This window comes from Capsicum annuum, chromosome 1 (assembly GCF_002878395.1).
Source record: "Capsicum annuum cultivar UCD-10X-F1 chromosome 1, UCD10Xv1.1, whole genome shotgun sequence".
NCBI lineage: Eukaryota > Viridiplantae > Streptophyta > Magnoliopsida > Solanales > Solanaceae > Capsicum > Capsicum annuum.
In genome coordinates, this window is record NC_061111.1 from 173,872,799 (window position 1) to 173,944,887 (window position 72,089).

A 72,089-nucleotide genomic window follows, 5' to 3' on the forward strand; every position below is an offset into this window, starting at 1 on the left:
AAAATTCAAAAAATTTCAACAGGGGCACAACAAATAAGTGAAACAAATGAAAAATTTCATGAAACAGGTAAATAAGACAAAAATAGTATATCATACATCAAATGCAAAAGGATCAAGGGGACAAACGTTTGAGTTCTCATAAAAAATTTTAAGTTTCCTAATATTTTAATTGTTTTCTAATGGATGACCCACCTATTATAATAGATTTTCTGTCTGTTTGATAATTTCCAACAGATGAATTATCTGTTGCAACATGTTAGTCATCTGTTGATTCAAATTAAGCAATATTAGTAATAACTAGATTGATTTAGCTAAATTTAAAGACAAGTCTTTAAGACAATGGGACAAACATTTGAGTTCTCCTAAAATTGTTTGAATTCCCTAGTATTTTAATTATTTTTCAATAGATGACCTATTTGTTGCAACAAGTTAGTCATCTGTTGCAACAAATGCTTATAACAGGTTAGTCATTTGTTGATTCAAATTAAGTAATTATTAATAATAATTAAATTGATTTAATTAAAATTGAAGACAAGACCATAGACAAGGGAAAAATGTTTGAGTTCTCCTAAAAATATTTGAGCTTTAGTATTTTAAATTGCTTTTCAACATATATTTAGTCTATTTAATAATTTCAAACAGATGAGTCATATGTTGCAACAACTTAGTCATCTGTTGCAACAGATGTCTGTATCTGTTTGATAATTTTCAATAGATGAATTAGTTGTTGCAACAAGTGAGTCATCTGTTGCAACAGATGTCTATATCTGTTTGGTTATTTTCAACAGATGTTTCTATCTGTTTGGTTATTTCCAACAAATTATTCATCTGTTGTAACATGTTAGTCATCTATTGATTCAAATTAAGCCATCATTACTAATAACTAAATTGATTACTAAATAAAATATGAATTAATAAGTTCAATTACAGTTTGAATTAATCTCATGGTAATTACATGATCAACTAAGTATGTTCGTCCTGAGTAGAGTGATCAATTGACCAATTTTATTTGAAATGATTCAAACTAAGACATCATTAGAAATAACTATGTTGATTTAAATAAAATTAAATATGAATTAGTAAGTCCAATTACGATTTTAATTAATCTCATAGTAATTACATGATCAATTAAGTGTTTTATACTGAGTAGAATGATTAATTGATCAATTTTATTTGAAATAATTCAAATTAAACCATTATTAGAAATAACTATATTGATTTAACTAAAAATAAATATGAATTAGTAAGTTCAATTACGATTTCACTTAATCTCATAGTAATTACATAATCAATTAAGTGTTTCATCCTTAGTAGAATAATTAATTAACCAATTTTATTTGAAATGATTCAAATTAAGCCATTATTAGTAATAACTATGTTGATTTAACTAAAATTAAACATGAATTGATGAGTTCACTTACAATTTCAATTAATCTCGTAGTAATTACATGATTAACTAAGTGTATTCATCCCGAGTAGAGTGATCAATCGACCAATTTTATTTGAAATGATTCAAATTAAGTTATTATTAGTAGTAACAAAATTGATTTAACTAAAATTAAAGATAAACTTACAATTTCAATTAATCTCATAGTAATTAAATGATCAACTATGTGTATCCGTTTCGAGGAGAGTGACCAATCGACTAAGTTTATTTGAAATGATTCAAATTAAGTCATTATTAGTAATAACTAAATTAATTTTGACTAAATTAAAGATAAACTGATAAGTCCACTTACAATTTCAATTAATGTATTTGTCCTTAATAGAATGATCAATTGATAAATTTTATTTGAAATGATTCAAATTAAGGAATTATTAGTAATAACTAAATTGATTTAACTAAATTAAAAACAAGACCATAGACAAGGGGACAAACATTTGAGTTCTCTTAAGAATATTTGAGCTTTAGTATTTTAAATTATTTTCCAATATATATCCTATATGTTGATAATTTTCAACAGATAAGTCATATGTTGCAACAACTTAGTCATCTGTTGCAACATATGTCTATATCTATTTGATAATTTTTAATGGATAAGTTATTTATTGAAATAGGTTAGTCATTTGTTGCAACATATGTCTATATTTGTTTGGTCATTTCCAACAGATGTCATTATCTGTTTGGTCATTTCCAACAAATGTCTTTATCTGTTTGGTCATTTTCAATAGATTACTCATCTTTTGCAACATATTAGTCAGCTATTAATTCATATTAAACCATTATATTAGTAATAATTAAATTGATTTAACTAAAATTAAACATGAATTAATAAGTTCAATTACAGTTTCAATTAATCTCATGGTAATTACACGATCAACTAAGTGTATTCGGTCTGAGTAGAGTGATCAATTGACCAATTTTATTTGAAATAATTCAAACCAAGCCATAATTAGAAATAATTATATTGATTTAACTAAAATTGAAGATGAGTTAGTAAGTTCACAATTTCAATTAATTTTATAGTAATTAAATGATCAACTAAGTGTTTCGTCTTAAGTAGAATGATCAATTGATCAATTTTATTTGAAATAATTAAAATTAAGCAATTATTAGTAATAAATAAATCGATTTAACTAAAATTAAAGATGATTTGATAATTTTAATTACGATTTCAATTAATCTCATAGTAATTGCATGATCATCTAAGTGTATTCGTCTTGAGTAAATTGTTAATTGATCAATTTTATTTGAAATAATTCAAATTAAGACAATATTAGTAATAACTACATTGATTTAACTAAAATTAAAGATGAATTGATAAGTTCAATTACGATTTCAATTATTCTCATATTACTTACATGATCATCTCAGTGTGTTCGTTCTGAGTAGAGTGATCAATTGACATATTTTATTTGAAATGATTCAAATTAAGCCATTATTAGTAATAGCTAAATTGATTTAATAATTACAATTTCAATTAATCTCATAGTAATTACATGATCATTTAAGTGTATTACCTATTGCAACAGATTTAACTTGTTGTAACAGATAAGTCATCTGTGGAAAACTATCAAACAAATATATACATATGTTGCAACAGATTGATCATGTGTTGTAACCAATGTCTTTATTTGTTAGTCATTTCCAATAGATGACCAATCTGTTGCAACATATGGCATTATTTGTTTGTAATTTTCAACAGATTACTAATTTGTTGCAATAGATGTCTTTATCTGTTTGGTCATTTTTAACATATTTTGCAATAGATGTCTTTATCTACTTGGTCATTTCCAATAGATTACCCATCTGTTATCAATCTATCTTTAACTTTGTTGTAATAGTAAATAATCTTGTGTTGTTATTTGATTTTAGTCTATGACCTTGCTCTCAACCAAACATTTTCTTTCTTGTAATTGATTCTCTCCAACCTGAACACTCAAAAACCTACACCTCTCAACATCTTAGAAAAATAGGCAAAATAAAAAAAATAAGAATAAACTCAGTCGATCAAATATAAATTTTCTCATTCATTACATAAAAAATATTTACAACATTAGGTAGATCTAATAAAATAAATTACATATGATAAAAATATATATAACCTAATTATTATTATTATTATTATTATTATTGTCAATCGGAAATCCATTGGGCAGTAGGCCCCCCAGCCTTCAAATCCCACGAAGCATCCTTGCTTTCGCGGCGCTCAACTCTCACTCGAGTTCATGAACCAACCTTTCAAGTTCCTAAATGGTGTCAAGCAGAATCACCATGTACCAAATCAAATCAGTCATATCTAGAACATGCATGAACAAATAATGTAAAACACTAAACCACATATACTACCAACTGGTAGTTTAACAAAAAAATGTAAAACTTAACTAGAAAATAGATGCATGTTAATAATTTACATATTAGAACAAGAAAATAAAACATACCTCAAGAAAGAGAAGTGATTGAAGATATAATGATGATTTTATGCAAGACAAGATGTAAGAGATAGAGCCGAGGAGACCTATTTATAAAAAATTGAATGAGTGAGTAATGTAGTGTTTAGGCAAAAAATCACAACCGTTCACCTTTTTTTTTAAATAATTATATCTCTTAATTAAATCAAACTTGGTGACTTCTTGATTATTTAAATTAGAAAAATAGATTTAAATACAAAAAAGGTGAAAAGTCATAACTTTTCGCCTTTTTAGTATTTTAGTTATTTAAATTAAATAGCTACAAAATTGTGTTTATCATATTTTTTTCATATTATTTATTTACGAATTATTTTTTTAATTAAATGATTGAAAAGTCACGACCTTTGAGTTCTTCCAACAAATGATCTATTTGTTGCAACATATGATCCATCTGTTACAATAGATGACCCTTCTGTTGCAACATATGATTCATCTGTTGGAGTAATTGATTCATTTTTGCAACATATGGTTCATCTGTTGCAACAGATTGTTCATTTGTTGCAACAGATTATTCATTTACTGAAAAACAAATCAATAGAAAGATTTATTCAATAGAAACAATAACAAATTATCATTTATCAATACACCATTTTTACTATGAGATTAATTTAAATCATAATTGAACTTACTAATTCATTTTTAATTTTAGTTAAATCAATATAGTTATTTCTAATCATGGCTTAGTTTGAATCATTTCAAATAAAATTGGTCAATTGATCACTCTACACAGGACGAACATACTTAGCTGATCGTGTAATTACCATGAGATTAATTGAAACTGTAATTGAACTTATTAATTCATATTTTATTTAATTTAAATCAATTTAGTTATTATTAATAATGGCTTAATTTGAATCAATAGATGAAATATGTTGCAATAGATGAGTAATCTATTGAAAATGACCTAACAGATATAGACATGTGTTGCAACAGATGGCTAACCTGTTGCAATAACTAACTCATCTATTAAAAATTATCAAACAAATATAAACATCTGTTGCAATAGATGACTAAATTGTCACAACATATGACTCATCTGTTCGAAATTATTAAATAGACAAGATATATGTTGAAAAGCAATTTAAAATACTAAAGCTCAAATGTTTATAGGAGAACACAAACATTTGTCCCCTTGTCTAAGGTATTGTATTAAAGACTTGTCTTTAATTTTAATTAAATTAATTTAGTGATTATTAATAATTGCTTAATTTGAATCAACAAATGACTAACCTATCATAAACATTTGTTGCAACAGATGACTAACTTGTTGCAACAAATAGGTCATCTGTTGGAAAATAAATAAAATACTAGAGAAATCAAACATTTTTAGGAGAACTCAAATGTTTGTCCTATTGTCTTAAAGACGTCTTTAATTTTAGCTAAATCAATTTAGTTATTACTAATAATTGCTTAATTTTAATCAACAGATGACTAACATATTGCATCAGATGATTCATCTATTGGAAATTATCAAATAGATAGAAAATCTATTGTAACAGCTGAGTCATCTATTAGAAAGGAATTAAATTTACTAAGGAATTTAAACGTTTATAGGAGAACTCAAAATTTTGTCCCCTTAATGCTTTTGCATTTGATGTATGATGTACTGTTTTTGTCTTCTTTACCTGTTTCATGAATTTTTTTCATGTGTTTTACTTATTCGTTGTGCCTCTGTTGAAATTTTGAAATTTTTAGGTCAAATTTTGTTCGTATATCACTTTGACATTACTTCATAGGTGATTTTGTAAGTACAATTATAATTTTTACTGAATTTTTTATTTGGTGTATTTGCTACTGCCATAATAAATAAAACTTATAACATGAATCCAACATATGAGTCATCTGTTGCAATAAGTAAGTAATCTGTTGCAACATATGACTAATATGTTGCAATAAATGAATAATCTATTACAACAGATGACCCATATATTGAATTCATGTTTGATACGAGCCAATTGACCATCTATGCTTTTGAAGACATCATTGGAGGCCAACACATAAAGACTCAAGATTTGATCACCTCGAGGACACAAGAACATGCACGGAGGACCCATTTTGAGCATGACATAAAGTAAACTCGTGTATGAAAGTTTGTGTAGGGGCTTACCTTTGATGCCAACCCGAGACCACAAGTGTTGAAGCATGACCCCACAGTTTTAAAGCATTGAAGAAGCACCCTTCATTAAGGGTATTTTGGGGATTACACTTGTTGGAAAGACACTCCATGGTTTCCCTTTTCATTAAGTGTATTTTGGCCATTTTTCTATGTAATAATTTAGTCTATAAATAGTCTTCTATTAGGTCATTTGTTCCTTAGTTTTTTGATGATGAATATTTGAGACATTGAAAGTTCCTCTCTTTGAGAGTATAGTTCTTAGTTTATGGCTTGGAAAAGCTAATTTTAGTGTAGGTCTTGAAAAATCCAATTTTGTACGTTGCTTAGAAATGGTGGTTGTGAGGTGAAGTTGATTCCCTTAGTAGTCACCGTAAGAAGATTGGTGTTTGTACCTGTTGATTTTAAGGGTCTTTACATTTGATACATGTTTAGTTCTTGTTCTTCATAAGTTCTTATGTCATCTTGCCTATCCTTTATTTTTTACAATATTTGTGTTTGTTTCTTGTTCTTGTTCACAGTTTTATGTGTTGTTGTCGAGGGTGAATTTTTATTTTGTTCTTGGTTGTCTTTGTGTTGTTGGCTGTTTTTGTGTTTCATGGTCGTTCCGTTAGCATTTGGTATCAGAGCAAGGATTGATTTTGTTCTAACAAAATTAATCTTGGGTTTGTTAGTTGAAAAATAAAAAAAAATGTTGAAAAATCGAAAATCTCAAAAAAAGAAATCTGTCCCGTTTTTGTGTTTGGGCTGTTATTTGAGACTTAGATTTAGGAGATTTTAGTGTGTTTTGTTTGTTTCTAGTGTTAGGTTCTTGTTTCCTAACACTAAGTGAGTCTAAATCTTGGATTTGAGTTTAATCCGGGTGGTTTTGAGTTGTTCACCATTGTTGAGTTGAAGGTTGAAGAAACTAGTAAGATGAAGCTTGAAATTGGAAGGATTTTTGTTGATATTGTGGCTTGAAAACTGTATGGTTGTGTTGTGGAGTTTAACGTGAGCAAAAGGAATCCAAAATCATTCAATTTGGAGTTCATTTGGTTTAGTTTTAATCATTTAAATGTTCTTTTTGTTCTTCATGTTCATCATTTATTGTTGAACAAGAACATTCAATAGGTGTGGTTTGATCTTAAAGAGTGGAGAAAAGAGGGTAGTCTTTTGTTAGTTTTGAAACATATCCCAAAGAGCATACAAAAGAAGAAATGGGACAATAGGACTTTCAAAAAGACTCATTACTAAAAGGGATTAAGGGTACATACCAAGACAAACAAAAGAGGAAAGGAGACAAAGGTTTTCAAAAAGGTGTCTTGCCAAAAAGGTGCAAGGAAAGTCAAAGTCTCTTGAATTTTGAAAAAGGGTCCAAGTCTTGTGTTTTTCCTCCTTAGCTGATTTTTCACTCTTCCAAATTAAAATTTGACCAATCCAAACTGCAAACTGCCATGTCACCAAAATTGCCACGTCATCAACATTCCAAAAACCTTGAAGCTCAAATTTCATATTTTAAAGTTTCTTTTCTTTGTTTCGTTAGTTTCATTTCTTGATTCTAGTACTAATTAGCAACTAGTAATCACCTACTAGATTATGAATTATTTTTGAATCCGTTTTCTTCGTGTCTTTGTTATTTGTGTGATTTTCTCATTTTTAATTTGTCGTAACTTTTTGTTTCAAGTTCGTAAGTAGAATTTTTTGTTTTGTGTCTTGAGTTGATCAAACAAGAATCTATTCCGGTCGCTAAGTAGGATTGACATCTTATGGACTACCGCAGTATAAACAACTTTCAATATTTCTCGCTCTAATTATAAGGATCACAAAGGTGAGTGCGTACGAGTGCTAGTGAGGAGCTTTTACTACTTGTCTTGTTTGTTCATTTTGTAGGTACAAGGAGGTATAAGGGGAATATGTCTTTGATAGCCGCGGATTATTGTGACTATGACATGGGAAACTATGATTGTAGTGAGAGATTTTATGGATACAAAGTTGTTGGAGATTATTAGGGTTATGAAAATAGCCATTATCAAGGCATAGACAGATTTGAGGGTTATGGGTTTAAGGGGGAAAATGAGATGAAGTTCGTAGTGCTTATGGTGAACATGTAGATGATAAAGAGCCTTTTGATGGTCCTTATGATGAAGTTGGGATGTATGGGGGTCTTACACTTTCTAAGCCGAAACTAGAATTGGTGTAAGATATAATCCTTTCATTTGCAAAGCTTATGAGAGCTATGGTGAGAGTGCACATGTGGTGTGTGAAAATTCATATTCTTCACCTTGTAGTACTTCTTATCAAGGTCGACATGGTGTGAATGGTTATACTGGCTATAGTGGAGGTTGTCTCGCGAGAAGAAGAGGGTATGCATCTCCAAAACCGAAGGTTACCCATATGCCTTACAATATTGATCCAAGAAGGAATGTTTACTCTGAAAAGGTGATCATTTGTGGGATACCTGACTGCCTCATTGTGCTAGATGATAGGTGCTATAGAAACTACATCTTTCTATCCATGGTTGACTATTTAGGGTTATTTCGAGAACCTTTACTTGTTCCATATTTCTTGGACGAGTTTAAGATTACCGAGAGGGTGAAGGTTGTCTTCTCCCAATTTAAATATCATGAGGAGGTGTGGTGCGATATTTTTACCTTGACATACGGTCATGTAAGCTTAGGTGCCGATTGATTTGCACAACATAAAGTTCCAAATATGCAAAATTGGCCTAATGTTGTAAGACACCGATGGGGAAATCATCTCATGCTGTCTATTCTGACCAAGTATCAAAGAGAAGTGCTCACTTACTCTAATCCGCATGAAAATGAGAAACAAAAGATTAAGAGGAGTAAGGGGGTGTGCAAAGTGGTAATCTGAGAGTAAAAAAAGAAGAGGTTGTGTGGGGTGAAGTGAGGGGATTGCCACCAAACCGTGAAAACTATGTTTGTCCTTCTATTTTTAAGGACATTTGTGTAGGTACCAACATGGAAAATGAAGGAGCACAAGGCCAAAGAGAAGTTGCTGCCGAAGCATGTGGGGAACCTTCACACCACGACAAAGAAGAATCTACTCAAGAACTTTAAGGTAAAGTAGCTAACTCTTACACCTTTGTGCATATGAATGATGATTGTATGGCTAGTAGCCCATTGAGTGTGAGTAGTAGCTTACCTATTTGTGAGTCCATTAATTCTTTGACACTTGTTGATGATGTACATGTTGTGAGTATGAATACACTAGTTGATCCTATTGATGACCAAATCGACTCTTCTTGTAAGATCGATTTGTGTCCACCTACTATTAAAGCTATTGTGTTGAGTGAAAGTATATCATCTTGTGAAGCTTGTATTGATCAACTTATGTGTGAAAATTGTCCACTACTTGAGGTTATGTGTGATGTTATTAATGAATTTCAAGTGTGTGACGAATTTGAAAATGTTATTCAAAAGAATAGGAGTGAATCCGTGAGCATGTCTTGTGGTAAAGAGTCTAATGTGTGCTTGGCTCATAGGGAAAATCATGTGCTTGAAACATCTTTGAAACTTGATAATGCACTTTTAGAGAGAGAGTTTGCTTGTTCCAAATTTGCTCGCGGGATAGATGATGCTCTCTTTAAGTATAATGTCTTGTTTGAAGATGATATAATCACTCCTAATGAACCTAGTGGTGAGAATGATGGTATAGCTTGTCTTGAAGGCTAATGATAGTATAGCTTGTCTTGAAGGCTATAGCCTATACACTAACTCACTATGGTGTGACAACATTCCTCCTAAAGATGAAAATCTCTTTTCAAAAGATGAGATTACTCTTAAGGGTAAGGAATGTGTAGTCCTTCTTGACAACCCGAGGGCAAAGGTGTCATTAACTCCTTGGGGTAATGTCTCTAAATGTGCATCCTTGATTGACACACTTGTGCTTAAATTACATGAATCCCAACTTATAGATGCCAAGTTTTCCATTTTCTTGAAGGAAAGAGCGTGTATGTGCTTAAATGCTTTGTCTTTACCCGTGCATGTCTTTACACTTGATTCTTTCCTATACTACCTCTTTGCCTATGATGACATCCATGCTAGTTTTGGGTTTGCATTAACTAGAGGTAGGGGTCTTGTTGGTTGGTCCACTTATTTGAATGACAATGCTATGTGTGATTGGTGGACTTTGAGACCAATAGTGGCACCATATTTGATGAGGCCACTTGAAGAGGTAATGAAACAATTGTGCCTTATGGTTCCTAAGACAAAGGTAGCCTTACCTTTTGGACTTAGTGATACCATTAAGTCCTTTGTAGTTTCTTTATCTCTTAATACCTGTCATAGCCATTGCCTTTGTAACATTGTTACTAAACTTTTCATGACGAAGACAAAGGATTCGTGGTTATATCTCAAGTATGTACCACCTTGGCACGATGATGTTATTTGTTGCATTAACCCTAACCCTCATGCCATGAGGAAGTTGTGCTTGTTTGTCCTTTCTTTAGTTTTACAAGGTATGGATTCGAGATCGAATCCTTTTCAAGAAGGTGAGGATGATACGAGCCAAATGGGCATATATGCTTTAGGCCAACGCATAAAGACTCAAAACTTGGTCACCTCGAGGACACAAGAACATACGTAGAGGACCCGTTTTGAGAATGACATAAAGCAAACTCGTGTGTGGAAGATTGCATGGGGGCTTACCTTTGATGCCAACCCGAGACCGCAAGTGCTGAAACATGACCCCATGGTTTTGGAGAATTGAAGAAACGCCCTTCATTAAGGATATTTTGGGGATTACACTTGTTGGAAAAACACTCCATGGCTGCCCCTTTCATTAAGGGTATTTTGGCTATTTTTCTATGTAATAATCTAGCCTATAAATAGTCTTTTATTAGGTCAATGCTCCTTAGTTTTTTGATGATGAGTATTTAAGACATTGAAAGTTCCTCTCTTTGAGAATATAGTACTTAGTTTAGGGCTTGGAAACGGTGGTTATGAGGTGAAGTTGATTCCCTTAGCGGTCACCGTAAGAAGATTAGTTTTTGTACCTGCGGATTTTAAGAGTCTATGTTTGATACACGTTTGGGTTCTTGTTCTTCATAAGCCTTTATGTCATCTTGCCTATCCTTTATTTTTTTGCAATAGTTGTGTTTTTTCTTGTTCACGGTTTTATGTGTTGTTGCCGAGGGTGAATTTCCATCTTGTTCTCGGCTTTCTTTGTGTTGTTGGCTGTTTTTGTGTTTCGTGGTCGTTCCGTTATCAATGTTACAACACTATAATACGAATCCAATAAATGAGTAATCTATTGCAATAAATTACCTACATGTAGTTGCAACATATAACTCATCTATTGTAACAGATTAGTCATATATGTTGCAACAGATTACTAATCTGTTGCAATAAATTAGTCATATATATTGCAACAAATGACCCATCTATTGCAACAGATTAGTCATATATGCTGCAACAGATTACTCATCTGTTGCAACAGATTAGTCATATATGTTGCAACATATTACTCATCTGTTGGATTCACGTTACATGTTTTATCTATTGTTGATAAAACAACAGTAACAAATACATCCAGATGAGAAATTCAACTAAAAAATAACAAACATAAAAAAAATAACAAAACCCATAAAAAAAATAACAAACACCCAACAAATCAAGTTCCTCATTTTCGTCATAACTATTTTAAACCCTAATTTTTTACCTGTGAAAATCGAAAAGAAATGATGAAAAACTCGAAGTTGTTGTCGCCGGAGAATGTTGTCACGCCGACTGACGATTGAAAGTCAAAAAGGAACGGGTAAGAACTCAAAACTATTTGTCGCCAGAGGTTGCAGTTGCACAAAATTGAAGAGAGAAATTCGGAAAGTAGTTGGTTGGGAGAAGTTAGAGAGAGAAACTATCGAGAGAAAGAAAGAAGAGAGATTGATTTGCAGAGAGAGGGAAGTTTTGTGGATGTGGGTTGATTTGTATTTTTGAAAAGATTAAAAAGTTATAAAAATATTAATCAAGTCCACAATTAACCCAATCAAGTTTCTTAATTATGTTTTACCCTTTAAATTGGTCAATGTCGCCAATCCTTTATTCAAGACTTAAATGACACCTTTCCTTCAATTTACTCAATTATCCTTTGACAAAAGCAGCAGCGAATTTCCACGTCTCAAACCTTAAGGAGCTGAGTGGCAGCTAGCCGAACCATAGAATAGTGAGGTGAAGATTACACAAAGGGAAAGACACAACAATATATTACTTATCTTTAGAAACCAATCTCAGGTGAATTTCCACAATATAGAATACAGAACATAGATAAAGCAACATGCACAACGAGGATCCGTATAGCCAACTCCATCTTGCTTGGATTGTTCTAATGAAATCATATTCATCATCTACTTGAATTATGGCAGTACTTCTAAACAAAATTAGAACGCTTTGAATTGGCATATAGATAGCACAAGATCATCTATTTGTATGCTTAGATGCCTTCCTGCTAGCATATCAGATGGTGTTACAATCAATTCACCTTCAACTGCTACGTGTTTCTCAGCAATCTCATGAGCTAACTGTATAATCACATGCTCCAACTTTGTTTCCACAATAAGCAGAAACTGAATAAAACACGTAAAGAAGAATTAAATGACACAGAAATCAAGTTAGCTTCCTGCTGCAAAACTAAGTTGATTTTCTTCTACGTATTATACTGAATCTTTCCTTGGGAAATACAAATAATATATTCAATTTCGAAGCCTGGAATAGAACAGATATTTTGCTCCTTTTCTTCCAAACAAGAATATACAGTAGAATATATAGAGCAACTCAGCAACACATGTTGTCTATTCTATTTGTAGCTGTTAAAAAACAACATTAAGCATGCCTCCATTATATTTCAGAGAGATGCGAAAAGAACTCAAATTCCTTTGGATGCCTATCTTGTCAAAAGCACACCTATGAAAAGATCTGGTGCTTTTTGGAATAAAGTATGCAACAGATGGGAGCCTTTTAATACCTAGAGATTTGGTTTTTGGTTAGATTTCTCAGGCAGACATCTGCATACTTTCCATGTTAGGTATTTCAGGATATTTAGTAGTTTTAGATGTTGCCTTTTAAAACTGAAACTGATCCAAAGGAAATTAAGAGTGAATTCAATACTACTATACTGATAAAGCAAATAGCATTTCACTATGTTAATGCTCACTAGAGCATGGGAGAAATTTGTTCTCTTCTTCAGAAAAATAGCATGTCTCCAAGTTGGTTTTTAATTAGCCTCGAGGCTTAGTTCAAGTGGAAAAAGTTGAGAGACTTGTTACCTAGAAGTTCAATCCCCGCACAATGCGAATTAAACATATTTAAGTGGAGAGAGGTAGAGGGGTGGGCTCATTATTCCTGAGTTTCGAAGGTTGCGGGGTTGGTCTTAAAGGTTGCAACCGGATGGATTTCTTGGTCATTAAAATAGAAAACATTTTCTTCAACCAATATCTGTTTAATCTAATATTCTAGAACAACATTGGCATAATTATGCTTCCAGCCACAGATGGACTCTCAAACTTGTAATCTATCAACATATTTGTTGTCTGGATATTTTACCATTTTAACATCGATTCATAAACATACAGGAAATTGAGCTTGCTTACAGACTAAAGGGGGGGGGGGGGGGGGGGGGTCGGTCTATTGTACCTTACATTTGTAAGTCCATCCTCTAGGTAATGGCATAGCCACAGATAGTGAAGGATAGTAAACTAAACACCCTTCATCATGAGAAGTTATTATACGAAGTATATAGTTTAAGAATTACTTTGCATACGTATATGTATTAACAACGTTGAGAATCAATTAAATTACAGAAAATTGCACCACTTAATAAACTTCACTACCATTAAGACAATAAATAACATGAGCAGTTATAAACTGAACTAATCAAGAATGATCAAACTTATTTAGTTGATATGGCAACAGGAGCTCGATAGATGACTCAGAACAAAATAACTAAATCATAACATCTTCTCAAATTTTTAAATTTTCCTTTTCCTTTTAGTATCTAAATTCTAAGAATTGTCCCACCTCTTCTTCTAACTAAAATCACCCAGCATCACTTCTTCCCTAAAGTAAGATAACCAACACTAAAAACACAGGTTGGTATCTGATATCCAATCTTTACTGAACAAATCAGTTTAGAAATTGCCTGGAAATGCCACTAATAATAAGGGCAATCAACAAATTGAGAAAGAAAAAGGCAAAGCTAAAGAGCACGAAGCTGATCAAAGCTACGAGGAAGCTCAACATATTATACAACAAGAGCAGACAACTGAGCAACCTAACAAAGTCCAACAACCTCGGCAAAGAAACCAAAAAAATGAGTATCTATCTAGTAGAAGTTAACAGAACCAACAATAACAACCAGGAAGATGACAAAGGTAGAAGTCACAATGAGAAAGAAAAACAAGAAAAGAAATATAAAAAATCACTAAAAAATCAAACTTTACCTATTAATGCGAGCCAAGTCTAGCAAGATATTGTTGGAGATCTACCACAATTTTATCCTCATCGTTGTCCGATCCATCATAGTCTGAGACTAAGATATTAAACTATGAAATAATGCTATTATAACATGACAAAATGAAAGCACAATATGCAAATGATAACTTACCTTCGTGTTCGCAAAGACAATCTCTAGCACACAACCTTGCTTCGGCATTTGTAGGTAAAATTAAACTTTAAAATTTTCTAATAATGGGACCTCCAATGCTAAAGGCAGATTCTAAGGCTACAGTCATAATTGGTATGCTCAATAATGTAAGACCCCTTAAAAATTTTGATCATTTTATTTTTCACCCTTCCACATGCGTAATATTGACTTTTGACTTGAACTATGTTTAGGGATATTAAAAGGGTAATTTGAAAAAGTTTTGAACTTTTTGAAAGGAGTTCGGGGTCATTTTGGGACCCCGAGGCAGTAAGCTTCCATGATAAGGCCGTGTCACGGAGATTAACCTCCACAATATTAGCGTGGCATGGAGGCTAACCTCCGCGATATTGGCGTGCCAGCTGCTGTTTTAAATTCATTCAGTTTTTGTTTTTTCCACTTGGGGTGAGGGGCTGTTGGTATTTTTACCCCTTGTACGACCCTTAAACGTAAAATACACCCCTTTCCCATCAGTTTTAAGGATCAAATACCATTCTCTTCTTCTTTAACACTTAAACCAAGAAACTCTAAAGGTTTCACAAGGGATTCACCATTCAATCTCTGAACTCTGAGTTGTTTTCAATTCCTTGTGTATTTTAGGCATGTTTCTATTCCTTAAACTTGAATTTAAAATTATGGCATTAATTGAACGGATTTTCATGTGATTTAAATTGTGGGATTTGAAATTGGGCTGAGGGATTTAAGTTTCTACTGATTGAATTACTTGTCTCATGTTTTAAATTGATTATCCATGCTTTAAATTGATGTTTTTGGGACCGAATTAGTGCATTGTTTAAACAGTTAGAATCAGGGACACAGGTTTCCCAAAATTGGATGAATTTTTACTTGAAATTGGCATTAACCATAACTCACTTTATAATCTTAGTTTTAAATAGGGATTGCATGGTTTAACTTGTTTTGAACCCATTGCATTGCATTAAAGGATAAATGGATATGAATATGGTTTTGGATGGCCTTGGTGGCCTTGATTTTTGATTTTCAAAGGAACTTGAGAGTCCAATTTAGTTATGTGAATTGGTTTGGCATCGTTAAATAAGCTTGTAAGCATATTGGTATGACGATACCAAGTGGTAAATGCCTTAATGAATAACTCCTAGATTAATGGTTAGTTTATGTGCAAATTATTTTAATTTGGGCTTCAAAGAATTATGCAGCTCACTAGGTGTAAGTTCCAGGGCGACGGGTACTGAAAACCATGTTTGTCGGTGTTGGGGGGTCTATATGACCGTGTTCTTGGTCAACACTCGATATATATATATATATATATATATATATTAGGATGACTGTTGCCTTAGAGGATTTAGCGTTCCCTCAATTTTTTCTCAATTCGTACGGCTAACACACACTAGGGCCATTTCAACAGGGGGTGCTAAACCCATATAGCCCATGGGTGCCTTAAGGACGGAACGGGCTACATAGTTCCGGCTAAATTATTAAACTCTCATGTTCATGACCCCTGTCCCCATCTCGTCATCCTACATATATATATATATATATGAATGTTGTGCATATGGTTTATGACTGGATTTTAGTAATTGTATTACTTTATCCTTATTCCCTAAGTTACATGCCAGTGCCTATCCCACTGACTATCCCTGAAAGCTACATTTTTTCATGATGCAGGGTCCGAAGGGTTTTCTATTGCTCATGTGCAGCGTTAGGTGGTTGAGAACGTCTGTTGAGTTGTTGTGAAGTGGTGAGCCTCTATACTTTGGAAGACCTTGTCATTTCATTATTCTTGCTTTATTTTCATAGTAATTTTGGATTCTTTTTGGTTATAGTCGGGGGCATGTCTCGACTTAGATGTTATTCTGGTTTTAGAGGCTTTCATGGATAAGTGTGGGTGGATTATTATTTGAATTTCTTTGAACCGTCATTTGATTGATCTATTCCTATTACTATTATCATTGGTTTGATTGGCTTCCGCTTTATTTTTATCATTATTGTGCTCTTGAGGTTAGGGTAAGGGGGTTGTAACACCCTAAAATTTTTATCCTTGAAAGTTTTAAAAATTTTATCCTCACAATCCTGACTATGGCTCACCTTATGAGTAGTAGGGAGTCTTGACGAGTCGTAAGATCCAATCATAGCTTGACCTATGTGTGTGGCTAAGTTTTCTGTTCTGAATACGAGTGGCTTCGAATGAGTTGTATGGACTCATTACGAGTAATAATGTCTCAACCGTAGTCAAACTAGTGTAGGTTCTAAGGGTTCCTGTCTTAGTGACGACTAGGACCCTACGAGTCATAAGGTCCCCTAACGAGTCGTACAATATAAGTCGTAGGGTCAACAATATGTGAGCCTAATGACACTTTCTTGACAACGACTCATGGTGATAAGTCGTAACGAGTCTCTACGAGTTGTATAGTGACCCGTGGTCACTGACGACTAATTTTCAATTTTGGTGAGTTCCCCTTTTTCCTTACTTAGACCCCACGATCATAAAACACTTTAAGGGGTTATTTCTCATCTATAACACAATCAAAAGCACTCTCTTCTCTCTAAATTCTCTCAAGCAAGATACTTAGGGTTTCCAAGAAGTTCATCAATTAAAGCTCTCAAGGGTTAATTTCTCTTCATAAACTTTGGTATTTTTGGCATGTTACTCTTCCTCAATTACTACTTTATAAAAAACATGCATTTTACATGGGTTAATTATATGAATTTTGAATATGGATTTTGATGTGGTTGAGGGTTTTGACTTGGTTGATTCTTAAACTGGTTTTTCATGATTTATTATGCATTGATTATGCTTTATTAATTGTTTTGAACTTTTAGGGTGCATAGAAATGGTGAATAAACTCAGGGGTCATGTTTCCCCCCAAATTGGTGTTTTGAAACTGGAATTTGGTTCTGAATAATAATGTTCCCTCAACCCACTTGCATAAATGGTTTTGAATTATGAGATTGTCACTTGGTTTAACGTACCTACCTATGAAATTGCATTGTATAAAGGGTTAAACAATGAACATGGGCTTTTGAAGACTTGTTGGCTATGTTTTGATTAAATGAGCAAACTAGGTCGAGGCATTCCCCTCTACTTAATTTGATAAACTAAAGGAGGTCGAGGCATTCCCCCAGGTTAATGTGATTGTTATGGCATAGAAATAAACTTGCAAGAGTAAGGGTATGATGATGCCCATATGTGCCTTAATGGTTGGTTCGTTAATTAATAAATGAGTTATGTGAAACTTGCTTCAAATTAGGCTTACTGGGGGTTATATATCGAAGCCGTAAAGCTGTGGATCTTGGATGACTTGTAGTGGAAAATTATATTTTCTGACATGAGGTTTGTTTGTGATGACCTATATGCATAGTTCACAGTATTGATATGATTGTATCTTGGATTGACGTAGGGTTGGGGCATTCCATAATCTTCTTTGATATCTCCGATTCGTGCGGATAATATGTGCTGGGCCCTTTCACCAGGAAGAGCTGAACCCATATAGCCCGTGGGTGCCTGTTTCTGAGAGTTGAGATACATAGTCCAGGATAAAGTTTTACTTTATGCTAAGCCTTGTTCCCTTCCCGACATGACATGTTTATATATATATATATATGCATTGCTTGGATGGTTTTAAAAATATGGTTCATGGCATTATTTTACCCCCTACCCCTGAGTTATTACTAGTTCCCAACCCACTAACCATTTCCTGATGCTATATTCTAATGTGATACAGGCACCAAAGATACTTTTACTTTTCTTTCATAGTGTTAGGTGGATCGGCTTGGTTCGTCAGTCGTTAGTGGTGAAGTGGTGAGCTTTTATTCTCATGAAGACTTGGTTATTTCATCAGTTTCCTTTCATAGACTAGAACTGAAGAGTTTACCTTATCATTAACATAATCATTGTCAGAGTCAGGGGCATGTCCCGATAGTTTATTAATTTGGTTTTGTTTGAAGGCTTTGTGGATACGACTGTGGACTTGGGTGATGATGTTGGTTGGTTTTTGGTTATAGAATTGTCTTAAATTCCTTGAACTTATCTTATGCTATCTTGTTATATGTTCAGAATTTATTTGACATTGGGGGTATGGTGTTTTATTTGGTTAGGTGCAGGGGTGGTCTCCGGTCCTTGTTGGACTTGAGACACCCATCATGGCCAGGCTTTTATTTGGGTCATGACAGGAGTGGTCTTTGGTCCCTGGTGGGCTTGAGATACCCATCATGACTAGGCCCTGGTTCAGGTCGTTATAAACGTGGTATTAAGGCATGGTTCAGGATCATTGGGTATCCATAGAGTCGTGTTGAGTAAAGTCCCTTTTGTGGGTGTGTAGCACACTATACTTATAGGGGGAAGGTGTAATACCCTGCAAAAGTCCTTCATGTTTTATCTCCTAGTAGCATGCTTATAGAGTTGAAAACTTGAAATTTTTTTCTAAATGTCAAAAAGACTTAGTCTTATTTTGAGCTCCAAATCTTTGAGGATTCATTTTACGACCTTCCCAACCTCCGATAGTAAATTTTTAAAGTTGATTCACGAAGGGGTAAGTCGATAGTATATCTCGAATAAGTTTAAAATTTTTTTGGGGGCCGTGCTTAGACCTTGTTTGGTGTCCCAAAATAGTGGACCAATGTGATTTTGGCGTACCACGTCGCCTATCGTATTGGTTAATTTTTTCCAGGAACTGCAAGGCAAAAGTACTAAGGCTTAGCGCGATTAGGGCGCAACGCGTCAGGTATCCCATCGATGGCATCGACACGCCACGTTGCCTATCGCATCAAAGCCTAGTTGATTCAATTTTTAAAATCCATGTTTTGAGGGCAATTGAGTCATTTTCCCTTCTCCCCATACGCCCAAAACATGAGATTAAAGCATTTTATCAGCACTTTAGGTTGGTTTTCATGAAAAATTACTCTCTCAACATCAATTGAAAACCCTAGCCTTTTCTTTTAAGATCAACAGCTCATCCTTGCAAGTTAATAGTTTCAAGAACTAAGGTGAAATTCGAAATTCATCCTTCCTCCTAAACAACCTAAGGTACATGGGGTTTATCCTAAAACTACATGGGCTTGTTGAAACACTTGAATATGATTTAAAGATTATCAAGCACGAAATTACAAAAGGGTTTTAGAATCCATGTTTTAATTATGCATCATGAATGTTTTAATGACATTGTTGTTTTGGCCTTTAGGTCTTTTCCCCTTAAATTTATTTATATGTATATGTATATGTATGAAAAATTGAGATTGAAGATTGTTTGAAAACACAAATTATGAAATCCTTCTCTTGTGATGAATTTAAGTTTATGATCTTGTTAGGAATGATTTGAAATGCATGTTTTATGGTTTGAAAGTGGTTTTCTTAATATCATAGTATTTGAACATGATTTATAGATGAGGAGAGGGAGTTTGTTTATATAACTACACCCTTGTTTTAAAGAGAAAGAATTGCATGTGCTTGAAAACTTTGACATGACCACCTTGTGTATTTGAAATGTTAAAAAAGAGAGTTTCTTGCATGTGTTTACATGAGTTTTAAGAAAGAGTTCTTTGAATTGATTTATTGATATGGTGGTCCCAAACTTTATGTTTTGAAAACAGAGATTATAATATGTTATTAATGGCTCAGAGAATGTGACTTGCAAGTCAATGGTATGACGATACCATATAAACGTATGCCATAATAGAGCTAGAGTTTTCAGAGTTTTGACTTCAGAGAATACATATTTTAAAGAGTTAAAAATGGGCTTAAAGAGGGTTAGATGATTATCCAAAGAAGGCACGAGTCAATCGACTCATTTCCAAAAACTAAGTTTTGCCGATACAGGTATATTATTTTATACGCTGGCGACGACCCTGTGGCATAGTAGAGACAGAGACTCTGGCCTTTGCGGCAAACTTGGGTTGGGGGCTTGGCTGCCGATTTAATAGCAAATTCCATGTAGCCCATAGAATTTCAGAGTTGTAGGGTATACCAACTAGCATAGAAGTAAAATAAAGATATGTCACAGAGTTCAGATGATTTTATGAAGTCTTTTAAAAATGCCCATATGATTCTTACCATATGATATATTTATGAACTTTTTTAAATTTCTCTCATATATGTTGAATAAAAATTATTTTTTTGGATTTGCTCTGTGTACCAGTACAATTATATTGACCCCCTACCTTCCAGGGTCTGAGGTTTAATTTAAAGGTCTGGCTAAGCAGTAGAGATTTTAGAGAGAAGAGACTGTGCAGTGGTGAGCCTTTTTTATTCTAGAAGGCCCGTTTATTCCAGACTATGTTATTTATTTTGTTTTGGGTTTACTGGGGCCTTGTCCCAGATTCAGACAGTTGTTATTTTAGTATGTAATAGAGATTTCGCAGGTTGGTTTAGATATTATGTAGAGTTGTTGGATTTTAAATTCCTTATCGTTAAATTAAGTTCAGAGTATGACCATGATTCCGTATTAAGTTATATTTCCATATCTTCTTTTATTTTATGAATATTGTGCATGACTACCAGATAGAGAAGGGCGTCCGGGCGTTCATGGTTCAGAATGCTCGTCACGACCAGGGCCTTGATTCGGGTCATGACAAAGTTGCTATCAGAGCACGATTCATGGTCCTAGGGTATCTGCAAAATTGTGTGTAGTAGAGTCTTGTTTATGGGTGTATTGAGCACCACACTTATAATCAGGAGGCTACCGGGTATTTAGGAGTTGTTTCCTATTCTTTCATACTCTAGTTCTTGCAATCGAGTCGTTCATAAGAAAGTTATCCAAGTTTATTCCTTGTTCTAATTTCATGGGTCATGTCTTATTATCGAGGTGATACAAGTCTAAGAGTCTATCTCCCCTAACGATATGGTTCTCTTTGATTGAGTTATCCAAAAAAGTTACGAGATAGCACAAGGACTTGAGAGGAGTCCAGTAGTGCTTCAAGGTGTATTGATTCGGGTGTATACCTTTATCTTGATGAAATTGTGCTTTTCAGCCTTAGGTACGGAGTATATTTAGTCCCCTTTAATAAAAATTCTTGTTGGGGTTGTGATGTTTAAGGATAATTATGTGTTGCAGAATATTGGAACAGTATTTCCACCCGAGTAGTAACATATGTTAAAGTGTCATGACCTATTGGTAGTGAGATGGTCTAGAAGTTGGTGACATGAAGTCACAAGGTTAGCAATCAGAGCGAGGGTGACATTTGCATAAATAAATAGTTTTAGTTGTATAATCATAGACTGAGGAGTGGGTTGCCATTGTATAGTGATAGACTAATGCAGTAGCAATATTTGTGGATTGTAGCGTAGTATGTGAAGGAAGTGGCTAGCTATGATTATTATTTATTAGAATTAGGGAAAGAACCTAGAGTTGATAGTTATGGTGGTTATAAAGATCAGTTATAGGTTGTAAATGGAAAGGATAAATTAGTTAATAAGTTGTAAGTAGAGACTCATTAGTGTTTATTGATTTTTGAAGATCATTGTGATATACGATTAGGTAAGTATGATGCAAGAAATTAGAATATGTTGATAAGATTGAAATGGGTTATATTGCAAGAGTAAGATTGACCAACCTAATCATGTGACTTTACCCCTTTGATGGTCCTTTCTTTAGTAGTAGTAAACTAGTATTTTAGGTGTGAAGGTATGTAGTGCATTTTGAGTGGTAATAATGAGGTTATGGCGGGGTTGTGATTGTAGGTAGTGGCTTAGTAAAGTGAAGTATTTGGGTTGATTTCCCATTTTGATGGACTAGTGTAATATGTGGCATGCTTTATCGGTGGTATATAATTGAGGCTAGACAACAAGTTTAAACTTTAGATATGGAGTGTAGTGGTAAGAATAGTAGCTTGAGGTTGATGATGTATGTTTTGTAGGAATTAATTAGTAGGCTTGATGTGGTGTGTGGAATGGCCTAGGTTGGCAAATTGTGAAAAAGGAAGTGGATAAATGGTGGTATATATACTTGAGGACTAGGGTCAGAAATGATGATTTGTGGTTGAGTCATTGAGATGATAAGAGTGATATTCATATAAGAATAAGTTGAGCCCAAGATAGCATGTTGTTAGATAAGGTTGTATGGTATAAGCGTCATGTGTACCCAACTTGTGTTTTGAACTTTGTAGCACGGAGAAGTTTGGGGAGTTGTTGTATAGTGTTCATTAAAGTTGAGTTTAGGAAATGTAGGTAGGAAATATGCACCTTTGGCATAGTTTTACAAATTTTTGTTCAGTTGCAAGTTGGGTAATTAGCGGTGTAATGCTAGTATAAGGAATTGAAGATGGAGCATTAAGTGTTTAGAAGCGTGGGGTATCTATACCCATGATAATGTTAGTCGTAAGTTGATGACTTTGAGCGTTAGAAGAAATTACGATTAGTGTCCCTGAAAGGGGATGTCCTAGAAAAAAATTAGTGTCCTTGTATTAGAGATTAATGAGAGGAGTTGTGTTCATGGGTATTTTGATATCCCCTTTTATGATAGAGAGTGTGGATGCGTGCGCTCATGAGAGTGGGAGTTGTAGAGTGATGGCTATAGAGGCTAGTGGGAGTTAAGAGTAGCATTTACAGAAAAGCAATGCCTTCGGAGTATGGTTCTTTAGGGAGAGTTTCGAGTTTAAGTATGCCGTGATATCTTTTTTATGTTAAGGGTTGTGGCTATTGATTTTGATGTAGGGATATGTTCGCAAGTCTAGGGTTGTGACTTTGGTCTAAGGGGGAGATAGTGAATTAAGGTAGTTCCCAAATGTTCTCAGAATGGCAAGTTATAGGGAGAAACCATGATAAACGTATTTCTACTCAAGCATAATTATCCTAGTCCAATTTGGGAGAGTATCCTACTAATGTATTATATCATTTGTTCAAGTCATGCCTATGCCTATAGTTCGAGTACTCTATGGACTTATGTTTATGATCTGATCTCCAAACTAGAAGCAATTATGTCTCTCAGTAATCCAGTCTTTCACGTATTCAAGCCATATGTAATGTTGTTCATGATCCATAAAAATCTATGTCTCCCAACAAGTTTGGTCCGAAGAGAATATGTTTCTATATGTCACCAATTCATCCTAAGTCGGGTTTAGCCAAAGTGATAAGGTTTATGCAAACTCATGGAAAAATCTCAGTTCCTTAAGCGAGGAGAAATTGCTTCAAGCAGAAATCTTTGTCTTAGTTGTAATGTTACATCCTATAGTATTCTCGACTCAAGACCACTCTTAGTTGCATATGTGGAAAGCTATCAACCTAAAAAATTTCTGATTATTAAAAGACTTAGTCATATTTATGAGCTTGTAACTCTCATCATTTTCAGATTGATCTTTTCAACCCCGAGAAGTAGATTTTTGAGTTGATTCATATTCAGGAGTGCAAAGAGGTTGTTCTGGGAAAGTTCCAAATTTTTTGAACCACGTTTGAGATGCGTTTGGGTGAGCAAACTAGTGGATCAGCGCGATATTGATGTGCCGCATTGGTAGTCGCGTTAACCAAACCAGTATCTCAACGCGATCTCGACGTATCGCATCGTCAATGGCGCTGGGTTCCTAGTTCATCTTACTATTTTTTGAGTCAAGGAGGGTAATTCAGTCTCTTTCCCTCATTTTTCCTTGATATGTGTACCCTTGTTTCTCACTGTGCTCTATCCTAAGAATTCATGCTGTATTGTGTCTTCTGAATGACTCTCTACTTATGATCCAGACACTTGATATATAGAGCGCTCGTGGTTATTTTATCGCATTATTTCATGTCCCTCTTTGAGTAGTGCAATAAGTATAAGTTATAGTTGAATAGTGTTACTTCTATTCGCAAAAGTTATGCTCGAGTCCCTTAATGACCCTCTGTATGATAGTATACTGGTGGTTGTGGAAGCGTGGTGATGTGTTAGGTAGAGGACTAGATGTTCTTGAAGTTTAAAAAAATTGATTTGATTCTTGAGCTGAGGCTATAGGTGGAAAGGGAAAAGAAGGAGATGAACTTTCGTTGTGTGAAATAACCAAGAAGGAGGAAGGTGGCGAAAATATTTGTTAAAGTGATTGAAATTGTTGGTCTTAGTGGGGAAATCCATGTAGTGGGTATAGTAATGATTAGGATTGAATGTTGTGGTTGCTGGAAATACAAATCTATGTGCTACGTGGTTAGTGCTCTCTAAATGAAATCTCGAGGGTGTTTGACGACAATATTCTTAATGGGATGTAAAATACAGGGTCTTATAGTTTAAGTTATCACCATGTTACTCCAAGATAGGCTTCAGCATAGCAGTACTAAGTAGTGGGACTCATATTATTGTGGCTAGATGTATGATTGGAGAATTGTAAGTTGGAAATAATGAAGTGTGTTAGTTATTGTTTGGGGAATAGATGAGTAGTATTTCTAAGTGTAAGGTCTATTTCGTTGTATCATGAGAGGTGGAGAATGATTCTAATCCTATCTTCCGCAAAATCTTATTTCATTATTAGTACCAATATAAATCAGGTCTATGATCATCAAATAAATCCCTTCCTTATGTTGTGAAGATTATGGTGCATGGAACTCATGTATAAGATCATCCCTATGTAGTCTCATTATCTCATGTTTCGTACTTTCATGATTCACTCGAGGTTATCACGAAACTCGTTTGATTCCATTGTATGTGTTGTTGAGGAAAATTGTTCAATGTGAGACTACGTTCTTTATTTTAAACTTTTTGAGCTTCAAAAGGTCCCCACCCATCATTCGGGGACGAATTATCCCAAGGGGAGATAATGTAACACCCTTCAAAAGTCCTCCATGTGCTATCTCCTAGTAACATGCTTATAGAGTTGAAAACTTGAAATTTTTTTCTAAGTGTCAAAAGGACCTAGTCTCATTTTGAGCTCTAAATCTTTGAGGATTCATTTTATGATCTTCCCAACCTCCGATAGTAAAATTTTAAGTTGATTCACAATGGGATAAGTCGATAGTACATCTCAAACAAGTTTTGGATTTTTTTGAGCCGCGCTTAGACGTTGTTTGGTGTCCTAAAATAGTGAACCGATACGATCTTGGCGCACCGCATCGGCCATCGCATTGGTCAATTTTATGTAGGAACTGCCAAAAAAAAGTACTGAGGCTTGGCATGATGCATCAGGTATTACGTTGATGGAATCGACGCGCGGCGTCGCCTATCGCGTCGGAGTTCAATTGATTAAATTTTTAAAATCCATGTTTTAAGGGCAATTGAGTCATTTTCCTTTATCCCAATACGCCTAAAACACGAGATTAAAGTATCTTATCAGCACTTTAGGTTGGTTTTCATGAAAAATTACTCTCTCAACATCGAATGAAACCCTAGCCTCTTCTTTCAAGATCAAGAGCTCATCCTTACAAGTGAATAGTTTCAAGAACAAAGGTGAAATTCGGAATCCACTTTTCCTCTTAAACAACCTAAGGTACGTGGGGTTTATCCTAAAACTACATGGGCTTGTTAAAACACTTGAATATGGTTTAAGGATTATCAAGCACGAAATTACAAAGGGGTTTTGGAATCCATGTTTTAATTATGCATCATGAATATTTTAATGACATTGTTGTTTTGGCCTTTAGGTCTTTTCCCCTTTAATTGATTTATACGTATATTTATATGTATGAAAAATGAGATTGAAGATTTTTTGAGAGCACAAATTATGAAATCCCTCTCTCATGATGAATTTAAGTTTATGATCTTGTCAGGAATGATTTGAAATGCATGTTTTATGGTTTGAAAGTGGTTTTCTTAATATCATAGTATTTGAACATGATTTAGAGATGACGAGAGGGAGTTTTCTTTATATAACTACATCCTTGTTTTAAAAGAAAGAATTGCAGGTGATTGAGATCTTTGACATGACCATCTTGTGCATTTGAAATGTTGAAAAAGAGAGTTTCTTGCATGTGTTTACATAAGTTTTAAGAAAGAGTTCTTTGAATTGATTTATTGATATGGTGGTCCCAAACTTTATGTTTTGAAAACAGAGATTATAATATGCTATTAATGTCTCAGAGAATGTGACTTACAAGTCAATGGTATGACTATACCATGTAAACGTATGCCATAATAGAGCTAGAGTTTTTAGAGTTTAATTTCAGAGAATATATGTTTTAAAGAGTTAAAAATAGGCTTAAAGATGTTTAGGTGGTTATCCGAAGAAGGCACGAGTCAATCGACTCATTGCCTAAAATCGTGTTTTTCTAATACGGGTATATTATTATTGTATGTTGGTGACGGCCCTTGGCGTAGTAGAGAAAGAGAATCTGTCCCTTGCGGCAAACTTGGATTGGGGGCTTGGCTGTCGAGTTAATAGAAGATTCCATATAGCCCGTGGAATTTCAGAGTTGTAGGGTATATCAGCTAGCGCAGAAGTAAAATAAAGATGTGTCACAGAGTTCAGATGATTTTATGGTGTCTTTTGAAAATGCCCATGTGATACTTACCATATGATATATTTATGAACTGTTTTAAATTGCTCTCATTTATATTGAATAAAAATTATTATTTTGGATTTGCTCTACGTACCAGTACAATTGTATTGACCCCCTTACCTTCCAGGGTCTGAGGTTCATTCTAGAGGTCCGGCTAAGTAGTAGAGATTTCAGAGAGAAGAGACTGTGCAGTGGTGAGCCTTCTTTATTCCAGAAGGCCCATTTATTCCAGAAGATGTTATTTTTTTTTTTTTGGGGTCTACTGGGGGCCTTGTCCCAGATTCAAATAGTTGTTATTTTAGCATGTAATAGAGATTTCATAGGTTGGTTTAGATATTGTCTAGAGTTATTGGATTTTAAATTCTTTATCGTTAAATTGAGTTCAGAGTATGACCATAATTCCGTATTAAGTGATATTTCCGCATTTTCTTTTATTGTATGAATATTATGCATGACTACCAGATAGAGAAGAGCGTTCGGGCCTTTATGATTCAGAATGCTCGTCACGGCTAAGGCCTCAGTTTGGGTCATGATAGAAGGTTACGAAGCATTTAGAAATATTTCCATTTTTGTGTTCTATTTCAAGTTATAGAGTCTTTTGTTATAAAAATTCTCTAATTCTTGGCTTCTTCGCATTTCAAATCATGCCTCCCGAAGATATGATATTTATAGAAACTCTAATGGAACATTTGTTCCACCTAGGGAAAATGTGGAAGAGACTCATTTTATTTATAGTGTACAGTCTCAGTCTAGGGTCCCTGCTCCTGATTGTACCACTCTACGTGGGGTTCCACCAATCTCTACTAGTCCTTTCCGAGTTTCTCGAGCTAGTGACACTTATGCTCAGTCGTCTCAGGGAGATATCTCAAATGCAGAGTTCTGTTAGTCTATTCATATTCTTACTCAATTATTCGCATCACAGTCTCATCATTCTTACTGTGTTAGTTCGATTACTCATTCATACCAGTTTATGAGGTTGAATCCCCCAACCTTTACATACCCTAAAGTCGAGGAGGATCCTTAGGGCTTTATTGATGATATGGAGAAAATTTTTAGGTTGATGCGTGCTACTGATTCTAAAGGTGTATAGTTTGTTGTATATTAATTAAAAGATATGGCTTATCAGTGGTATGAGGAGTGGAAAACGATTAGGGGTGATGATGGTGAATTGGTTATGTGTGATAACTTTTCAAGTACCTTTCTTAATCACTTTTTTCCTTAGGAGTTGAGGGAAGCTAAGACTGAAGAGTTTAGTAACTTAAAGCAAGGGAAGATGAGTGTGCAGGAGTATGCCTTAAAGTTTCAATAGTTGTCCCGTTATGATCCGGAGTTAGTGGATAGCATGAGATCTAAAATAAGAAAGTTTACTTTTAGGTTGTCCTGTGATTTGGTATTGGAGTGTAAGGATGCGATGCTGAACAATGACATAGACATCTCCAGGTTGGTGGCTTATATATAGCAGGTGGAGGATGAAAAAAAACTAGGTAGAGATAGGAGAGAGGAAAAATAAGAAGTTTAGATATTCAGAGTAAGGTGTAGGTCAGCAGAATAGTGGGAAAAATGGTAGACTGTGGACTAAGAAGAAGAATTAGGAAAATTCATATTCGTCTGCTAATGCTCCTTATCCTAAGCGTTCAGGTGATCATTTTTTAGGTTATTAGTAGTCCTAAGGCACAAGGTTCCCAGTCTCAGACCAGTGAAGCTTAATCAACCCCACCTTATCCTCATTATTATTTTTGTGGACAGCTTCCCCGTGGTTATTATTAAGAGGGAAGGAACTTGTGTTTCAATTATGGCCAGTCGGGTTATCTACAGATAAAGTATCCTTCGGCTAGGGTTGCCATTGGAGCTAATAAGGTTCTAGTTGCTAAATATTTAACTCTTACGCCAAAAAATGCTACTTCTAGTACCGGCCCTGGCCAGAATCGACTTTATGCACTTGCTGGTCATCAGGAATCTGAGGCATCCCCAGATATTGTTACTGATATGTTACAACTCTTTTCTTGTGATGCTTATTGTTTGTTTGATCTGGGTTTTACCTTATCTTATGTGACCCCTTATGTGGTTGAGCATTTTGGTTTTGGTTTTGAAAATATTTTCGACCCTTTTTCTATTTCTACTCTGGTAGGTGATTCTATAGTTGCTAGAAAAATCTGTAGGGGTTGTGCGGTGTCCATCTTTCATAGGGAAACATTGGTGAATTTGACAAAGTTGGATATGGTGGTTTTTAACATTTTCTTAGAGATGGATTAACTTCATTCTTGCTATGCTTCTCTTGATTGTAGTACCCAAAAGGTCAGTTTTCCCCAATGAACTGGTATTAGAATCGGAGGGGAGTTCCTTAGTACCCCAAAGGGTGGTCTATTTCTTAATTTAGAACCAAGAAATTGATTTTAAAAAGTGTCTATATCATCTAGTTCTAGTTAAGGATTCTGATTACGAAAGTCCTCCTTTGCAATTTGTCCTTGTGTTTAATAAATTTCCTAAAGTTTTTTCTGATTCTTCCTGAAATTCCTTCGTAAAGAGAGATAAATTTTTGGATTGATCTTCTATCGGATACCTGTCCCATTTGTATTCTTTCTTTAGGATGGCTTCGAATAAATTAAAGGTACTAAAAAAGCAATTAAAGGATCTTCTTGATATCTCTAAGATTAATCTTCTTTCGGTCTATCACTAGTTGAAAATTTGGGAGGTTGATATTCCCAAGACCGCTTTCAAAACCCAGTATGGCCATTATGAGTTTTTGGTTATGTTGACTAATGCTTCGACTGCGTTTATGGATCTTATGAATTGGGTGTTTAGGTAGTTTCTATATTTGTTCGTTATGGTATTTATTGATGACATCTTGGCATACTCCAAAAATGAGGAGGATCATGCCAGTCACCTCAGAATTATGTTGCATACTCTTAAAGACCAGAAGTTGTTTGCAAAATTTTTACTAAGTGTGGATTTTGGCTAAGTGTTGTGACCTTTTTGGGGTATGTTGTTTCTAGTGAAGGTATCAAGGTAGATCCACAGAAAGTTGAGACAGTTAAGAAATGCCCTAGACCCACGACTCCAACTGACGTTAGGAGCTTCTTGGGCTTAGATGGGTATTATAGGAGATTAGCAAAAAGTTTATCATCAATTATTGCTCCATTAATGAAATTAACTCGAGAAAAGGTTATGTTATTGTGTTCCGATACTTGTGAGAGTAGTTTTGAGAAGATGAAGAATAAGTTGACTTCTGCTCTAGTTTTGACCCTGCCTGAGGGTATTGATGGTTTTGTTGTGTTTTGTGATGCATCCTATATGGAACTGGGTTGTGTTTTTATGCAACATGGTAAGGTCGTAGCCTATACTTCCAGGTATCTTAAGATTTAAGAGAGAAATTACCCGACTCATGATCTAGAGTTAGCGGTGGTGGACTTTGCTTTGAAAATCTAGTGCCATTATCTGTATGGTATGTATGCGGACATTTATTAAGATCACAAGATCTTGCAGTATATGTTTATGGGAGGAATTAAATCTCATGCAAAGTCAGTGGCTCGAGCTACTTAAAGATTATGACATGAACCTTCACTACCATCCAGGTAAAGTTAATGTTATTGCTGATGCTCTTAACAGGTTGTCTATGGGGAGCTTATCTCACATTAATAAGGGACAAAGAGGGTTGGTGAAGGATATTCATAGGCTGGCTAACTTGGGAGTTTATTTTGGGGACTCTAAGGTTGGAAGGGTGATTGTTCAAAAAGTGGTTAAATCATCTCTTGGTGTTGAGATGAAGGAGAAGTAGGCTTTGGATCCCATACATATGAAGATTAAGTATGAAGTAGCTCAGCAAAAGATTATAGCATTCGAGATTGGGGGTGATGCTATTTTGAGGTATCAAGGAAGATTGGTTTTTCCTGATGTTGATGGACTACAAGAAAGAATTTTGATTGAGGCTCATGAGTTTAGATATACAGTTCATCCGAGTTTGACTCAGATGTATCACGACTTAAAGAAAATCTAACGGTGAAGCAATATAAAGCGAGATGTAGCAAATTTTGTTGCCAAATATATGGTTTGTCAGCAAGTTAAGGTTGAGCATTTGAGGCTTGGTGAGGCTTGTCTCAAAGATAGATTTGCCCATGTGGAAGTGGGATATCGTCAATATGGATTTCATTACGGTTCTTACGCAGTCTCGCAATCCATATAACTCAATTTCTTGTTATTGTGGATAGGATGACTAAGTCTGGCCATTTCTTACTTGTGAGAACTAACTACTCAGGAGAGGATTATCCTAAGTTATTCATTTAGGAGATTGTAAAGTTTCATGGTGTGCCAGTGTCTATTATTTTAGACTGATGTACATAATTTTTTTCTCACTTCTATCATTCATTTCTGAAAGGTTGGGTACTTAGGTGAACCTTTGTACCATTTTCCATCCTCAAATATATAGGCAAATAGAACATACTATTAAAAGTTTGGAGGATATTCTAAGGGCCTGTGTGATTGATTTTAAAGGTATTTGGGTTGACCACTTACCTCTGATTGAGTTGCTTACCATAATAGTTATCACTCAGCATTTAGATGGCCCCTTTTGAGGCTCTTTATGGTAGGAGGTTTAAGTCTCTAATTGCGTGGTTTGAGGTAGGTGAGACTAGGTTGTTTGATCCTTACTTGGTTCTCCAAGCCATAGAGAAGGTAAAGGTGATTAGAGAAAGACTTAAGATTGCTCAAAGTCTCCAAAAGTCTATTGCAGATGTGAGATGAAGGGGCTGGAGTTTGAAATAAGTTATTGGGTATTCTTGAAGGTGTCTCCTATAGAAGGAGTCATGAGTTTTGGGAAGAAGGGAAAGATCAGTCCCCGTTACGTTAGAACATATCAGATTTTAAGGAGTATTTGGAATGTTGCTTATGAGTTAGATTTTCCATCAAGTTTAACTTTGATTCATCCTGTTTTTCACATGTCCATGCTTAAAAACTATGTGGGTAATCCTTCCTTGTTAGTGCCTGTTGAGGATGTTGGTGTTATGGATTCATTGTCTTATGAGAAAGTCCCGGTTGAGATATTGGATAGGAAAGTTCATAAGTTGAGGACCAAGGATTTAGCTTCAGTAAAAGTTCTTCGGAGAAATCAAAAGGTAGAAGAAATCACATGGGAAACTGAGGAAGATATGAAGGCCAGGTATCCATTCTTGTTGCTTGTGTTGGATGAAAATGCTTAAGGTATGAATCTCATTTCCCTTTTGTCGTAATTCAAATTTGTCATTTGATTCTGATGTATTCTTGTCATTCTCGTGCTAAAAGTGTCCTAACTTGTCATTCGAGGACGAATGATCCTAAGGGAGGATAATGTAAGAAGCCTTAAAAATTTTGATCATTTTATTTTTGACCCTCTCGCATGCGTAATGTCAATTTCTGACTTGAATTATGTTTAGGGATGTTAAAAGGGTGTTTTGGGAAAGTTTTGCATTTTTAGGAAGGGGTTTGGGGTCATTTTAGGACCCCAAGGTGGTGTGCCTCCTCTATAAGGCTGTGTCGCAGAGGTTAATTTTCATGATATTGGCGTGGCACGGTGTCTAACCTCTATGATATTAGCATGCCTTGTCGCTGTTTTAAATTCATCCAATTTTGTTTTTTCTTTTTCACTTAGAGGTGAGGGGCTTTGGATTTTTTTACCCCTTGTTGGATCTTTAAACATAAAATACACCCTTTCTCCATCAGTTTTAAGGATCAAAGACCATTCTTCCGCTTTAACAGTTAAACGAAGAAACTCTAAGGGTTTCACAAGGAATTCACCATTCACTCTAAACTCCAAATTCTTTTTAAATCCTTGTGTATTTCAGGCATTTTCTCTTCCATAAACTTGAATTTTATATTGTGTCATTAATTGAATGAATTTTCATGTGATTTAAATTATGGGTTTTAAAATTGGGTTGAGGGGTTTTGGTTGCTACTGATTGAATTACTTGTCCAGTGTTTTAAATTGATTATTCATGCTTTAAATTGATATTTTTGGACTGAATTGGTGCATTGTTTAAAAAATTGTAATAGGGGACATGAGTTTCCTAAAATTGGATGAATTTTGGAACGGAATTGGCATTAACCTTAACCCACTTTATGATCTTGGTTTTAAATAGAAATAATTGTATGGTTTAACTTGTTTTGAACCCATTGCATTGCATTAAAGGATAAATGGATATGAATATGGCTTTGGATGGCCTTAGTGACCTTGATTTTGGATTTTAAATGGAACTTAGGAGTCCATTTGATTGTGGGAATTAGTTTGGCATCATTAAATAAGCTTGCAAGCATATTGGGATGACGATAACAAGTGGTAAATGCCTTAATGAATGACCTCTAGGTTAATAGTTGGGTTATGTGCAAACTGTTTTAATTTGGGCATAAAGTATATTGTGTATCTCACCATGAAGGTGTAAATCCCAAGGGACCGAACACTGAAAGCCACGTTTGCCGGCGTTGGGGGTCTATATGACCATGTGCTTAGTGCACCCTTTATATATATATATATATATATATATATATATATATTGGTACAGCTATCGCAATGGTGGCTTTAGCTTTCCCTCGATTTTTCCTCGGTTCTTGCGGCTAACATATACTGGGGCCCTTTAAGCAAGGAGAGCTGAACCCATAGAGCCTATGGGTGCCTTTAGGATGGACCGATCTATACAGTTCAGGCTAAATCTTTAAACTCACATGTTCATGACTCTTGTCCCTGTCCCAACATTCTATATATATGCATATGAATGTGGTGCATATGGTTTATGACTGATTTTGGTAATTGCATTATTTTATCCTAATCCCCTGAGTTACATGCCAGTGCTTATCACACTGACCGTCCCTGGACCTATATTATTTCATGATGTAGGGTCAAAAGGGTTTCTGTTGCTCTTGTGCTGCATTAGGCTGTTGAGCACGTCTGTAGAGTTGTCGTGAAATGGTGTGCCTCCATCTTTCGGAAGGCATTGTCATTTCATTATTCTTTCTTTATTGTCATAGTACTTTTGAATTATTTTTTTTCATAGTTGGGGAAATATCCCAACTTAGATGTTATTTTGGTTTTAGAGACTTTCGTGGACAAGTATAGGTGGATTGTTATTTGAATTTCTTTGAACCATCATTTGATTCATCTATTCTTATTACTATTATCATTGGTTTAGTTGGATTCTGCTTTATTTTTAAGATTATTGTGATCTTGAGGTTAGGATAAAGGGGTGGTGTCCAATCCATAGCAGGCATGAGCTACCCGTCACAACTAGGCCTTGGTTTAGGTCATGACAATATCTTGTGCCACCAATGAGAGCTCGGGATACCTTGTGTCACGACCCAAACCAAGGCTTGGCCATGACAGGTATCTCAAGTCCACTAAGGACGAGAAACAACCCCCTTTGCCTAGCCAAACAGAACATAATACAGCTAGCAGCAGATGAATTCCGAACATGTAAAAAGATAGTATAAATGTAAGCTCAAAAGTGTCTAAGAATATCAACAAAAATATACCCAATCCACTGTAATCCACAAAGCCTATACTATCTGAAAATAATCTAAGTCGGGACATGTCCCCGATGATAGTTAGAAGAAATCATGAGAAATAGTCTATGACATTAAATAAACCAAGAAGTAACGACTTTCCGGAAGAAGGAGGCTCACTACTTCAAGCTGACTCACAAATGGTCCAGGACCACCTATCACTGTGCAGTAAAGACAGAAATGTCTTCGGTTCCTGCATCGTGTGGGGATACAACTTCTAGAGATGGTTAGTGGGTTGAGCTCTAGAATGTAACTCAAGGAAGGGATAAAATAGGGCCATGATCAATATTCTAAAATCATCACAAATCAATGCACATAATTATATGCAAATACGTATACATACATATAACATGTCGGGATAAGGAAAAAGGCTTAGAATGCACTTTAAAACATTAGTCTGGACTGTGTACCTCAACCGTCATAAAAAAGCACCCACAGGTTATATGGGTTTAGCTCTCCCTACTAAAAAGACCCCAGTGCGTATTAGCCGCACGAACTGGAGGTATCAAGGAAGACCAGGAAATGACCCGACCCCACGTTAATCCAAGATACAAATATATCTAAAGTGTGACATATACACACTGTCATCAAGATCAACCCTGACATCAACAAATGTAAGTTTCCAGTGTTAATCCCCCGGTACATCCACTTTCACAGCTTAGCTATGCAACCCCCTTTAAGCCAATATTAAAGCAAGTTTCACATAACCCATTTTTTTAACCATTAAATTATACATTAAGGCACACCATAGGTATCGTCATACCCCCTCTATTCATTAAATCCATTTTGGGGAATGCCCCGACCCCCTTGTATTTTATCAAATCCAATAAAAAAAATGCATCGACCCCTGAGGTTTTAATCTTAATCAAAACACTACCAACAAAGCCTTCAAAATCCATGTTTAACCCTTTAACCATTTATTCTATGCAATAGTATGGGTAAGTAATGTCAAATCATGTGAAAAACCATATTTCAAAATCAATTTCACAAATGGGTTGAGGGAATACAATTTCCAAACCAATTTCAATATCAGAATCATTAATTTGGGGAATGCCTCGACCCCCATTCCAATTTCCAAACCCATGAACCCCATTAGTTAAAAAATATTCAATTCAAAACATGAACAATTCATAATAATCATGGGAAAACAATTTAAGACTCAACCATGCCAAAACCCTCAACCCTTGTCAAACCCCATATTCAATTTCTCATCAATAATCATTTAATACACATGTTTTAAGGAAAATAAGTTTAATGGTAGAGTCACATGCCTTAATTACTAAGAATTTTGAAGAAGAAATCACCCTTGGAAGCTCTAATTTCCAACCTTGAGAAACCCTGTATTTTTGCTTGAGACAATTTTAAGAATTGTTTTAATTGTGTTATGGAGGATAATGGGGTCTCAAATAGGGTTTTAAGTCGTGGGTTATTATTAGGGAAAAGGATAAATACCCAAAATGTCCTTAATTAAAATTTGAAAAAATTATCGCTAGTGACTATGGTCACTATACAACTCGTAAGGACTCACTATGAGTTAGTCACCACGAGTTGTAGTCAAGGCAGTAGCTCAGCTACCATTCACCAGTTACCTTACGAGTTGTACACCACGACTCGTATACAGACTATATGACTCGTAAGGACCTAATTTTACCCTGAGTAGAAACTTGTTCCATCACACTTGTTTCATTACGGAAGGTACACTACAACTCAAAAAGAGTGAATACAACTCGTTAGGCACAACTCATAGCCAAGACATAAACAAAGGGAATCATCACTGGTCACCTTACGACTAGGGTCCTATGACTCGTATATACACTTTACGACTCATAGAGAGAGTCGTAGTCTGGGCCGTAGGCTCAAAGGTCAAGAATTTTTTAAGGGATAAAATCTAGGGTGTTTCATTCTCTCCCCGCCCCCCCTCCCGAGGATTATTCATCCTTGAATGATGGGTCAAGGAACCCATTATCAAGGTTTAATGCAGAGCAAATCCATACTTACCTTTAACAAAAATAGAAAACAAAGATGTTAGGGAAATACACATATCTTAAGCACGATTACCCAAAGCAGGGAACAAGAATGGATGTTTTGACTTCATGTCCTCTTTTGCTTCCCAAGCGGCTTCTTCCACTCCAGTTAAAACATCTAATAGCCCTTAAATATAACCATGCTTCTCCACTATGCTTTCAGCTATAAACCGAACACTCCAATATTTCAATCTTCTAATTCCTCCACGAAACACATAACTATAAGGGCCTGAGTATAATTGTATATTTCTTCCATGTAAAGGCATAACTCAGAGCTAAAGGTGCTAGGGTAAGCTATGGGACCCTACTTTACATCCCTCTAGTAATAACACTTTGTTTCATCACCATAACTAAACAACCTTAGGTCTTAAATCGGGGACTATTAGCCATGTATCACCACAGTTGTATCCATAAATCACACCATTCATGCCTATCTTACGTACACCCACTTCATGGATTTCCCAACTTTGATCACTATCACAAAGGTTTCACCCCATCTCCTCTTATTAATTATTTCAGATAAAAAAAGTCCATCTTAATCTTCTACCCTCATATATGGCCTTACATCTACTCCCTTATCTAGGGCATTACTATACTTCCATAGCCACTACTATACTACCAGAAGGAGGGTTACTGTGGAACTAGAGTACAAGCATCCATAATGGGAGAGTTACTTCTTAATTATGACTCCTGTCCGTTATGCTATAAAAAGTGAGACCAATGAAATAAGACATGGTATAATAGGCACAAAATACTTTGTAGAAACTACCTAGATCATGAATAGAGGGTCGTCTCGACATAAACATAACATCGCATGACTTTTTCAAATTGGGCAAAGTAGACACAAGTGCAAAAATCATGGATCATATAACATAAAGCTGAGACATATATATTCAAGAAATAAGATAGGAACTGCCGCTTGAAACTATTTCCCCTTATTTTAAGGACCAAGAATGGTCACGAGTCTGCATAAATAGCATCACTTTGGGACAAAACATGCCACAAAATAAATCATTAGAAAATAGAATGCATAGTTCCTTAGAACTACGTATAAAGTGGGATATGAGTTTATGGATAATGAATGTCATACCCTAGAGCTTGAATATTGGAGGCTTGGTTTTTCAAGAATTGTTATGCTTCTAGTTCAGGGGTTGTAGCATAGACATAGGTTGCATAGAGAACTTAGACCTTAGGCATAGGCAGAATCTATATACGTACGACATCGGTAGAATTCCCTCTTAAACTGAAGTAGGAGGAATTTGCTAGAAGAAGAGTAGATTTATCATGACTCTTCCCTAAAACTCATCACCATGAGAAAATTTATGATCAGCCTTAGTTCAACATTTCCCTCGACATCTATAGTATAAAGACACTACCCTTCAGGAATACTAATCTTAACTTCCGCTAGCCTCTGTAGCTAAAGATATCACCCTGTGAGGCACCCGCTCACGAGTATACATATCCACACTTTTTCACTTCTTAGTATACTAGTCCATCAAATAAAGAGGCCACCCTAAATTCCTTATTTGACTTAACTATGGTCCACAACACATTCTTCTTCACAATAACCCTATTCAACTACCGATAATCCTTACACAACTAAAGGAACCCATCTTTCTTATGCACGAAAGCCTAGAAGCATCCTATGGAGACACACTAGGATGGATAAAACCCTTATCAAAAAGATCTTTCAACTTTCTTTCAACCCACCTAGAGTAATTCTATAGGGAGGGATAAAGATAGGATAGGTATTTGAGACAAGATCAATTCCAAAGTCTTTTTCCCTATCGAAAAGAATACCAGGAGATCATCAGGGAAGACTTCGGGGAACTCACTAACCACAAAAATAGAGAGCAAAGAGGGACCCTCAGAATTAGAATCCATAACTTGAACTAGTAGGTACAAACACTCTTTGGAAATTAATTTTTGGGCTTTAAGATATGAAATAAACCTTACTTTAGAAACTAGGGAACTCCCTCCCCATTCTATAACCGGCTCATTAGAAAATTTTAAAATGACCTTACAGGTCCGACAATCTAGAGAGGCATAACACGAACGGAGCCATTCTATCCCCAAGATCACATCAAAATCAACCATATCCAACTCTATCAGTTCTACTAAGGTTTCCCTACCACAGATAGATACCCCATAACCCTATAGACTCTTCTAGTCATATTAGAGTCACCGACCAGGGTAGACATAGACAAGGGGTCCGACATGCACTCAGGACCAAGATTGAAATGAATAGCCATATTAGGGGGCATATAAGAAAGATTAAATCCCAGATCAAGTAAATAGTACATATTACAAGAGAAAAGCTGTAATGTACAAGCAACAACATCAGGAGATGCCCTAGATTCCTAATGAGTGGAAAGAGCATAGAGACGATTCCAGCTAGTGTCGGTACAGAAGTAGCACCCTTTGATGCTAGGCCTAAAAAAGTAGAAACCAGAACCTTATTAGCTCTAGTAGCAACCCTTGAAAGACAGTCCCACTATGTGTGACCAAGCTGACCATACCTATAACACCGATTCCTCCCCTCGTCACACTGTCCATGATGCAACTGACCACAAAATCAACAAAAAGGATAGGGTGGGGATGACTGAGCTCCACTGTCCTGAAATTGGGCCTCATGAGTCTCAAACCCACTGTTGACCCGAAAATAACAATTACCAGAAAACCTAAGATAAAGAGCACTAACAGTTGCATGGGGACTCCCCCAATTCCTCTTCTTGTACCACTGTCTGCCATCTCTACCTCTATCTTTCTGACCCATTCCCTTCTCTAAACATCTGATCTTCTCACTCTATCTTTATTTTTTCCTGATTCTTCTTCCACTAATGAGACTAAACTGGCATGACAAAGAGGCCACTATCTGGGTCAATAGATGAATAGAACGGCAAAACTCGACATTAGAAATATATTATTGAGGTGATTGATCATTAGTATCACCAGCTGGAGAAGGAACAGTAGGGACCAGTGGAATTCCATAAGGGTAATTAGAAGCAGGGACCTAAACCGAGTATATACCCCATAAATAGGATGAGTTCCATCAATATTGCCCTCAAGCGAGATAGAAATGCCTCTATGAGCATCAAATCACCAAGGGGTCATGATCTGAAATGCAATTAGCTGAAAAGTTAAGAGTATTTTCAAGACCTTAGAATCTATAGCCCAAAAATAGAACAATAAGAAGGGGAAACATTCCTAAATGTCTCATAGCCTCTCCCTCATAAATGTGACATGCTACAAACCTATTAAAATGACTCTACTTAACATGGCTTTGTGAACACCCAATTGACTATGAACCTAGGCTCTGATACAAACATTGTCATGACCTAAATCAGGGCTTGGCCGTGATGTGTATCTCAAGTCCATCGAGGACCGAAGACCACACCCTTTTCCTAGCCAAACAAAACACAATACATCTAGCAGGGGATGAATTCCGAATATATAACAAGACAGAATAAATGTAAGCTAAAAGGATTCTAAGAATATCAACAATAATACCCAATCCATAGTAATCTAAAAAGCCTCTACTATACGAAAACAATCTAAGTAGGGACATGACCCCGACGATAGCCAAAATAAATCATGAAAAATAGTCTATGACACGAAATAAACCAAGAAGTAACGGTCTTCTGAAAGAAGGAGGCTCACCACTTTAAGCTGACTCACGAACAGTCCAAGATCACCTATCACTGTGCAGGAAAGATAGAAGTGTCTTAGGTTTCTACTTCACATGGGGATACAACATCTGGAAACGGTTAGAGAATTGAGAGCTAGCATGTAACTCAAGGAAGGGATAAAATAATGCCATGATCAATAGTCTAAAATCATCCAAAACCAATGCACACAATTATATGAAAATATGTATACATACATATAACATGCTGGGATAGGGAACAAGGCTTAGTATGAACTTTAAAAAATTAGTCTAGACTGTGTAGCTCAACTGTCATAAAAAGGCACCCACGGGCAATATGGGTTCAACCCCCTATTGAAAGGGCCCCAATATGTGTTAGCCACACACACCGAAGGTATCAAGGAAGAATAGGGAATACACTGACCCCACATCATTCCAGGATATATATATATATAAAGTGTGACATATGCACACGGTTAGCAATACCAACCCTCACATCGGCAAATGTGAGTTTCAAGTATCAGTTTCTTCGGGACATCTGCTTTCATGGCTTAGCTACGCAACCCCTTTTAAGCCTATATTGAAACAAGTTTCACATAATTCATTAATTTAACCATGAAATGACATATTAAGTCACTCCATCGGTATCGTCATACCCTTACACTTACAAGCTTACCATTATGCCATTTTAATTACATTCTATCATATTGGGGGAATGCCACGACCCCCTTTGTTCATTAAATCTAGTTTGGGGAATGCTTTGACCCATTTTTATTTTATCAAATCCACTTGGGGGAATGCCTCTACCCTGGAGGTTTTAATCCCAGTCAAAAGATGTCCAACAAGGCCTTTAAAATCCATGTTTAACCCTTTAACCATTTATGCAATGCAATAGTTTGGGTAAGTAATGTCAAATCATGTGACAAACTATATTTCAACACCAATTTCATAAATGGGTTGAGGGAACACAATTTCCAATCAATTTCAATACCAAAATTATCAAATCCCATACCCATGCACCCCATTAGTTCAAAAACATTCAATTCAAAACATGAACAATTCATAATAATCATGGGAAAATAATTTAAGACTCGACTATGCCAAAACCCTCAACCCTTGTCAAAACCTACATTTAATTTCTCATCAATAATTATTTAATACACATGCTTTAAGGAAAGTTTAAGGGTAAAGTCACATGCTTTAATTACCAAGAAATTTGAAGAAGTAATCATCCTTAGAAGCTCTAATTTCCAACCTTGTGAAACCCTAAGTGTTTTGCTTAGGAGAGTTTTGAGAGTTATTTTGATTGTATTATGGAGGATAATGGGGTCTCAAATAGGGTTTTAAGTCGTGGGTTATTATTGGGAAAAAGGGGAAATATCTAAGTGCCCTTATTTAAAATTTGAAAAAAATGGTCGCCAGTTACTACGGGTTACTATATGACTCGTAAGGATTTACTATGACTCATCACCTCGAGTCGTAGTTAAGGCAGTAGGTCAGGGACCCTTCACCGGGTACCTTATGAGTCATACACTACTACTCGTATATAGAACATACGACTTGTAAGGACCTGATCCTACCTTGAGCAGAAACTTGAGCCATCACACTGGTTTCATTATGGAAGGCACACTACGACTCATAGAGAGTCTATATGACTCGTTAGGCACAAATCGTAGCCAAGATAGAAACAAAGGGAATCTTTACTGGTTACCTTATGACTAGGGTCTTATGAACCGTATAGACACCTTACAACTCATAGGCAGAATCGTTTGGCCAGTAAGCTCAAAGGTCAAGAAATTTTCAAGAACCAAAATCTTGGGTGTTTCATCTTGTACTATTTTATTTCCAATATACAAGTACATCCAAATTTGGATTTGCTTAGGCTCATCCATGTACAAATCCAGTTGTGTATTCTTTCTACCAAACTCTGACTGATTCTTAAATACATCAAAATCCTCAGGGACATCCCCAATTTTGTTGCTAGTTGTGCGCTCCATTGACAAAGAAATAAAGGTTGAAGGTATCAAGTATTCTTTGAACAACAATTCTAAATGATCTAAAGCTTTTTCAACCCTGGCATTGGCAATCAAAGGATCTATTTTGGAGAAGAAAAATATAACAAACTTTATTTTGTATCGGGGGTCGAGGACAATGGCAATTGATAGGATCATACTATAGGACCTCTAATATTTTTTAAACTTCCTTAGCATTAATGTAGTCATCTCATTCATAATTGAGTCAATACCATTTTTTGCTTTTTATAACAGCATTTAAGTTTTCCAAGATTCGGTAAATACAAATTTGTGATTGGATATTTGCTGCAGGAAAATAGTGTGGTGATCTCATAAAATGGATTCAAAAAGTTAGAAATAACCTCCACCCTTTTTCCATTCCTCCTCGAAAAGACTATATTTAAAATCAATATCAAGAAACTTATATTAAACATAAGCTTATTGGTATATGAGAGCGCTATCAAGCATCTGGTAAGTGAAATTCCAACGAGTAGTTACATCTTGGTAAAGCTTCTTTGAGTACGACAACCCATTATTCTTAATGCTTTCCACAAACTTCAATATTATTCCTTCAGAATTTTAATATGCTTAACATTTTCTCTTACTTTTTCAATTCCTTCATCTACTTTCTCCAAACCAGCCTTTACTATTAAATTCATGATATGATTTTCACAACGAATATGAGCCTTCACTATTAAATTCAAGATATGGTCCCCAAAACGAATATGAAAGAACTTTTCATCACAAACTAATGAATGCATTAAAGATAAATGACTCTTTAAATGAAATTCCACACCTTTATTGTAACTAGCATAATCCAGAGTAAGAGTAAGAATTTTCTTTTCAATGCCCCACTCATTAATAAACTCAATTAGTAAAAGGCCCTAAATTACTCTAGAATGTGGGGGCGAAACACGACAGAAAATTAACACTTTTGAAGATTCTAATTTAAATCAACATGAGTGGTTAAACATATGTAGCCATTTGACGCCACATAAGTCCACATATCTGAAGTCAGACATACTCTACTAGGAATCATTGCAAGTTCACGCTTTGAAAGTTCTTTTTATCTATCATACAATTTAAAAATATCAGTCTTTGTGGTATTTATCAAAATGATTTTGACAGTTGGATTTTAGTACAAATGAATATATTTTTTTCTTGATGTTCAGCAAAGTTAAAAAGATAATTATGATTTAGAATAGCAACATACACCTTCTCGAGATAAACTTTTTGAACAATAGTTACACAGACACGATCTTGTCTATTACCCAAGTGTTAATCATATGATGCTTTATATTTGTTGTGCTAGAATCCGCTACAAATATTTCTTTAAACTTGACATTGTGATTTTAACCTTTCATTATTGCTAACATAAGGCAATCTCATAAAAGTATTCCAAACAATTGAAGTGCTTCTTTTAGCTCATTTTCTTAGGACATACGAACTAATTTCATAAGATTTCTCATTATCCTCTATAGAAATCTCTGTTAAAGAAACATAATTTTTAAAAGGGTACAAATTAGGGGTTTTGATACCCATAAGTTGAGGTTTCTTCTTCTAATTTTTTTCTTTAAAATTAGCAATTTGGTCAAATTAAAAGAAAAAAAATAGTGAGGAAAAGTACAAGATACCTTCAATTGAAGAAAGTGTTGAGCAACATGATAGATTTTTATGATAGATACCTTCAATATAGTAGATTTTCTTCTTCCAAAGATTCCCAAAATCACACCATGGTCCATGATAAACGAATGAATTTTTAAAGATTGATGATGAATTTTGACTTTTGATTTTTGAGCCTATTTGGTCTGAGAATGACCTAGGGGCGAGCGGTAAAGTTTTAGCTGAGAAATATATTCTCAATTTGGTCTGAGAATGACCATACGTTGGGTTCTGACTGTGTAGAATATTTAGGCCTCTCTATGGGTATCCATATCACCCATTTTGACTATTTATTTAATTGGTTTTAAAATCTAAATTCATATTTATACACATGAAATATGGGTGATCCAACTTATGATATATAGGCTAAATAAACTGATTTTTTAAATATGAACTGAAATGGCCTGCTCTACTCTAGATATATTACATCAATAATGAATGAATAGATGATATTTTTGAAAGAAAAAAATAAAAAACCTGAAATAAGAAAAGGTTACAGACCCACATGTATAGGAAAATTCAACAATTTTGACTGTTCAGTCGTAAAAATAAACACATGTGCTGGTTGTTTTGTCCAATAATAAAAATGTACATATATAATGCAGATACATATAATTTTCTTAAAGAACATAAATTATAAAATATCCAAAACACCCTTGAGGTTGGGAAGCATCCCTGTCGACCATGAGCTATTTTCCTAACTTCTTAAGTAGAGTAACTAGACACAAAAGCCCGTGACATATGCTACTTTTTGGTCTCAATTTATACGATAAAAATAAATTTTTGAGAGTCAATTAAATTTTTTGTATGATCTTTAAATATTTTAAATTGTATATAATTTTTACACAATATATGTTACTTTCATTGTTTGAATTTATGTGTCACTGATGTAATTTAGAGAGCCAACTAAATTTTTTATATAATTTGTAGATGTTTGTATATTCTTTAAATATTTTAAGTTGTTAATTATTACAATTTATATTATTTTTACATAATTTTCAGATTATATATGTTATTCTCTCTATTTCAATTTATATGACACTGATTGAATTTAGAGAGTCAACAGAATGTTTCACATATATTGAGTTCTTAATTATTGTGATTTATAATAGTTTCTACTATTTTCAAATAATATGTGTTGCTCCTCTCCTAATTTATGTGGTTGTGATAGTATATAGAGAATCAATCAATTTTTTTATATGTTGATAATATTTTAAGTTGTTAATTATTGTGATTCATGATTTTTTTATGTTATTTTTAAATAATATATGTTATTTCTTCCATCACAATTTATGTGGCTGATATTTAGAGAGTCAACAAACTTTTTTATGTCCTTCAAATATCTTAAACCGTTAATTATTATAATTTATAGTAAATTTATGTAATTTTAAAATTCATTTCAGATAAAAAATAAAATAAATAAATAAAAATGAAAGATAATAATAATAATAATATAATATATAAAAAGTGATTTGTTCTGTAAGCTGGAGGACAACCTCCCAATGCTTCCCAAGCCATTTATATAGGACTAGATACCTTGCATGGGCATTTTGGCAACACTAATGTACAAAAGAGATTCAACTTTGGAAAAGATTATTTTCTAATTGTTTTAATTATTTTGTATAGGAGTAAAAAAAAGAAATGTAGTACAATGAACCAATGTTAACATAATATATACATTCAGTGTGGAACAAAATTGAGTTTGCTAGACTAGTCCAACCAATACAAAAGTAATTATATAAGTCGATAAAAATCTAGTTTGATTGTTACAACTACAGTTGGCGGCACGTCTTTCATTTGGACATTCCTGAAAAAGTACATGATGCACATCTCATTTGAAAGTTTCAAATATATAAGTTGAGGAGACATACGTCGATTTTGAAATATTTATTGCACCATAAAATTACTAAAATACCCTTAGTAGTCATTTAATAAGGAACAAAAAGATATTTATAAAAAATTACTACCATGTATAATTCAATTACAAATGTCTAAATAAAAATATTATTAAAATAATACATGAAGACAAAACTAATAAGTATAAAAAAACAAAATGCATGTGTAATCATTTTATTGCACCATAAAAATGAGGATAAAACTAATAAATAAAAGAAAAAAGCAAATTGCACGTGTCACTATTTTATTACACCATACAATTACCAAAATACCCTTGGGGTATAAAAAACAAGTTATTTAATAAGGAACCAAAAAATATTTATAAAAAATTACTACCATGTATAATTCAATTACAAAGGTCTAAATAAAAATATTATTAAAATAATACATGAGGACAAAATAAATAAATATAAGGAAAAGGCAATATGCACGTGTAACCATTTTATTGCACAATAAAAATTAGGACAAAACTAATAAATATAAAGAAAAAAACATATGCATGTGTAACCATTTTATTTACTACTATATATAAGTAAAGGTTGGGGTGACTAAAATTACCGAACTACCTTTGGTAGTCACCCCAACCTTCACTTATAGAGTAGTAAAGTAAAGTAATAATAGTAATAATAATAATAATAATAGTAATGATAATAGTAAAAAATATATAGTAGTAAAGTAAAGTAATAATAGTAATAATAATAATAATAATAATATTATAATAATAATAATAATAAATATAATAGTAATAGTATAATAGCAAAAATAATAATATAGAATTACTTATAAATGAAGGATTGGTGTACTACACCATAACAAATAAGGAAAAAGTAATATGAATGTGTAACTATTTTATTGCACAATAATAATGAGGACAAAGCTAATAAATATAAGGAAAAAACTATATGCATGTGTAATCATTTTATTTACTACTATATACAAGTAATGGTTGGGGTGGCTAAAATTACCAAACTACCTTTTTTTTTTTTTAATTTAATGTGTGTTTTATTAATAATCAAGGTATCAATACATTAATGGGCCAACCCATCCTAAAAAATCCAAAACAAAAACTAAATAGAACCGGGTAGGTCTAACCCAAAATTCGGCCCATCACAAAAACATTTAAAGAGAGTGTAGGGTTTCATAAATGAGCTAGGATCAACTCATAACAGTTCTCACCGCCTCCTCTCCCTTTGCTATTTCTTCTTCAATCTTCAGCTCGAACTGCTTCTTCTTTGAGTGATAAATTTTGTTCCTTGGTGTAGCTATGTTGAATGCTTGTCCATCTTCAAGAGTAATTTGTTTCCTCCCCTCTTGCATCTTCTGAGTGATTTTGCTCATGCTTAACTCCATCTTCCTTTCTATATCAGCTGAGATCTCCAGTACTAAAGTGTATGAAAAGTTTTTTTGTGCACACAAATAGGGTCTAGTCCGCTTAGTCCTGGTTATTATTTCTTGTGAGCTTGCTACTTCATTATTGATAAAGATTCTTAGTATTGTGTAAACTAACATCTCACTTGTACCAATTCTGGAAGGGAGGGAGATAAAGAGATGCTCGAACCCACTGGTACCTAGATGATGCCAAGAATCGAAGCTGCATGTGTTGACAATATGACCATAGACCCCTGATCTACTGAGAGACCTTTTTGATGGCTAGTTACTTAGGCTAAGTAGCATTTCATTTTGTTTGTTCTGCATCTTGTATAGAAAAATGTGAAAAACTGTACTAGCCTGTCTAGTCTGTAGAATGATATGTAACTGCTAGCCTTAGATAAGATGTTTGATACTTGTCACTGTTTGGTATCCTTCTAGATGTGCTAGGCATTTAATGAAATGTTGTATATATGAAAGTATTGTGCTCCACTGCCATGTTAGCAAAATAGTCTGCTAGTTGATTACCCTCTCTCTATGTATGAACTATCTGCACTTGCTTGCTTTCAATTAATCTCCATGTTTTCATTATTATATCTTCTATCTTCCATGGTATTTTTCACTCCTTGCTGAGAATCTGCTTCATTGCTAGAGAATCAATCTGTATAATCACTCTATTTTTTCCTGATATGTTGCAATGTTTAGCTGCATTTCAAATAGTAATTACTTCTGCTTCTATACTAGTTGCATCCTCAATAGCTTCTCCTGTTGTATACAATAGATCCCCTAATTAATCTCTTAGGCAAAATGCCCAAGAACTTTACCCCAGATTACCCTTTGAAACACCATCTGTATTGTACTTTACCCATCCAGCTTTTGGAGGCTCCTGTCATATGCAATTTTTACTTAAAGTCAAAACGCGCACGACATTATGGACTCTAAAAGAATTAATTTTGTATAGAGTCGCCATATAATTTATAAGGAAAATGAGAAAAACCTATTTATTTATTAACATTTAAGACTTGTGTTTTGATCTATGAAAGCAGATTAGATTCTAGGTAAGGGTTCAAATTATTCTGAAGAAAAGGGGTTAGGCACCCTTCAGAATCCACAAATGTGATTCCCGGTCAGACTTAGGTTTATTAAAGATGAAGAAAAATTAATGTTTATAAATACACATATAAAATGTGTATTAAAATAGTATAAACAATGTCTAAATTACATATTTTGTCGTAATAAATATGCATGTGTATAAAAAATGTATTAAGATAAACAAAAATACATGAGAATATGTATGTAAAAAATGAAAAGACAAAATAATGAAAGATTTGTTTTAAAGAAAAAGCATAATGTATTTTAGTGTAAAAAGTACGAATAATTTGATTAAAATATCTGAATCAATTTAATGTAAATGTTAACGGCCTAAATTTGCCTAAACGCGTGATGAAGATTGCATAAATAAATAATATCCCACCCAATACCCTAAAAGTAAAGTTTCACTATAATGATATTTGTACAAGTATAACAATATACAATACAACACAAAATTTAAAGGGCTCTTTGAATGCAACTCTGGACAAGTATTTTAAATAACTTGTATAAAAACTTGTAAAAAATGTTAGTAACAAATAAATAATTATCAAAAAAAATTTGAAAAGGTATGTAAAAAAAATAATTTTTGTTGAGAGATGGGCTCAGATTAAATTTAAATACGCCATGGCTACGAAGTGGTTGCTCAATTGATTCGCCATCCTAAGTCGTTTTTACCAAAATACGAATTGTAAAATCCTTTGTGTTATTATAAAAGTTTCATCATCGCTCAAAATAATGTATCATTTTATTGCGTAGTTTTGTACGTAATATCCGTCTTTTTATTTGTGGAGGCCTAAAAAACCAACGGTAATTTTTTCATTGACCAAGTGTCGGTCCTTAATATAAAATAATAACTTTGATAAAATAAAGTTCGTCTATTATAATGGGGTGACCTCAAATATCCGACGGACAGATAGTTTCATTGGCCAATATCATAGTATTATTTATTATCAGTGTAGTAAAATGTAGAGGAGAAAAAAATTCAAAAATCAGTCTTAGAAAGTGCAGAACAATAATAAATCCATGGAAATATGGAAAATCATGAACCAAGTCCCCTGAGTAGGATTAAAGATCAACATGACATTAACAGAATAATATAATAAAATGACAATCCTAGCAGTAGGTAAAATAGTCAGTAAAATCAAACAAATCAGATTAAAGTTAAATTATTTATCGGAGGAAACCAAACTCTCGCAAAAAATCCAACATCACCGAGAAATATTTTTTCAACCAAATTCAGTCAAGTCTATTCAGATCTGAGAAAGAATAAATTATACAAGATTAAACATAAAAATATCTTCAGGCATCAAAGTAGCCAAAGAAATCAACCAACCCCTCTACTTCAACGGTAAAAGAACGCCGGAGCAGCAGATTTTTTGGGCTATGTTTTCTGGCAAATCTATGGCAAAGGGGAGAGAGATCTTGGGAGGACGGTGGCAGCGGGCTGCCATTTTTGGGGGCGGCGATGGGGTTGTTCGCTGGAGCAGTAGAGATAGAGGGACATCGGTGTTAGTGGCTAGTGGCTGTCCGGTATTTTTAGTGGCTAAAACTCGCTGATCACTACCTTCGACAAGCCAATGGTGTTGCAGCGAGGGGGAAAAGGGAAAAAAGAATGGTAGCAGTGAAGTAGGAAAGGTGGTTTTAGAGAGAAAGAGGAGAGACAGGAAGCAAAGAGGCGTGAGATGTATCTGTTGGTGTGTGTATGTGGTGTAATTGTGTGGTGGAGTATTAAAAAGAAAAATAATAATATAAAATAAACGATATCAAACTTACTTCTCCCAAACATATCCCTTAAATTAGGGAAAGTAGATATGGGAAAGTAAAAAAAGTGGAGGAAATAGGAAAACAAAAATGAAATTAATATTATTTGTGTTAATGTGACAAGACACCGAATTATTATTATACTATGTATTAAAATAATTGATTCGACTCAGTTTTTGCAGGTCGTATTAAATAACGTACAAATTAATGAATGCCGATATATAATTAACAGAAAATTATAAATAACAAATAAAAAATATAATTATCTTTAAAAAAGATATATTATGCTATAAATAATTAAAATTATACTGTGTAGTAAAAAATTACAGTGCTATGCTGTGTATGTATGTAAATGACTATGCAAAAAATATTAAAATAATAATAAATTATTAAAAATCCTAAAATTTATGAAATTAAAGATAATTATCAATAAATCGTGTAAAGTTAAAATATGACAATAAATGAGTAAAAATTGTAAAATAATGATGATTATCAACAATTTATTAATAATTGCAAAGATATATGAAAGATTGCATATTGTGTCATTTAACGACCAGAGAGCCTAAATGCGTTATTTTTAAGTATGGGGAGCCAAAATTGGGTGTCAACAGTTTGCCCCTTTTCATTTGAAGATAATGTAGAAGTCTTCAAACGAAAAGGTTGACGTATAGCCAATTTTGCTCGACAAAAATTTATCTTTGATAAAAAAATTCAAGCGAACTCCAATTTAGAGTTGCTTATACACCTCGAGTTACATGAGGATCAGGTCGAGTGTGATTTCAAAATTAGGCAAATTGCCCTGTTCTTAAAAGTGAAAGATCGTGTGAAGTAATTAATAAAATATAGACTATTTGGGAACAGAAGTGTTCATCTATTCCCGAAGTTCCTTTCAAATTTCCCCAGTATCTAGCTGTGAAATGCTGGGGATGTAAGATTATGTACTTGCTGGAGAGAAAAAATAATTGTGGAGATGTGATGACCAAACTCTGCATATAGCTTTCTACATATCTTGAGTGTCACGAGAATCAGGTCATTGTAGTTCGAAATGAGAAAATAGGTTAAATTTTGAGGCGGTTCTTAAAATTTACCCCAGTGTAGGATTCATGGCTAACACTGTCTTCTAGGAAAGAAAAGAAATGTCTTGTTGTGGATTGTATTTCGGACTGAAAATATGTATGACGTCTTTTATTATCTACGGTGACTTGAAGATGAATGATTTCTCCGATTATCTACGAGAACTTAAGAATGAAAGATGTCTCTGAGTGGCTACGGACTATGTGATGAATGAATATTGTCTTCGATTGTCTACGAAGACTATGTAACGAATAAAAAATATCTTCAATTGTATACGGAGACTTGATGGCATCTCCAATTATCTATGGAGATGGATGTTGATTGTCATCTTCGATTGTCTATGAAGACTGACGTTGAACGATGATGTATTTGATTGTATATGAAGACTTGATGACATCTCCAATTTTTCATGGGGATGGATGTATGATATCCCCACTTGTCTATGGAGACTGATGTTAATTGTAGTCTTCAATTGTCTATGAAAACTGACGAATGATTGTCACCTCCGATTGTCTATAAAGACTATGTATGATACCTCCGATTATTTATGGAGACTTGATGATAAATGAGGCCTTCGATTATTTACAGAGACTGTGTCATGAATGATGTCTTTGATTATATATAGAGACTGATACTGATTAGCGTCTTTGATTGTCTATGAAGATTAATTTTAATAAATGGTGTCTTCGATTATCTACGAAGATTGATGTTTATTGTTGTCTTCGATTGTCTATGAAGACTGACGAATGACATCTCCAATTATCTATGGAGACTGATGTTGATTTTTATCTTCGATTGTCTATGAAGACTGATATTGATTGTTGTCTTCAATTGTCTATGAAGACTGAAGGATGGTATCTTTAATTGTCAATGGAGACTGATGTTGAATGATGATGTCTTTAATTGTATACGAAGACTTGACGACATCTCCAATTGTCTATAGAGGCTGGTGTTGATTATTGTCTTCGATTGTCTACGAAGACTGACGGATGACAACTCCAATTGTCTATGGAGACTGATGGATGACATCTCCAATTATCTATTGAGGTTGATGCTGATTTGTCCTCTATGATTATTTACGAAGACTGATGATGATTGTTATCTTCAATTATCTATGAAGACTAATGTATGATATCTCTAATTGTCTATGGGGACTGAGCCATAAATGATGTCTCTGATTGTCTACAAAGACTATGCCATGAATGATGTCTTTGATTGTTTACGAAGAATATGTCATGAATGTTGTCTTCGATTGTATACGAAGACTATGTATAATAAAATGACATCTCTGATTGTCTATAGAGACTATGTAATGAATGTCGTCTTTGACTATCTACGAAGACTATGTATGATATCTCCGATTGTCTATGAAGACTTGATGATAAAATGACATCTATGATTGTTTACAGAGACTATGTAATGAATGTTATCTTTGATTGTCTACAAAGACTATGTTGATATCCCTAATTGTCTATGGAGAGTGATGATAAAATGACGTCTCTGATTGTCTACAGAGAGTATGTAGTGAATGATGTATCCGATTGTCTATGAAAACTATGTCATGAATGTTGTCTTCGATTGTATACAAAGACTATATATGATATCTCTGATTGTCTACGGAGACTTGATGATAAAATGATGTCTCTGATTGTCTACAGAGACTATGTTATGAATGTTTTCTTCGTATGTCTATGAAGACTATGTTGATTATCGTCTCCAATTGTTTACGAAGACTGATGCCATCAACTGGTGAGGTGATTGAAATCTAATACCCCTCTTAACTAGTGAGGCTATTGATGTGTAAAAAATTTTCAACTTGGGAGAAAAATATAATAGTCTCTCGACTGGCAGGGCTATAAAAAATATAAAATACTCAAAGATGAGTGCCTGACTAAAAAATAAAATGTTGGTATTTAAAGGTATGTGTTTGAAAGAAAAAGGCAAAATATCCTGTAACGCCCCGAGATCCCATCCCGAGATGTCATACGGTGCTTGTGACCCCGAAGGACCACAAGCTAACCTTTTACTGATATTTGTACCTGTACACTGCATAATATCTGGAATAAATGCAGAAGCTGGCCATAAGGTTCAACACATCTATAAATACTCAAAATATAAAACTGAATACTATACAATACATCCGTCTGAAAAAAAAGCCTCTAATCTGACTGAACTATGGAGTTGATAGGACAGGTCCTCAACTAACTCTGTCAACTGAAAGTAAATAAAATTTTGATTATAATAATAGAAAACTGAAACTCATCCTCGAAAGAAGAGGACTCACTGCTACTGCTGCTGACTGGGATTGATTTACTGATGATACTTTGGGTCCTGTGCCTCTAAACCCATGGTGTCAAATGAGACACCATAGCACAAATATGCCAGCACAAAATGTACCGAGTATGTAGACGGGGTAAGGCTAAATGCAAGGGTTTATACATGCAAAATATGTATAACCTAAATGATCACGAGAATACCGCACGAAAACAAGCACATATACAAGAATGTATAAATCATACTCATAATCATAACAACTCTAAAGACTTGACCTTGGGTACCACTTTACTGCGAGCTAACTCACTACCATCACTGAGATACTGAACCACTGACTCATCTGCTACTGATAACTGAGGATCTTAGTATACTTATATCACAGACTGAGTTCTGAGCTTACCGCTTTCAACCAACAGAATTAGAGATTCAAATTTTCTAACAAATAACTTTGGAAGCTTTATCAATTATAAGAAAATAGGATTATATCTGATTCTGACAACAAGAATACTCAACAAATTTTGAAAAGGAGACCAAGCCTATCTGACGGGATATCTTCAAATATGATAATAAGAATATTCAACATGATTTGAGATTGAGATCAAGCTTCTCTGATGAGAGATCTTTAAATATGATAGTAAGCATCTGTATATGAGGCTAAGCCTATCTGACGAGATGGTCTATGAATCAATGGAACTATCTGAGTTTCTTACTGAGTTAGACAACTGTACCACACGGTCTTGACTTCTGAAGATTGATACTGAAACTGCAACTATAGGAAGTAGTCACTTAATCGACATGCCCCTACCTACCACAGGTGGGGTCCAACCTGTAACTCCAGCTAGAAGGACGTCAATTTTGTGCCATGGGTAAAGACTCACTCTCGAGTCAAGCCTCTCTGATAGGATAACCCTTGCAGGAAGTCGACCTGAGAAAATATAATAGTCAACCTCTCTGACGGTGACAGCCTCTACTGACAGGGACTCCTGTATCCTGGGCTGGCTACGCAGTTCTGGAGTTCAGGGATTGCTACTAATGACTCCGGCCTCTCTCTCTGACGGGAGAAATCGCCATCCCTTCCCTCGCTCGGTGCTAGTTTCTACTCCCAATTGAAAGACTCTTACTGAATTCTTAGATTGAACACAATAAAGCTAAATCTATTTACATGATCATGTTTCTCAAATGATCTTGCTGAAATAAGCTGAGATCACTTGGTTTCGTATCTGACAGAAATAATATCGAATCACGATATCTGACTGACGATACATAACTTGATTAGATTATTTGAATCATTTCTGAGATTAGAATTGAATCACTTGAGTTCCATTAGGACTGGGCTGAGTACAGGTCTGAGGCTAGATTACTAGCGATACAGAGATTATATAGATAATTGAGATTACTGAGCTTTATTAAGCTTTACACTTGTCTTAGGATATAGAGTTCTATAGTTCACTGAGTTCTGAAAATCATGGCTCGGTTGGAATTATCGAGAAACTGACATGGGCTCTAGATAACAGCTCTATTTTTGGGTATAAATACCCCCAAGACTCGATAACATAGAAGTAAAGCATCATCATTCATTCAAGCATCACAAGCATTCATGCATCATTACCATCATTCAGACATATTCACAAGAAACTCAAAAATTATACCATATATTCAATTTCACAATCATTAGAACATCACCTCAAGCCTCCAAGGATTCACAACATTTACTCATCAGCACAACTACCAAGGGGTCACTCTAAGCGTTTCAGAATCATAATGTACTTTTCCCCTCACAAACCTTATGGCATCATAGCTATCATTTAGGAAATATAAACCTCTATTTACCATCATGATTACCAAAGGATCGCTCCCAATATTTGGGGGGGTCATTAATATCGATTCATCATTACAAACTACCTTAAGGAAGACATGCAATTAAATTATACCCCATTCAATGAAGTCTTGCATCAAGTACTTCACACCTATATCGGTCTCGACATATATCTAGATATCATGAGATTTTGGAAAAACTTCACACTATTATGTCATTACTCTCTTGCTAACCACTTAGCATGTATCAAAACTTAAAATAAATCAAAGAGCACTCACTTGGGAGATTTACCGCTATTTCATCTCAACTTACTCACTACGGTCTTTCGACAACCACTAGACATGTCCAATTCTACACCTACTCGGGGATTCCATATTATTATTATGGCTCATTTCGCTCACTAAGACATTTTATCAAATACTAGGTGTGCATGGACTAGACCACAACTTTGGGTTTCCCCTTTAACATACTATAACGCCCCTCTATGCTTTACCTCAACCTTTCATCCAACCTATGGGGTGCATACTCCACTTATTCAACCAACTCTACACCCTAACATCATGAACACCTCACATAGACACCAACTTCAAAAGAGATCATCACAGCATCACATAAATTCCACATACTAGGTTCAAAGACCATAAATCTTGCAAACAATCATGAATCCAAACTCAACAACACAAGTAACATCAACTTTAACTCATACAAATCATGAAATATCACAAAACATAAAATCCTTAAGTTTAAAAAGGGGTACTTGAGCTTCTTGGATGAAAGGGACCCAATAATCAACATCTACATACTTGAGAATTTCTTTCCTTGAAGGCTCTTGAAAGGAGTTCTTGATTTCTCTAGATCCTTCTTAATTTCTCTTGAATTTTATGAAAGGAAAATAGAGTATTTTGATTTTGAAAACCCTAATTTTTTGGGTGGAAAAGAGAAAAATAAAGTTGAAGGCCCTTGTCCCGGTATTTATAGAGCTGGGGGAGGCTGTGGAAAATACCAAAATGCCCCTTTAAAATTTGTCTCGAAAATTTCGATCGGGGTATGTGACGGTCTGTCAGAGGGACTGATGGTCCACCAAGTCGTTTGTCACTCAAGTGCCAAAATTGGGATGTTTTGACTCATAGTGACGGTCGAAGTGACGGTCCATCAGAAATCCGACGGTCCACCAGATCATCCGTCACTCGGGGTCCAGGAATGGAATATTCTGCCTTGATCTGATGGGCCCCTTGACGGTCCATCAAATTTTTGACGGTCCTCCACTTTGGCCGTCACATGATGATCGAAAAAGGAAGCCACTACCTTAGTGTGACGGGACACTTGACAGTCCACCAAGGACTTGGCGGTCCGTCAGATCAACCGTCAAACCTGTGATTCCGACAATGCTCAGTAAAACGGCCATAACTTCTTCGTCTGATGTTTGATTTTGATGAAATTAGTATCGATGGAAATCTTGTTCAATTCTATACATGACTAAAAGTATAAATTAAGGAAATTACACATGATTCAAAGTGTTTCATACTTGGGAAGATACTTCTGAAACTTTTAGACTCAAATTTTTTGCTTTGCTGGATATGCTCTAAGGCTCAGACTAGAAGAGAACTTTGCAGGGTATTACACATAAGCATTTGAAAATTAAAATCAATAAATAAAAAGAAAAAATGCATGCATATGAAAGTGGGTACCTTAAACTAAAGGTGAGAAATGTCCGCATGGATGTCTTGAGAAAAAGAAAGATTTTTTTTTTATATTTTCTTGATAAAAAGTGCTGAGAGATGAAGAATGCATAATTTTTTCTTGAATTCGGTTGATAAGAATAATTAGTAATGTGTATAAGAATTCCTCATTTCTTTCCCAACTGACCGAGATCGACTTTAGGGTAAATCCTATAGTTTCAATTGGTGCTTCAGACATACCTAAGTATCGATAAGATTCGTTCGTCTTGCTTCAAACAAAGATTTCAAATTACACCTATCCCTATGTTGCAAGTGCCCTCTCCATAAATAATTCCTTGTTTTCACACATATTTAAGTTTTTTTTTTAATTTAGAGACATCCAGAGATATACACTCACACTCAGAAAGAAATTCAATACATGCAATTGTGATACCATAGGCTTGACCTTCATGTAAGTATCCACTAATGTGAGAACACTTGAAATATAATCTCATAGGACTTTCTATCGGCTTGTAATGTAGGCTTGGGGATAGGTTGGATAATATTTGGAATGAAAGTGACTAATTCCTCAGTGAGCATTACGCTGTATTTGTGCTTTCGACATTTATTGCGCTTTGATGCGTGATCTTCTTTGTTGTGCTTCATTGTCTTTTGTTTTTGTATATGCTTTGAATTCTTTTGAATCATGTGTTAGAGTTTCCTCTTTTTTTTTCAAGAAACTATATTTTTTGCTTTTATTTTATTTTCTCTTTTTTTTTGTGGGGTTTTTGCTCCTTTTGAAGCTGTTTTTTCATTTTTGTTCATTTGGACAACATATTCTTTGCATTTTACATCTTTGATATTTAATCTTCATCCGTAATTTGCACGAATTTAGTGCAGTCAAGAAGTTTGGGCCAAGAGAGGGATAGTGCATGTAAGCACTCAAAAAGGTATAAGCTCAAATACGGTTGTCCAAAGAAAGGTTTTAGGCTCAAAAGAGGAAATGATAGGAATTAATGTTATTTGGTGGGATATGAAAGGCTCAATCTGATCAAAGAAGGCCTACGATCCTTTCCTAAACCAAGGGTGACTCATAATTTCACCTCAACAAATATTTAGGCCAAGTTCTAGATCAACAAATGCAATGTAATGAATTAAACTAAAGTTCACCACACAATGCACTTGAAACTATGAGGTTGACTTCGTTCTTGTCTTAAATGTATGCAAGAGAATTTTTCAAGCTTTATTCAAGTGTGGTAAAAGGTACCAAAAGAATTTATGGTTTACCATGAAGTCGGTCATTTTCATCATACCAATTTGTTCTTTATCATGCACACTCCTAACTGTATTGGTATCAACCAAGTCAATTTTTTTATTTAAAAAGAATTGAATTGAACCTAAATGAGGGTTGACTACGTATCTTGTGAATACAAGAATCAGGCCTGCATAGTTCAGGCAAATTATGAATTTGTATGTGTAATGTATGATTAAAAAAAGTGGTGATAAACCTTGAAAATAATATGAAAATAACCAGGAAAAAACCTGCTTTTAGTGTCAAATATGATTTAGATCACACTATTGAGAGAACGGATGTCAATCATGGGGAGAGCTTTGACACAACTTCAGTATGCTGAAAATATTGAAAAAGTCAGATATTGAAGGAATTATGACATTATTTCGCAGCAGTTGGCAGGATTATTATAACTGAAAAAAATATTAAATTCTTGCTTTTGAAAGTGAGGATTGATACGCCATAAATTTAATGAGTCACGACATTAAAAAGAAAAAACTAGGTATTCTCTCACAAAAATCAGGTGAGTATCTGAAAGTAGGCCGGCTAGGCACTAATGTAATTAAGGTTTGGATTTGGGAGTTATTGATTGTGCTCTTGAAGAATCTGGAGAGCATTTTGAACTGTTTCAGAATATTGCCCCAGTTTTGAATACCGAAGAAATTATTCTAAAATAGTGAAGAGATCGAACCCTAATGCGGGGTTGTCTACGTATCTTGTCGGAACAAGAATCAGGTCAAAACGTAGTTCAAACCTATACGTAGTTATTGGGAATATTGCTAAGGTGCATCATTTAACTGATCTTCTATGCAAAACAAAAGTTAGAAACATCTTCTCTACTAAAGTATAACCAATTTAGAGCAAATAAATATGTACAAACATAATAAACTTTCAAATATGTACAAAGACTATAATAATATGTCACTTAGGTCAGAAATCCGTCGGACATAAAATTAACTAATGATGCAAGTACCTAAAAAGGTGTTATTTTAGATATATCCTATGTTAACTAAGAGTGGGTGGACACGAACTTGAATTTTTTAAATGAGAAGGCACGTGTGAAGGCACGTGTTCCATGGCAGTAAAGCTCCCACTCACCCACGTATGTGTCGACTCTCTAAAATAGAGTAATTTGAAAGAATTTTGGGAAAGTACAATGTATAATCTGCATGTACAGTGTGTGTGAGTGTCAGTATTATGAAATGAAAAAATATCAAAGCAATAAAAAAATAAACAATCTACATAAAATATTAGCAAATAAACAATTTATGCCACACAAACAAGATAAATCAAGACAAATAAGATGAAATAAATAACGTATAAAAAACATAAATATTTACCTAAGTCTGTAATGGTTAGAACCTTCCATTCCCCAGCAGAGTCGCCAAGCTATCATACCCAATTTTTACCTAAAGTCAAAATGAGCACGACATTATGGACTCTAAAAGAATTAATTTTGTACAGAGTCGCCATCTAATTTTTAAGAAAAATGAGGAAAACCTATTTATTTATTAACATTTAAGACTTGTGTTTTGATCTAGGAAAACAGATTAGATTCTAGGTAAGTGTTCAAATTATTCCGAAGGGAAGGGGTTAGGCACCTTTCAGAATCCATAAGTGTGATTCCCGGCCAGACTTAGGTTTATTAAAAATGAAGAAAAAATTAATGTTTATAAATACAAATATAAAATGTGTATTAAAATAGTATAAACAATTTATATATAAACAATGAGTAAATTACATATGTTATCGTAAGAAATATGCATGTGTATAAAAAATGTATTAAGATAAACAAAAATATAGGAGAATATGTATGTAAAAAATGAAAAGACAAAATAATGAAAGATTTGTTTTAAAGAAAAATCATAACGTATTTTAGTGTAAAAAGTGTGAATAATTTGATTAAAATATCTGAATCAATTTAATATAAATGTTAACGGCCTAAATTTGCCTAAACACGCAATAAAAATTGCGTAAATAAAGAATATCCCACCCAACACCCTAAAAGTAAAGTTTTCACTATAATGATATTTGTACAAGTATAAGAATATAAAACTTGTATAAAAACTTGTAAAAAATAAATAATTATCAAAAATAAATTGAAAAGGTATGTAAAAAATATAATTTTTGTTAAAAGATGAGCTTAGATTAAATTTTAAATACGCCGTGGCTACGAAGTGGTTGCTCAATTGATTGGCAGTCCTAAATCGTCTGGCCAAAATACGAATTGTAAAATCTTTTGCGTTGTTCCAAAATAATATATTATTTTATTGTGTATTTGTGTCAAAAATCGACAGTAATTTTTTCATTGGCCAAGTGTTGGCCCTTAATACAAAATAATAACTTTGATAAAATAAAGTCCGTCTTTTATAATGGGGTGGCCTCAAATATGTGATGGAGCGATAATTTCATTGGCTAATATCATAGTATTATTTATTATCAGTGTAGTAAAATGCAGAGGAGAAGAACATTCAAAAATCAGTCTCAGAAAGTGCAGAACAATAATAAATCCACGAAAATACAGCAAATCATGAACCAAGTCCCCGAAGTAGGATTAAAGATCAACATGACATTAGCAGAATAATATAATAAATGACAATCCCAGCTGCAGGTAAAACAGTCAATAAAATCAAACAAACCAGATTAAAGTTAAATTATTTATCGGAGGAAATCAAACTTTCGCCAAAAATCTAACATCACTAAGAAATATGTTTTTAGTCAAATTCGGTCAAGTTTATTCAAATCTGAGAAAGAATAAATTATACAAGATCAAACATAAAAAATCATCAAGCATCAAAGTAGCCAAATAAATCAACCAACCCCACTACTTCGACGGCGAAGGAACGCCAGAGCAGCGAATTTTACAGGCTATGTTCGTCGACAAATCCACAGGAAAGGGGAAAGGGAGCTTGGGAGGACGGCGGCTGTGGACTGTCATTTTTGGGGGCGGCGACAGTGTTGTTCATTGAAGCAGTGAAGATAGAGGGGCGGCGGCGTTGGTGGCTGGTGGTTATCCGACATTTTTGGTAGCTGGAACTCGCCGGTCACTACCTCCGGCGAGCCAGCGGCGTAGCAGCGAGGGTGGAAAGGGAAAAGGGAATGGTAGCAGTAAAGTAACGAAGGTTGTTTTAGAGAGAGAGAGAGGAGAGACAAAGAGCAAGAGGCGTGAGATGTATCTGATGGTGTGTGTGGTGTAATTATGTGGTGGAGTATTAAAAAGAAAAATAATAATATAAAATAAATGATATCAAACTTACTTTTGCCAAACATACTCTTAAATTAGGGAAAGTAGATGTGAGAAAATAAAAAAAATGGAGGAAATAGGAAAGAAAAATAAAATTAATATTATTTGTGTTAATGTGACAAGACAACAAATTATTATTGTACTGTGTATTGAAATAATTGATTTGACTCAGCTTTTGCAGGTCATATTAAGTAACGTACAAAATAATGAATGCGATATATAATTAACAGAAAAATAGAAATAACAAATAAAAAATATTATTATCTTTAAAAAGGATACATTATGCTATAAATAATTAAAATTATGTTGTGTAGTAAAAAATTACAGTGCTATGTTGTGTACGTATGTAAATGACTGTGCAAAAAATATAAAAATAATAATAAATTGATAAAAATCCTAAAATTTATGAAATTAAAGATATTTATCAATAAATCATGCAAAATTAAAATATGACAATAAATGAGTAAAAATTGTAAAATAATGATGATTGTCAATAGTTTATTAATAATTGCAAAAGATATGTGAAAAATTGCATATTGTGTTATTTAACGATCATAGAGCCTAAATGCGTTAATTTTAAGTATGGGGAGACAGCTCCCACAGTACACATATAACCTTAATTCTAGGTTTCAGTTGACTGAATTATTGCATAATGCCTGGGCAATCTCCCAAGAAGTCTAAAATAGGTTGAAGTCTAAAATAGGTTTTCTCACCTTAAGTAACATCCTCAAATGCCTTGTAACATTCATTATCATCTTGTGTACATATACTCATTTTCTTTCATGCTTCAGTGCATTCCTTCTTCTCTAAAGTTCCCATATTATCATAGATGGCACTGCTCTATAATAAGCTTTTTTTCCTTGGCTTTACACCTGCAGACCACCATGCATATATTATATTTCTCAAACTCATTCCCTGTATATTAATTCCTGCAAAATAAGAAAAATAGGTCCAAGTCATGTTAGCAAAATCAGATCTCAGTAGCACATGAGTCACTGTCTCCTATGTAGGATCCTGGCAACACCAACACATACAAGGACCTTTCACTCCCATCTCCTAATAGTAGCATCAACTAAAATCTTACCTTTCCATATTCTCCACATGAAAAAACTTATTTTGAAAGGCATTCCTTTTATCCACACCTTGTTTATGCCTTGTCTCCATATTCCTTTTATTCTCTCTATGCCTGACATAGTGCTATGATGATTTGACATTAAAATTTCTCTTGTCTCCAATGTCCATACTGCCTTGTCTTGCTGCACTTCATTTTGAGGAATATTCACATTCTGAGTTATATGTTCCACCATTTCCTCTGACAATACTTCTTGAAGCTTCAGTACATCCCAATGCCCTTTCTTTACCAAATCATTTACTCTCTGATAACTATTATCCATTCCCTGCTTATCTCCACAATCGAATATAAATCACCTAGTCCAATACAGTTATCATACCAAACATGTGTATTGTCTCCTTTTATTCTCCAAAAAATCAAATGATCAATTAGATCCCTTACCTATAGCATCTTTGTCCAAACTTGGGTACCATCTCCAGTTTTCAATATAATTTCTTTAGGATGTAATTTGCTGTAGTACTTATTCATCATGTACTCACTCCATATAGACCTATTAGTTCTAAAGTTCCACCAAAGTTTATAGAATAGTGTTGTTGATACATCATGAAGACTCCTAAACCCAAGACCTTCTTCCTCTTCTGGTACACACATCTTAGACTAAGCCACCCAATGTCTGCCTTTTCCTTCCTCATTACTACTTAAAAAAAAATTTACAAAACATTTTTGAATAGAATTTCTAACATTCTTAGGTGAATTCATGACTAACAGGCAATGTATTGGCATACTTTGCAAGATATACTTAATTAACACAGCTCTCCCTCCAAATGATAATAAGTTTTCTTTCTAAGACTGTAATTTGCAGCTAATCCTATTCATGATCAATTGATAATACTGCTTCTTCTTCTTCTTATAGAACACTGGACATCTAAGATAAGTTGATACAAGAATTATAAGGACAACACAAAACATACTTTAAAATCAGTCCATAAGATCAAAGATCCGAGGACCCTTTTGAAGACCACACTGGGATTCAACAAACAGCAACAAGAACACAATGTATTGATGTGTTTATCACCTAAAAACAGCTAACAACAAACTATGTTAACAACAATAAGATGAACAACAACAACAATGGAATAAGAACAACAAGTCACAGATTTGAATTACAAGAACACAAACAAACAATTACAACATAAACAAAATGGATAGATAGTTAAACCTTGGTTGGTATAATCTTAAGAATCCAAGAATATGGTAATCTTGAACCTTTAAAACTACACACAATGGTTAACCTAACTCCTACGTTGACACAAGAGGAACTTTACCTCCTCTAAACACCAACATCTCAAGCCAACATTGCAACACAAGTGATATCCACACTTGTTGCCCTCATTTTGGTATGGTGGCTATTTTAAGCCCTATAACTAAAGGTGTTTTATGTTTCAAGTCTTAAATCAATGAACAACTAATGATAAAAAGACCTAAAATATTCTATTTATATTCTATTACAAGATAAAGCAAAATAACAATAATGCCCTTAAAGGGTGGGGTGGCCATGGAGTGCATTTGGACCCAATGAAGTGACCAAAATACCCTTAATGAAGATGAACAAATCATGAACCATTAAGTGTTGTCCAAAACCGTCAAGTCTTCGATTCTCCAAGCAATCTTCCACACACGGCCTTGCTTGTGCTCAAAATGGGTCTTTCTTGCATATTCTTGTGCCCTCGGGGTGACCAAGTCTTGATACTTTAAATGATGAACTCCAATCATGTCTTCAAAAATTAAGGTGGCCATTTGACTTGTATCATCCTTCCCTTCTTGAAAAGGATTCGACCTCAAATCCAAACCTTGCAAGAACAAAGAAAAGACAAACAAGCACCACATCCTCATGACACGAGGGCTAGAGTTAGTGCAATAAACAACATCAATATGCCAAGGAGGTACAAACTTGAGATATAACCACACGTCCTTTGTTGTAATCACGAGGGACTCAGAAAAAAATTACAAAGGAGTTGGCGAAAGGAATCACCATCAAGGGGTGGTGTCCTAATTGAAAGTAAAGTCCACCTAACACATATAACTATATCACTCAAACAAGTGGACCGACCAACAACTATCCATCCTTAACATCTTAAGAAGTTACCGGGATCTAATAGGAGACGTAACTAAGGGCTTAGGTCTCAGCCACTCTCACTTTCCCCTAGGGTGTCATCCTCAAAATTAAGCAAGCCCTCTTATCACTATTGAAATAAGGCATTCTAAATCACAAAGACAATCACAACTCGGGTTTTCTAAATATTCAAGCAAATCAAGATCATCTACGCTTGGTTGATAATTTTGCTCACCCTCACTAGTTGTTGGCAATTCACATACCAACGTAGACTCACCTTATTTTTAACAAGGGTCAACTAGTGTATGAATACTCTCGTCACTTGGTAATGGAACCTTAGTCAAGTTGTAAGTGCTAGCACCAGATGGACACAAATCATTCTCACGAGGAGAATCAATTTCGTCATCTAAAGGATCAACTAGTGTTTGTGTACCTACAACAAGATTTTGGTCCTCATATGACCTAACAATATCAAGAGTATCACAAAATGAAGACTCATGCACTCCTACACTAGGTAAAACCGCAACTACATTCATATGAGTATAGGGGATAACATTTTTACCTCGTAATCGTAGCTCACATGAGCTACGATATTCATCTTGACGTGTGTTCGGGTAGCCCACTTGCTCCCTTGGAATTTCCATGTGATCCAACCTTTCATTTATCACTTCCCATTGACGGCTAATGGCTTCAGTTTAGCCAAAATAGCACTTGCAGTCGCGGGTTCCATCGTAATTGCACCAAAAAAAAGAATAAGTCTACAAAATAAAACACAAGTTAGTTCAAAACAACCTCACCATACTCTCACACACTTGATCATTTCACACTTGGATTCACAAGTGTTGCAAGTTGGCTTGTAGTTTGTGATGAGTCGAGGGGTGAGTCAACTCCTTGGTCGGAACGGATTTTTTTTTGAAGACTCAAGGAAATAATGTCCGAACTTGAACCAAGAAATTCTACGATTCAAAAACAAGAAAAGCACAAAATAACGCTAACACGAACAAACGGGCACAAAAACTAACGAACAAGCTAGTAGGAGATTACTAGGTCGTCAATTAGTGTTCAAACCAACAAACGAAAATAAGAAACAATAAAATGAAACTAAGAAATCTAAAAGTTGAACTTAAAATGTTGTGTGAACAGTAATTTAGTGATGTGGCAGTCCACTATTGGCCTCGGTTTTGTCAAAATTTTATTCTCTAATTTCAAGTCTTGACCAATCTAGAATTTGAAAATGGTGGATTTGGTTGATGGAGGGAAATTTGGACTTGGAGCTTCATTTTCAAGTTCAAAACAGGACTTGACCTTCTTGGTACTTTCTCCTTGAAACAAGGTCCTTAAATCAAGGAAAGTAGGTAAAAAGTGGTTGTCAAGTCTTTTGAGTGATGTGATCAAGTCTTTCACCAACAAGTACTACAACTTGGTCTTTCGCCTTTTGTGGATCTAATGTTCACTTTTTGTTTTAAAAAAAGATGAAAAGGGTGAAGAACAACAAGAACACAATAACAACACCAAGAACAATAACAATATTCTCCAAGAACAACAACAAATTCCAACGCCCAACTCCACAACAACAAGGCCTTCAACACGGTCAAGGCTTAAAATGACAACAACATCAAATCAGCCACACTTTGTTCACATTAACAACATCAACAAGTTTAAGTTCAAGCTTAGATTTGGACACTTTTTAGTGTTGGTGAGAAAGAAACCAACACTAGAAACACTCTAAACAACAAAAGACTACAAGATCTAGTCACAAAGAAACATGTCTCGGCCAAGACAACAACAAGAACAACAACTTTCTTGGCCAAGATCTCAAGCTCAAGAACACGTCTTTCTTTCCTTTTTTTATTTTTTTTATTTTCTTAGCAAGAAAGTCCAAGATTGGTATTGTAAGAACAAAACCAAAGATGGATTTGATACCAAATGATACAAGAATTACAAGGACAACACGAAACACACTTCAAAATCAGTCCACAAGATCGAAGATTCGAGGACCCTTTTGAAGACCACACTGGGATTCAACAAACAACAATAAGAACACAATGTATTGATGTGCTTATTACCTAAGAAAAGATAACAACCAACTATGTTAACAACGGCAAGATGAAGAACAACAACAATGGAACAAGAACAACAAGTCACGGATTTGAATTACAAGAACACAAACAAACGATTACAACATAAACAAAATAGATAGATAGTTAGACCTTGGTTGGTATAATCTTAAGAATCCAAGAATATGGTAATCTTGGACCCTTAACACTATACACAACGGTTAACCTAACTCCTATGTTGACACAAGAGGAACTTTACCTCCTCCTAACACCAACGTCTCAAGCCAACATTACAACACAAGTGATATCCACACTTATTGCCCTCATTTCGGTGTGGTGGCTATTCTAAGCCCTACAATTAAAGGTGTTTCATGTTTCAAGTCTTACATTAATGAACAACTAATGAGAAAAAGACCTAAAATATTCTATTTATATTCTATTACAAGACAAGACAAAATAATAACAATGCCCTTAAAGGGTGGGGTGGCCATGGAGTGCATTTGGACCCAATGAAGTAACCAAAATACCCTTAATAAAGATGACCAAATCATGACCCATTAAGTGTTGTCCAAAACCGTGAGTCCTCATGTCTTTGATGCTCCAAGCAATCTTCCACACACAGCCTTTCTTCTACTCAAAACGGGTCTTCCTTGCATATTCTTGTGCCATCGGGGTGACTAAGTCTTGAGCCTTTAAATGATGACCACCAATCATGTCTTCAAAAATTAAGGTGGCCATTTGACTTGTATCATAATTGAAAGGAAAATCTTTCCTAAGTATACCTATAGCTACCTCTGCCTGAACAACTGCACCATTAGACACCTTCTTATGAAAATACAAAGCACTCTTCTCCTTGTTAATTTTTTACCCTGACACCAACTCATATTTCTCCAAAGTATTTTTCAGCAGTTTTAAATTCCCTACTTCTGGTTTACACAATAATCATATCATCTACAAATGCAAGATGGTTCAGCTTAGGACTTCCTCTAGTCATGCCAAACAATTTAAAGTTCTTCAAAGTTAGTAATTCCTTTAAACTTCTTGAAAGCATTTCTGCTGCAATGATAAACAAAGTGGGAGATAAAGGATCCTCTTGCTTCATCCCCCTAGAAGATTTATAGAAACCCTTAGGCTGTCCATTAATCAATAAAGAATACCAATTATTTGACAATAGCCTGTATACCATATCTATAAGTTGTTCACAAACCCCAATTCTTTTTAGCATTTCTATCAGAAAAAGCCACTCCACCCTATCATAAGCTTTCATCATATCCAGTTTCATGACCATATTTGGTGGTTTGCCTCTTGTCCTAATTTCAGAAATTATTTCCTATGCTACTAAAATGTTCTCAACTATACTTCTTCCATGAATAAATCCAGCTTGTTCCTCAGATACTATATCTGGTAAAATACACCTAAGTCTTTCATGAATAATCCTTGATAAGATTTTATTCATAAATTACTAAGTGATATTCGTCTTAAGTCTAAAAAACTACTAACAGTAAGTTTTTTAGGAATTAGAACCACATTTGTATGTGTAATAAACCTTGGAAGCTCATAGCCACAGAAAAATGCTATAACTATTTGATGAAGATTAGTTTTTATTATTTCCTAAGCATCCTGAAAGAAAGCACCAGTCATACTATCTGGACCTCCAGCACTGTTTCTATTCAGCCCTATCACTGAAAATTTTACTTTTTTCAATGTTGGAACTTTTATAATACCATCATTTTGCTCATTTGTTACCATAGAAGGTAATGTATACAATATGGAAAAATCATGAACATCCTTCTATTTTTTAAACTGATTCACATAAAATAATACAACAGCTTCAATAATATCATCCTTATGTTCTAACCATTCCCCTTCCTCATTATGAATTCTGTTAATCCTTAGTCTAGATCTTCTTCCCTTTATAATAACATAAAAAACTTTGTGTTTTTCTCTCCATCTTTAAACCACTGAAAACCATCTTTTTGCTTCAAGTAATCTTTCTCTCTTTTCAACTGCACTGCCAGCTCAACCTGTGTCTTGAATAAGGTTGCTCTATTCTCCCCTGATAGGTTCTCTTCAAACTGCTTCTTCCTTATCTTGATTACCTTCTCAAGAGTATCCATCTCTTGAAAAATCTTTCCAAAAGTTTGCTTACTTCACTTATTCAATATAGCCTTGGTTCATTTAGTTTCTGATAAAAAACAATGAATGGATTACCATAAGATTCCACTTTCCAGTTCTTCTTAATAACCTCCATACAAGATTCTTCCTTCAGCAAAAAATTTAGGAACCTAAATGGTTTGATCAAATACTTTTGATTAGTACTGCAATAAAGTAGATGGGAGCATGATCAGAACTACTCATTGGTAGATTTTCCACCTCCATTACCAGAAATAGTTCCTGTATCTTGTTATTGACCAATACTCTATCCAATCTTTTGAAAATACATTATTCTTCTCCTCTTCCATTCCACCATGTAAACTTACTCCCCTTAAAAGCAATTTCTTCCAAATTACAATTGCCTATGTAATGATTGAAGTTCTCTGTTTCTTCAAAAGTCACTGGTAAACCTCCAAGTTTCTCCTCTGCATGCCTTATTACATTAAAATTCCCTCCTATAATCCATGAATTAGTTATATTACTGCTCAGATTCTCCAAAGAATTCAAAGCATAACTCTCTCCATTTGATTACATATGGCATATATTAAAGTGACCACCACCACCACTCCTGTATGTTGATTCTCTAGTCTTAGTTTGAGTTGCTATTCCTCATCACAAAATATGGTATGCTCCATAGTTGATTCTATGAATGCCCATATCGTCCCTGACACATTAACTATTGCACGCTTCATTCCCAATCTTATCTTATGTACCTCAATATTTTATCCCTCCTGAAATGGCTCCATAAGACCTATGAAACCAAACTGGTACCTTTTGTGCATTGTTATTAACCTTGTAAATTCCTTTTGAGTGTTAACAACCCTTATATTCCATATTAAAGCATTCATTTTGAGATTGAATCAGATGTTTGACTCCTTGTCTGCATTCTACTATTACTTGTGTCTTTACTTTTTTTGCTCCTTTTACCATGCTTCTTTTTCAGTGACTTAGTTTGATTAGGAGATAAATTTCCTTTCTGTGACACCTCCAAAACATTATCTATTAAGTCCTCCTTATCAAGATCTTCCTGCTTACTATTAACAACTTTCATCATGTTACTCACCTCCATAGCAAGAGGTACAATATTCTCTAGAATTTACTTTTGAGAATTATTGTTTTGTACCAAAATCAACTCTCTTGATTCATTCTGATCCTCCTTTTCTTCTAGAGTTTTGTTTGGATTTTCAATGTTACCCTCTGATCTTTGCATCTCAGTATTATCTACTTTCTGACTCTTTTTCTCTCTTTCTTTGGCTGGTTATTTCTGTTGCAACCTTGTCCTCAACCTTGTCATTCTTGCCCTGATCTTCTGTTACTACTACATCTGTCTTCCTAAAACTTCTATTGACCCAATCTTTGGTACTCTCCTGCTCTTTTGCATTGGTGTCTACTATATCTTCATCCACTTTGTCTTGTTTATTCAATACATCAAAAGCATTTGATGTTTCTATAGCCTCTTCTGTATCCTTCACCTCTCCTATAATGTAACCATATTGATCCTTTCTATACCTACTTTTTCTTCGCTTTCATGGATTATTCTCCTTCTCTGATTCTTCATTAACTTCTGCATTGTGCTTTCTTTGCATACCTTCTTTAGTATTATGTTGAGCTCTATTTTTCTGCTGCTTCTGGTTAATAACTCTGGATGAATATCCCATCAAGAGTCCTTATCATGACCTTGTAAACAACACTCTTTACAATACTTAGGTTTGTGATCATACTGAATTTTGATCCATTTGGATTTTATATTCCCTGTAACATTATCTTCTTCATTAATTTTAATTATGTGTGGCAACTTAGCAACTAGATCTACCTCTATCTTCGCTCTTGCACAGCTTGGCCTAGTATGATTCCTTAAGTCCATATCCACCACTAGACATTTGCCCACAGCTGAGGCAATGGAGAATATAGCTTATTTAGCAAAAACATTTAGTGGAAGATCTGGGATTGAGATCCATGCTACTCCCACCATAGTTTCAACATCTGGTTTAAACCATGAATCCCATTTGAGGGTCCTTATTTTCTAATACCTATCTCTTGATTTAATGAAATATACAAAGGTATATAATAATTGAACATAGTCTTCTAATTGATTCAAACGAATCAAAACATGCCTTGTATTCAAAACTCCTATTGTACAATCACCCTTGATCGCATATTGTTTAGGAATTAACTTTTAAAGCTCATTAACATCAGGTCTTCCATAAGAGAACTTACCAACAATTGCATGCCATAAGTTTTCTTGCACAATTAAAGTATTCACCTCTAACGACTTCCAAGAAATTAAAGGTTCTCCATACTGCATGATTATTGGTTTTGGAGGAACTTTTACATATTCATGCACATAAGATTTTGGTTTAAGGACTTCAGCATATTGAGGAACATATACTTTCTCTGTAATCTGCTTTGAGTGTCCTCAGGTGGGATAGTCCCACCGGAAGTGGTAGCTAGTTGATCGAAAAATGAATCTATGTAGACAATTTTGACAATTTTGCATGCACCATTTTAAGAGTTTTTTCTACGTCTGGTCTGCTCTTTTCCCGAACTACCTTTGGTAGTCACCCCAACCTTCACTTATATATAGTAGTAAATTAAAGTATTAATAGTAATAATAATAATAATAATAATAATAATAATAATAATAATAATAATAATAGTAATGGTAATAGTAAAAAATATATAGTAGTAAAGTAATAATAGTAATAATAATAACGAAAAAGGCTCAAAAATACATCTGAACTATCTGAAATAGCTCAAAAATGCCCCTCGTTAGATTTATGGATCCAAAATACCCCTCCGTTAAATATTTGGCTAAAAAATACCCCTCCCTCTAATGGAATTCGTAAAAGGATCAAAAATACCCTTGAACTATTTGAAATGGCTCAAAAATACCCCTCTGCTAAATATTTGGCTAAAAAATACCCCTCCCTTTAACAAAATTCTACCAAGCATGCCACCTAGATAAAAAAAATCATGTGACTATGCCACATTACCATTCACATGTAAAATATTAGTATTTTAATTATATGACATTCCTTTCTTCTTTATTTTTATTTTTTTGCAAAGCAATGAAACAGAAAAACCAAAAAAATAATCTTTTGCTAATTACTTCATTAGTGTTTTAAAAGTTCTAAATTTCATCTCTTTATTGTCGTTTGGGATGAGGGACAACTTGATCTTGATCTGATGTTGACTCGGAGGAGGAGCTAGAATTTTAACATTTAAGCTAGCAAATGTTGATGTACTAATAATTGAGTTGAATTTACCACATGCGAATTCTTTTTCAAAATAAATGAATTCCTTTTAACACTTGTTTAATCATTTGAAATGAATTCAT

General features: G+C 34.5%; 1 protein-coding gene across 23 annotated transcripts; it reads right to left on the reverse strand.

The window, feature by feature from the left end:
* Positions 1-12,199: 12,199 nt before the first annotated feature.
* LOC107841596 (MLO-like protein 1) lies at positions 12,200-44,351 on the reverse strand. 23 transcript variants are annotated; one of them, XR_007052663.1, is made up of 5 exons: positions 43,906-44,318; positions 40,223-40,319; positions 34,659-34,731; positions 14,460-14,548; positions 12,200-12,587 (listed from the first exon to the last, which is right to left on the reverse strand). XR_007052663.1 is itself a non-coding variant. In XM_047407832.1 (2 exons), exons 1-2 carry the CDS (start codon positions 43,960-43,962, stop codon positions 12,402-12,404), a joined length of 243 nt encoding a protein of 80 aa, XP_047263788.1. In that variant the 5' UTR covers positions 43,963-44,229; the 3' UTR covers positions 12,200-12,401. The 23 variants fall into 23 exon arrangements, 2 of the variants coding, with proteins under 2 accessions (XP_047263788.1, XP_016540954.1); XR_007052664.1 differs by having other exon boundaries at positions 43,855-44,317; XR_007052662.1 differs by having other exon boundaries at positions 14,460-14,542; positions 40,223-40,263; positions 43,855-44,300.
* Between the last annotated feature and the right edge of the window lie 27,738 nt (positions 44,352-72,089).

Bases quoted from the DNA above. Each gene is read 5' to 3' on its own strand.
- LOC107841596 (XM_016685468.2), bottom strand. From the start codon at position 43,962: ATGGACCATGGTGTGATTTTGGGAATCTTTGGAAGAAGAAAATCTACT. The intron at 12,588-43,854 runs GTATCTTGTACT...TGTTTTATTCAG, and splicing joins AACACTTTCTTCAATTGAAG to TTTCTGCTTATTGTGGAAAC.